Source organism: Heptranchias perlo, chromosome 3 (genome assembly GCF_035084215.1).
Source record: "Heptranchias perlo isolate sHepPer1 chromosome 3, sHepPer1.hap1, whole genome shotgun sequence".
In the NCBI taxonomy this organism is placed as follows: Eukaryota; Metazoa; Chordata; class Chondrichthyes; order Hexanchiformes; family Hexanchidae; genus Heptranchias; species Heptranchias perlo.
In genome coordinates this window covers 33260298-33332386 of record NC_090327.1, presented here as the reverse complement: position 1 = coordinate 33332386, position 72089 = coordinate 33260298, and positions in this window count along the sequence as shown.

Below are 72089 nucleotides of genomic sequence, written 5' to 3'. Positions count from 1 at the left end.
GGAACACTTCAGCAGTCAAGGACATTCAGCCACCGATCTTCGGGTAAGCGTACTCCAAGGCGGCCTTCGAGACACACGACAACGCAAAATCGTCGAGCAGAAATTGATAGCCAAGTTCCGCACCCATGAGAACGGCCTCAACCGGGATCTTGGGTTCATGTCACGCTACATGTAACCCCACCAGCGAATAAAAGTTATCTGTTTTTAATACAACGGGTCATTTTCTGTCTTTCTCTTCCTTTCGGATGTTTCTCTCTCTCTCTCTCTCTCTCTCTGTTTTGTGTTCTGGCCGTTTGTATATTCAGTGGTCCTGTAGGTAACACCTCTCTGTCTGAACACCTTGATTGCCTTGACAACGGGCAGTTGGAAAGATTATCTGTAATCACCAGGTATTGTTCGCTGAATATAAATGCGAAACGTTCAAGGATTCCCTGACATTCACCTGACGAAGGAGGAAGCCTCCGAAAGCTTGTGATTTTCAAATAAAATTGTTGGACTATAACTTGGTGTTGTAAGATTGTTTACATTTGTCAACTCAAAACTGACAGTTGTTCACCCTAATTGCCGGACAAAAATGGAAGCTGTGGTTCTGTGGTGCCTCCCTTGCATGTACGAATGTTGATTTACATACTTGCCTCGTGATAGCCATTGTCAAGCTGCACAACATAATTCACCTTCGGCCAAAGGCATGGCTAGTGCCATTGCTATTACTGCGAACTACATTCTGCCACCAGCTCGAACACCCTTTGCTTAAATAGGATTGTTTTTTGAAACACCTTCCCTTATTTTTAAAAAACTTTTTATTTAAAGGTTTTCATAATGTTCAAAATAGAACTGAGTTAACCATCAAGTCTTGCAAACCAAACCAATCAACATGAAAAAAAGAACATGACAGCTCCCAAATGATCAGACCAGTAAACATGGGTCCTTTAGAGGCAGAGAGAGGAGAAAGTATAATGGGAAATAAGGAAATGGCAGAGACGTTAAACAAATATTTTGTATCTCTCTTCACAGTAGAAGGCAGAAAAACCATAGTGGGGATCCAAGTGTCTAATGAAAGTGAGGAACTTAAAGTAATTAAGATTAGTAAAGAAAAAGTACTGGAGAAATTAATGGGACTAAAAGCCGACAAATCCCCTGGACCTGATGGCCTACATCCTAGGGTTTTAAAAGAGATGGTTGCAGAGATAGTGGATGCATTGGTTTTGATCTTCCAGAATTCCCTAGATTCCAGAACATAAAGGAGAACCAATGGATGCAGTATATTTGGATTTCCAAAAGGCATTCAATAAGGTGCCACATAAAAGATTACTGCACAAGATAAGAACTCATGGTGTTGGGGGTAATATATTGGCATGGATAGAGGATTGGCTAACTAACAGAAAACAAAGAGTCGGGATAAAAGGGTCATTTTCAAAATGGCAATCTGTAACTAGTGGGGTGCCGCAGGGATCAGTGCTGGAGCCTCAACTATTTACAATATATATCAATGACTTGGATGAAGGAACAGAGTGTCTTGTGGCCAAATTTGCTGATGATACAAAGATAGTTGGAAAAGCAAGTTGCGATGAGGACATAAAGTGTCTGCAAAGGGATATTGATAGGTTAAACGAATGGGCAAAAATTTGACAGATGGAATATAATGTGGGAAAATGTGAAGTCATCCACTTTGGGAGGAAAAATAAAAAAGCAAAATATTATTTGAATGGAGAAATACTACAGAATGCTGCAGTACAGAGGGATCTGGGTGTCCTCGTACACGAAACGCAAAAAGTTAACATACAGGTGCAGCAGGTAATCCGGAAGGCAAACAGAATATTGGCCTTTATTTCTAGGGGGATGGAGTATAAAAGCATGGAAGTCATGCTACAACTGTACAGGGTGCTGGTGAGACCACACCTGGAGTACTGTGTACAGTTCTGGTGCCCTTGTTTAAGGAAGGACATACTTGCATTGGAGGCAGTTCAGAGAAGGTTCACTAGGTTGATTCCGGGTAAGGAAGTGTTGTCTTATGAGGAAAGATTGAACAGGTTGGGTCTATACTCATTGGAAATTAGAAGAATGAGAGGAGATCTTAATGAAACGTACAAGCTTCTGAGGGGACTCGATAGGGTAGATGCTGAGAGGATGTTACCCCTCATGGGGGAATCTAAAACTAGGGGGCATAGTCTCAGAGTAAGGGGTCGCCCGTTTAAGACGGAAATGAGGATGAATTTCTTCTCCCAGAGGGTCGTAAATCTTTGGAATTCTTTACCCCAAAAAGCTGTGGAGGCTCAGTCATTGAATACATTCAAGGCTGAGTTAGACAAATTTTTGATCAGCAAGGGTGTCAAAGGATATGGGGAAAGGGCAGGAAAGTGGAGTTGAGGTAATAATCAGATCAGCCATGATCTCATTAAATGGCGGAGCAGGCTCGAGGGGCTGAATGGCCTACTCCTATCTCTTATGGTCTTATGGGACCTTGCTATGTGCAAATTGGCTGCTACGTATCCCTACAACAGTTTTACAACAGTGACTACACTTCAAAAGTACTTCAGTGGCTGTGAAGTGCTTTGGGACATCCTGAGGTTGTGAAAGGTGCTATATCAATGTAGGTTTTTTCAAACTCAAAAACCAATTTTAACAATGGATACACAAGTCACAATTTTATTTGATATACTCAAGGAAAAAGTTGTATAGATGTTTCACTCTGAAAATGTAACTTTCTGCTGATAGGATTCTCCCTGAAACCTATTGTTGTACAAACTAAAATAATAGCAATCAGATGGAAGCAGTTTATGTTTTAAACTCTGAAAAATCAGTTATTTTTTTTCTTAGAATGAGATAACCCTTGATCTCCAGCTAAAATCTACTAAGTCTACCACTATATGACAGTTGGTGTCTGGGGAAAAGATTCTTCCACATATTACAGCAAGTCAGTTCAGGCATTGAGCATTGCAGCCAAAGAACACCTCAGTGACCCAGAAAATCCATAGCACTGTCTCACTTCCTGACTCCCCACAAGGCACAACTCAGGAGTGTGATGGAAAACTCTCCATCTGCCTGGATGGGTGCAGCTCCAACAACAATAAAGAAGCTCGATACTATCCAGGACAAGGCAGTCCACTTTATCAGCATCCCATTCGCGGGCTTAAACATTCACTCCCTTCACCATCGGCGAACCGTGGCTACAGTGTGTACTCTCTATGGGATGCACTGCAGCAACTTGCCAAGGCTCCTTTGGCAGCAGCTCCCTAACTCGCGCTGGTGAGAACATTGGGGTCAGGGCTCACTTTCCTTTGCAGCTGATACAGGGAAAAAAGAAGCAGTAGGGAGTATTGTGCTTTCAATCACTGAAACATCTATGACACACAGCACTCCGTCCTCTGACTGCCTTTTTCACTAACTGTACATAAATATGGAACACGAGAAGTCTGGTTGCTAAAATCCTTTATGCAGAACTTTTCCTCTGGAAATTAAATGGGTTGGATAGAGTCCACGATAGATTGGATTGTACATGTTCAGTGGAAGGTATGGGCTAGATGGGCTGAACAGCCTCTTCCCATTTTGTATTAATGTTTTCATATTTATTTATATGAGTAATTTGAGACATGATATGTAGCATTCTTGGGAGGAACTGATGATTTTGGACCTATGATTCCCAAAGCTTTCGACCAATAGGGGTTTTCCTCACCTCATGTCTGGGACAGTTGTCGGCTAATTGATAAAGATTGATTACCATGATTAGCCAACAACTCTATTATTGTTGTATCATGAAACTACCAGGATGGTAGAAGAAGATCTAGGTGGACCGTGGGCTTCTTTCATCCAGCAAATCCTACGTTCCTACTTGCACTTCACCATCTCAGTTTGCTTTGGCACTGTGAAGAATGTGTTGTATCATTTAGTTAGTTAGCTTTGTGGGACTTTAGCTATTTATTACCATTGGAAACTGCTAAATGAAGGGGATTTCATTGCTAAATAAAACTTTGACATTTTTGGAAGATATTCAGCCAAAGCAAATCTTTAGTGACTAACAAGAGTATCTAAAATTTAAGTCACATTAAAATTTAATTACTAAAGTTGTGGGCTCATTTAAACTTCCTCCCATAGGACACTAGTAAAACAATCTCCCGATTTCTACCAGACACATTGGCCCCCATTTTAAAGTGAGGACAGGAATGGAGCGCGTGATCCCCAAAGCAGTCGGTGGACCTGAGGAGTCTGGGAATGTGGAGGGCCAGCCGATCTTAATGACTGGGCCTCATTTGAATAAATTTTCTCAGAGTCCCGTCCGACCCTGGCCAGATCCACTACCTGGCCGGCAGGCAGAAGCAGGGGTCCAATGGCAAGAGGCCACAGCCGGGGACCCATGGAAACAGTCCATGGCAGTCAGTTGAGGGAAGGGAGGCTCTGGCCGCAATCATGGGAGCTTTCTGTCCATGATCGGGATGAGGGGGCTTTCTGACCTGAGGAGCACTGCTCTTCCTGGCTCACAAGGAAACCTAAAATAACATTTTAAAACTTACCTGCCTGGGCCTCTTCTGGCCATACGAGGAAGCTATCACTGCTCCACTCCTCAGGCCTCCAACTAATATTGCAGTCGGGCACGGATGACATCATCGGGACCCAACCTGCAAATTTAGGGAAGGACCCTGCTTCCTTCCAGCGGGTGTCCTGCTCGCCTATTCAAAAGAACAGGTTAAAATTGGGACATAGTGAGAAGGCAGCGGGATCAGAGGGGGTAAGTGACTGGCCTCATTTTAACTGCTCCTCACGCACCGGTTTCTCCAAGGCTGATCTAATTCTTGTTTTTGCCTATTCTCTCTCTGACCACAATTAGAAAAGTGTATGAAGCATGGAACGAAAAAAGGCCATTCAGCCCATCAAGCTGACTCCTTCTGCGGACAATGTACAATATACCCAATGGTGATGGCACCTCACCCATTAATCTCCTGAGGTAAGATCTGTATAAATGAGACCCTCTAGGATATATTGCATAGAACGACATAGAAATTAAGAAACAATAGAGGTGCCATTACACTACTGGGTGTATTCTTTAGGCCACCAACTAGTGGGAAGGAGTTGGAGGAGCAAATTTGCAGGAAAATTACAGGGAGGTGCAAAAGCCATAGAGTTGTGATAATGGGGGACCTCAACTATCCTAATATAGACTGGCAAAGAGGGGGAGGAATTTTTGAAGTGTGTTCAGGAGAACTTTCTTGACCAGTATGTTTCCGGCCCAACAAGGAAGGAGGCCTTACTGGATTTGGTTCTAGGGAATGAGGCGGGTCAAGTGGAGCAAGAGTCAGTGGGGAAACATTTAGGAAACAATGATCAAAGTATCATAATGTTTAGAATAGCTATGGAAAAGGACATGGAACACTCTAAAGTAAAAATACTCAATTGGAGGAGGGCCAATTTCAGTGGGATGAGAACAGATCTGGCCCGGGTAAATTGGAATCAAAGATTGGCAGGCAAAACTATAATTGAACAATGGGCAGCCTTTAAAGAGGAGATGGTTCGGGTACAGTCTAGGTACATTCCCACGAGGCAGAAAGGTAGGGCAACTAAAGCCAGAGCTCCCTGGATGACAAAAGAGATGGAGAGTAAGATGAAGCAGAAAAAAGGGGCGTATGACAGATGTCAGGTTGATAACACAAGTGAGAACCAGGCAGAATATAGAAAGTTCAAAGGGGGAGTGAAAAAAGAAATGAGGGGCAGAGAGAGAGTATGAGAATAGACTGGCGGCCAAAATAAAAGGGAATCCAAAAGTCTTCTATAGTCATGTAAACAGTAAATAGGTAGTAAGAGGAGGGGTGGGGCCAATCAGGGACCATGAAGGTGATCTACTCATGGAGGCAGAGGGAAGGCCGAGGTACTAAATGAGCACTTTGCATCTGTCTTTACCAAGGAAGAAGATGCTGCCAGAGTCTCAGTAAAGAAAGATATAGTTGAGATTCTGGATGTGCTAAAAATTGATAAAGAGGAGGTACTAACAAGGCTAGCTGTACTTAAAGTAGATAAGTCACCCGGTCCAGATGGGATGCATCCTAGGATGCTGAGGGAAGTAAGGGTGGAAAATGCGGAGGTACTGGCCATAACCTTCCAAACATCCTTAGATATGGGGGTGGTGCCAGAGGACTGGCGAATTGCAAATGTTACACCCTTGTTCAACCTCGGTAGTGAGGAAACTTTTAGAAACAATAATCCGAGACAAAATTAAGTCACTTGGACAAGTGTGGATTAGTAAAGGAAAGCCAGCACAGATTTAATGAGGTAACAGAAAGGGTCGTTGAGGGCAATGTGGTTGATGCAGTGTAAATAGACTTTCAAAAGGTGTTTGATAAAGTGTCGCATAATTGGCTTGTCATCAAGATTGAAGCCCATGGACTAAAGGAGGCAGTAGCAGCATGGATATAAAATTGGCTAAGTAACAGGCAGCAGAGAGTAGTGCTAAACGGTTGTTTTTTGGACTGGAGGGAGGTGTGCAGTGGTGTTCCCCAGGAGTCAGTTCTAGGACCACAGCTACAGGACACAATTTCAAAATTTGCAGACGACACAAAACTTGGAAGTGTAGTAAACAGTGAGGAGGATAGTGATAGACTTCAAGAGGATATAGACAGGCTGCTGAAATGGGCGGACTTGTGGAAGATGAAATTTAATCCAGAAAAATGTGAAGCGATACATTTTTGTTAGGAAGAACGAGGAGAGGCAATATAAACAAGAGGGCACAATTATAAAAGGAATACAGGAACAGAGAGATCTGGGGGTATATGTGCACAAATCGTTGAAAGTGGCTGGGCAGGTTTAGAAAGTGGTTAAAAAAGCATACGGGATCCTGGGCTTCATAAATAGAGGCATAGAGTACAAAAGCAAGGAAGTCACGATGAACCTTTATAACACACTGGTTCGACCACAACTGGTGTATTGTGTCCAGTTCTGGGCACCGCAGTTTAGGAAAGATTTGAAGGCCTTAGAGAGGGTGCAGAAAAGATTTACTTTAGAATGATTCCAGGGATGAGGGAGTTTAGTTACGTGGATAGACTGGAGAAGCTGGGGTTGTTCTCCTTTGTACAGAGAAGGTTGAGAGGAGATTTGATACAGGTATTTAAAATCCTGAAGGGTCTAGACAGAATATAGAGAGAAACTGTTCCTATTGGCGGAAGGGTCAAGAACCAGAGGACATAGATTTAAGGTGATTGACAAAAGAATCAACGTTGACAAGAGGAAATACTTTTTTACGCAGCGAGTGGTTAGGATCTGGAATACACTGATAACAGAAAGCTATCCTGTTGCCATGGTGCTTCTCCTTAATATTGTAGGCCAACTTTCCTTTTATAATAATCACATTTGCAAGAGAGAACCTGCTTCCCGAAATGCGCATCGAGCACAACAATGTGTCTCACTGGCTCATTTTCTTATGTGTCCTCCTTTGGTTTTCTGCCTTCCTCTCGTGAAGTCATGCTAGAGTACAGTTTCATCAGTGACAGTTACCTCCAGCACCTGAACTGGCCACTCTTCATTTGTGAACCTAAAAATTCACCAACATCCACACACTCACATTTTCTAGCATGGGTCAATAGCCATTTTACTTCAAGCAGGGAGGTAGGTGTCCCACCCCTCCCCCAGCCCCTTCGTAACACTACACCAGAACATTGTGAAGATATACCATCCCAGAATAAAACGCAACACTGCAGTGATGTCATTTTCATTATGATTAAGCACCTGCTTCAGACTATGAAGAATACAGAATAATGAGATAATGTGTAGGACTTTATTACAAGAGGGTTTGAGTGCAGGAGTAAAGATGTCTTACTGCAATTATATAGTAGCCATGATGTGGAGATGCCGGTGGTGGACTGGGGTGGACAAATGTTAGAAATCTTACAACACCAGGTTATAATCCAACAGTTTTATTTGAAAATCACAAGCTTTCGGAGGCTTTCTCCTTCATCAGGTGAGTGTGGGAATCCATGTTCTCTGACTATATATGCGGTACCTTCCATGGAATCCCACATTCACCTGACGAAGGAGAAAGCCTCCGAAAGTTTGTGATTTTCAAATAAAACTGTTGGACAATAACCTGGTGTTGTAAGATTCCTTACATTTGCAATTATATAGGGCCTTGGTGAGACCGCACCTGGAGCATTGTGTACCATTTTGGTCTCCTTACCGAAGAAAGGATATATTTTCCATGGAGGGAGTGCAGCAAAGGTTCACCAGACTGATTCCCGGGATGGCGGAATTGTGATATGAGGAGAGATTGAGTAGACTAGGCCTGTATTCTCTAGAGTTTAGAAGAATGAGAGGTGATCTCATTGAAACATACAAAATTCTTACAGGGCTCGACGGGGTAGATGCAGGGAGGATGTTTCCCCTGGCTGGGGAGTCTAGAACCAGGGGTCACAGTCTCAGAATAAGGGATAGGCCATTTAGGACTGAGATGAGGAGAAATTTCTTCATTCAGAGGATGTTGAATCTTTGGAATTCTAGGTGGAGGCTTAGTCATTGAGTACATTCAAAACAGAGGTCGATAGATTTCTAGATATTAAAGGCATCAAGGGATATGGGATAATGCAGGAAAACGGCGTTGAGGTAGAAGATCATCCATGATCTTGTTGAATGGCGGAGCAGGCTCGAGGGGCTGGATGGCCTACTCCTGCTCCTATTTCTTATGTTCTTATGTTAGGACTTGAAGTATGCCTGGCTTCAGAATGCAATCACTGGAAACACAATAACTGCATTTTACGTGTTCATCCCAGGATTGAGATGTAAAAATTGTTGTTTTATCTACATTAAACAGAAAGAAAAAGTAAAAAAAAATTAAATTTTTAAATTAAAATGTTTTTTTAAATGTCCAAGAACTATTAAAATCAGGAGCAATGAGACTTCACATTTCTAAAAGTTAATGTTCAGTGCCAGAGAGGTTGTTTGGCAATCATTAATACTTACCACGCTGTTAAAAGTTAGTTTGAACCTAAAAAACCCAGGTACCTTTTATGTGGCGAGATTAGTTAGTTTCCAGCTAGGCAGGAGAGCAAAGTTCATGCTGGTCCATTGATTGCAGCCGGCGAGGTCCCTTTAATGGAAAGCTTTTACATCACCGGTGAACCAGGAAGAGCAAGTTCCGGATTTTTGTGTTTGACTATGTGTGGTTACCGGAACTTGCTCTGCGATTTGCCTATTAATAACGGTGAACGCTGTTTGGCTCATCGTTATTTCAGGAGCTATTTCCGGCCCATAGTGTGAAGTGGCTGGAGATGTTTCAACATGATAAAATACGACATAAATGCACATCTTTATGGTTTTGTGGCTTCAGTTCTCTTTTAGTGCACCACCCATTGTGGTACTCAGCAATACTGACCAGTGGGGATGATTTGGCTGGTCACTATGTATAGGAGCATCGGGAAAAAGAATGAGAGACAGTTCCCGCTGGTTGATATACATTAATTCACTGCACTTATTCACAGGTTGAACCCTGATCTGCATTGATGTGGATAATCTTAGCCAGTGTGTCAGTAATGATGGTACAAATGGACAAGGTGCCCTAGGCTAGGATGGGTTAAAGATATCAACCAGGGATCCTTCTTGATTGTTATCCACAGACCCCTGCTTGAGATTGTGTGTGTGTGTGGACATTGGACAGGAACGGCTGCGTTGTCCTCACATTTGAGTAGCCAACTGACGCTCACTGCCTATGCTCACATATAAAGAACGATAACTTGATGGCAGAACAAGAGGAAGGCGGTTCTAGTGGAATCATACCCCATCAAGAGCCAGGGTCGAAAACTAGAACAATAAAAAAATCCTTCTCAACCTACAGACAGCCAACATACTGACAGCAAGCTGAGGGCCTCAGCTGAAGGATGGGCTTTCTATATTTTCGGATTTTATCAGACTGAAACAGATGCACTTGGTAACTGTTGCCAGGGTTATGATTTTTGTTGGTCTTAACATCGGTAGTTATGTCTGACAGAGTATCTTGTATCCGAGCAACAGCAGACAGAGCAGAGATGTACAAATTTGTACACATGTTAAAAGGGGGAGGGAATGTTGAGGAGGCTTGGTTCCTGACAAAACATCCCCCTGAACTATTAGCTGGCAAGGAAACTTAATGCAGCTGGAAATGGTAAATTTAAAGTAACTAAGGCCTCAAAATTATGCTGTGCATATCTAGCATCCAAACATTAAATGCACTCACACTCCTTTTTCTGTATTTTAATAAAGATGTTCAACCAAGGCCTACTCAGGGTTTGAGCACATAATCTCATGACAAAGGTGTGGAGTCAGGGGCCAGGTAGCAGAATGGATTGAAAGATGGCTACAGTCCAGAAAACAGAGGGTAGGAGTTAAGGGAAGTTTCTCAGACTCGGAAGTGGTGTCCCGCGGGGATCCGTGCTGGGACTACTGTTCTTCACCATATATATATAAATTATTTGAACTCAGAAATTGCAGGTATGGAGTTCGATTTTAATTCCCGGGTGGGATTACACCAATTTGAGCAACATGCTCATCCGGGAGCAGCAGCAGGCCCAGCAGATTTTAACGGCATGCCCCTTGCTAAATCTGCGTAATCTAGGCTGACACCACTGCCTTGCTGAAGGTGTGCTGCATTGTTGGATGTGCTGTCTTTTGGAAGAGATGCAAATTCAAGGCCCCATCTGCCTGTTGAGGTGGAAGTAAAAGATCCCATGGCACTCTTTGAGTTCTCATGTGCTTGAGTTCTCCCATGAGTGTCATCACCAACATTCATCCCTCAACCAATATCACCCAAACAGTTAAACTGGCATTCATCTGATTGGTTTTAGCAGGACCTTGCTGTGCGCAAATTGGCTTCCATATTTGCCTACATAACAATGGTGATTACACTACAAAGTAATTCATTGGCTGTAAAGCACTTTGTGTCATCCTGAGGACATGAAAGGTGCTATATTCTGGATGAGTCACAAATAAGTAAAACTATACCACGATTTTCTATCAGTTATAAAGTGGACTGCGGTTCATTAAACTAAGTTACATGATCCAATATCATTGTTAATATTGTCTCACCAGCGTTCCCATGGTCTTCCTTTCAGTCTCATTCCTTCTATGTATGAGTTCACAACGGTTTTCACCAATCTGTTATAACACGTTACTTCTTTGAACATATATCGCCGTTCCTTCATCGTCGCTGGGTCAAAATCCTGGAACTCCCTACCTAACAGTACTGTGGGAGAACCTTCACCACACAGACTGCAGCAGTTCAAGAAGGCGGCCCACCACCACCTGCTCAAGGGCAATTAGGGATGGGCAATAAATGCTGGCCTTGCCAGCCACGCCCACATCCCACGAATGAATAAAAAAGAGTCGTCTTTCAGTGATTTGCGGTCATTTTGTTCAGTCCACGTTCCTTTTGTATTGTGTTGCTGTTGGGGCATAGAAATGCCTAGAATACATCTCAGGTAAATCATTTCACCCTGAGGCCCCATGTTTCATCCTCATTCAATAAAAGAATAATTTATCTCATTGCTATTTGTGGGGCATTACTGTGGGCAAATTGGCTGTTGCGTTTCCTATATTACAACAGTGACTACACTTCAAAAGTACTTAATTGGCTGTAAAGCACTTTGGGATGTCCTGAGGTCATGAAAGGCGCTTTATAAATGCAAGTCTTTCTTTTTCTTATATATATACAAATTTATCCACTTCAAGTTCTGCTGTATTTATGGTAATCAGTGTTTTCCAGTCCTCTGGATATGTCTAAAACTGTTATGTTGTCTGTGTTTCTGCTTAAGCCAAGTTTTTTGTTTGTTTTATAATTTCTGTTTGTTGGTCCCTGGAGGACATCCCTAATTTAGCACAATGCTGACACTGCCAGCCAAACACAGGTTGTTTACACAGCAGCTTCCTAACTCGGCGTCTGTATGTTTGGCAACTAATGAGGTCTCGAAGATTGCATCCAACGTTAAATCGGTGCTTTTATGCTACGCTGTCGGTTTCAGGAGATCGGCACCAAACCAAACTTCTGGTGCCACGGTCTCCCATTTACAGTTCCACCCGGCGACATTCTCTTATCATATGCGAGGCAGATGCAGGGCGGTAAACTCATTGGCCGCTTGTAAGTCCTATGATAGAGGCGGTTACAGCTGTGTCCAGTACAAAATGGGAGCCGTGTGTTTGCTGCCAGCTTCAGATTTTTTAGATGTAAAGGAATATTGGAGGTAGAATGCAATCGTCCTTCACTTTTTTATCCATTTTATCATGTATATAATTTGATAATACTCTTCATAATCACTGTCCAAATGCAGTCAAAACTTTATTTAAACCCAACAGAATTGTCACAGAAAGATTTGCATTTATAAAGCAACTTATCACATCACTCGGAAATGTCTCTCAAAGTGCTTCAGATATAATGAACGACTTTGAAGTGGCTGATGTTATGTAGCTGTATGTGCCAGCCATTTTGTGTACAGCAAGAACTCACAAAGAGCAAATGACCTGTTATTTTTGGTAACATTGTTTTAGAGAGAAATGTTGTCTAGGACACCAGAAGAACTCTTCAAATAGTGCCGTGTCATCATTAACACCCACCTGAGACCTGAGCAAAAGGACAGGGCCTCATTTTAACTTTGCATTCAAAGGTCTGCAGTTCCAACAATATTGCATTCCCTCAGCACTGCACTGGAGTGTTAGCCTAGATTATTTGCTAGAGTGGGACTTGAACCTACAACCGTCTGATTTAAAGGTGATAATGAAAGCAACTGAAACAAGCTGACAATTCAAATCAGCAATGGAATGATTGGTTCTCACATTTTCCATCTATTGCGGCAGGAATTTTCTTGCTTCAGTGTTAGCTTTTATTTAAAACTTTCATGAACCATATATGATCACTGGCGTACAATTCCCCAAGCAACAAGTGTTCTCCAGTGTCTTGACCAAGTGGCCAATCTTCAATGTTTAGCATTGATATTGAGTGTCTGAAGGCTTTTTGGCCTCAGTGTCAGCAGACCATTTGATCTTAAGGAGTTACAGAGCCCAATCCTTTCCTCACACGTGCACAGTGAATAATAGCCAAGGAACCTAGACTCATTGTCCCCTCCCTAACCCACAGGTGTAGAGAGCAATCATAGTACCAGAGCTACTGGATAGCAATCAGGAGCAGGAGCATTGTCCTGGGTTAAACAGGCCAATTGTAGAACCCAACTCACGATAGAGTTGGGATTGAACCTGGGATCTCCCTGTGTAGAAACATATGAGGGTAAGGCATTGCTTCTCATCTGTTTGATAACGCTCGTGTGAAGCACCTTGGGATATTTTACTATGTTAAAGGTGCTATATAAATGCAAGTTGTTGTTGTTGTCTGGTCCCAAAATTTGAATAATGTCATACACTCTTCACTACTCAATCCCTCGTACCACTCAATAACTCTCTGCCCAACATCTACCCAGCTCCAACTTACATTTTTAGTGACTATCCCACTTCATTGCCCACCCAGGCAGTTTAATCCCTATATTCATCACCCTCTGTGTGAAGTAGTTAAAATGAAACCGTCTGCTCACATTTTCTATTTGCTGACCTGAAGAGTAAAGGGTGTAGCAGTGTAGATGATTATGGTACTGGGTTAGTAACCTAGAGGTTTTGAAGCTGAAATCCTAATAAGGCAAATTGTGAAATGAATTTAATAAACCTGACAACTTGTGAGCAGCCATTAAGAGATGATCAAAGCTACTATTTTAATCACTATAAAACTCAACTGGTTCCTCCAGCCCTACAGCCTTCCAAGAATTCTGCGTTCTTCCAATTCTGGCCTCTTGTGCATCCTCAACTTCCTTCGCCCGACCACTGATGGCTATGCCTTCAGCTGTCTAGACTCTAAACTCTGGAATTCCTTTCCTGAACTTCTCCACTTCTCTGCCTCCCTCTCCTCCTTCAAGGCTCTCCTTACAACCTACCTCTTTAACCAAGCTTCTGGTCACAGTCGTAATGTCTCCTTCTTTGGCTTGATGTCAATTTTTTTCTGGAAAAACTCCTGTGAAGTGCCTTAGGACGTTTTACAATGTTAATGGCGCTATATAAATGCAAGTTGTTGTTGTTGGTTCACTAATGTTCTGTAGCGAAGGGAACTTTCCACCCTTAGTATGGATTGGTAGGCCATCCTGAATATGTGTTCGAATCTTAATTCCGTAACGGTAATAAATGTGTCTTTGCCAGTCTTACCCACTGCCAGAGAACCAAAAGAAAATTGCAATTATATATGGCTTAAGCTCTGCACAGGACAGTGCATTTGCCCACTGACATTTAGTGGTTCCTTACTACTCCTTGTTACCGTGGTAACTTTGCTATGCCACCATTAAATGTATATTTCCTTTATTCACACAGATGCCTGAACCATTGCCTGTTTAAAATTTCTACAATTAGAGGAATATATTTAACTACTTTCATGGAGAAAAGCGACTGCTTGGGGAATATTGGTTTGCCATTTTTAAAATCAATTGGTTCTGGTTGACACGTCTCTAAAGGTCTCTTGCAGAACTGGGAGACAATTGATTTTAAAAATGCCAAACCAATAGCCCACTGCACTGATATTTCTAACAGCCCTTTTGCAATGGCTTCAGAACTAGCTAATGAACAGAACTCCTCACAGAACTTGCCAGAAGGACAGAAACTAAAATATCTGCAGCGAGCAGTTTAAAATCTCACTGCTGGTGTGGTGTAGTGAAAGTTTACACACACACATAAAATATTGTCCTGTAAAAATAAATCAGATTACCTCTGCAGGTCAGGCCACATAGCACACCTTCAGGAGCTGTCCATCTGAAAGGTGACTTATTTACAGGTTCATTGCAGCTCTGCTGTGGAAACATTTAAAAAATGATTTGTACATTTAAAACAGCTTGATACAATATCCTTGATATCTGTACGAGAGTCAGAGACAAAGAAAGAAATAACTTACATTCATATAGTGCCTTTCATGGCCTCAGGACGTCCCAAAGCACTTTACAGCTAATTAAATACTTTTGAAGCGTAGTCACTGTTGTAATGTAGAAAACGCAGCAACCAATTTGTGCACAGCAAGGTTCCACAAACAGCAATGAGACAATGACCATCTGTTTTAGTGATGTTAGTTGAGGGATAAACATTAGCCAGGACACTGGGGACAACTCCCCAGCTATACTTCAAAATAGTGCCGTGGGATCTTTTACATCCACCCGAAAGGGCAGACGGAGCCTTGGTTTAACGTCTCATCTGAAAGACGTCATCTCCATCATTGCAGCACTCTCTCAGTACTGCATTGAAGTGTCAGCCTAGATTATGACCCCAAGTCTCTGGAGTAGGACTTGAACTCACAACCTACTAACTCAGAGGCAAGAGTGCTACCATTGAGCCACGGCTGACAGATTGTGTTAGAGAGTGTGCATAAGTGGGCATGAGAATGTGTGATTGTTACAAGTGTGTGAGTGTACGTGAATCTGTGTGAGGAAATTGGGCCAGATTTTCCTATCCTTGGTGGTATTATGGGAGGGTAGGACTTCTGCCCGCTGCAATGACCCTAACCAACTTTTCCCGTATCAGGGCTCATTATGGTGAAGAACCCTTGCAGTGCTAGAAGAAGTGGAGAAAATCTTTAAGCAGGCAGAAGTCCCCGAAGATGCTGGAAACTTTTTTTTACTGAAAGCCTGGGACTAGATCAAGGCCCTAAACAGGTAAGTTTCTTGGGCCATTATGGAGGTGGAGGAGGCCCTCTAGGCCCTCTTCCTCCGTCCAGTGACCTGGAGAGATCACCATTCCTATCCCAGGGAGCTACCACCACCATTCTGGTGGTCCTGGGTGTTGGTGGAACCAGCGGCAGCAAGAAGGATAATCAGTCGGAAAACCAGGTCATGCGTCACTGAGATTACATGCAGTGGGGGGGCCAGCAGCGGCGGGGGGGGGGGGGGAAGAGGGAAATAAAGATATGCCCGTTTTTCCCATCTTTAGAGCCACTACCCTGCCCAATTTCAACTGGGATAACAGAGGACAATTCAGTGCACTGTGTAGTGTGTGTGCAAGCGCATGAGTGTAGACGAGAGCACACGAGTGCATACATCTGCAAATGTGCATGTGAGTGAGAGCATGAGTACAAGAGTGGAAGGAATTTGTGGCCGGTGTGTATCCTTTTTATTAATGTGGACCTACCCCATGCATCTCTGAGGCCTAAACAGACAAACAACCTACAAAGGGGAGATAGCCTGCACCTAAATATTCCCGCTGTATGGGAAGGCTGGAGGGACAGGGCTGTCGAATATTACCATCATCTCTATGCAATTACAATGTGTTTTTATGTAACTGATCTGCATTGCTGTGTAAATATAGTAACCTGATTTATTTAATGCGCATCAAACAACTCTGATCCCCTCTGTGACATGTGCTTAACATGAAACAAATAACAAGCTGGGAAACTAGCAGGGAGAATATAGATGGAAGACTCATCATGTTTAAAAGACTTTTATTTGCTATTATTTCTTTTGGGACTGACATTATCTGTTGACTCACAAGTTTCTAAAGAGACATACGGAACAGTGTATAAATTAAAACTTGGAGGGGAAAGATGTGTTTTGTATATAATGGGGACCCTTAATGTAGCGTGACACTTGACAAATGAGTAAGGCTAATTATATCACATTATATAAACAACATTCTTGACTGCACGTCACACTAAATCTAAGGATGAAGCAGTATAATGTCAAAGGTAGTTGTCGTGGGCCCCAAGCTTATACCAAAACACGGTGCCCTTTAAAAGGGTTCCATTTCTCAAATCTTTCACAAAATATTTTTTGCCAAATGACAATACTTGCATTTATCATAACAAAATGCCTTCGTACAATCATACAGCACAGATGGAGGTCATTCAGCCCATCATGCCTGGGCTGGCTCTTTGAAAGAGCTATCCGATTCGTCCCACTCCCCCCACCCCCCCCCCCCTCGCAACGGTTTTTCTCCATAGCTCTGCAAATCTTTCCTTTCCAAGTATATATCCAAATCATTTTTGAAAGTTACTACTGAATCTGCTTCCACCATTCTTTCAGGTAGTGCATTCCAGATCATAATAACTCGCTGTGTAAAAAAAACTCTGCTCATCTTCCTCTGGTTCTTTTGCTAATTACCTTAAATCTGAGTCCTCCTGGTTACTGACCCTCCTGCCAGTGGAAACAGTTTCTCAAGGTGGTAAAGAAGGCATATGGGATACTTGCCTTTATTAGCCGAGGCATAGAATATAAGAGCAAGGAGGTTATGATGGAGCTGTATAAAACACTGGTTAGGCCACAGCTGGAGTACTGTGTGCAGTTCTGGTCGCCGCACTACAGGAAGGATGTGATCGCTTTGGAGAGGGTGCAGAGGAGATTCACCAGGATGTTACCAGGGCTGGAGCGCTTCAGCTATGAAGAGAGACTGGGAAGATTGGGTTTATTTTCCTTGGAGCAGAGGAGGCTGAGGGGGGACATGATTGAGGTGTACAAAATTATGAGGGGCATAGATAGGATGGATACTAAGGAGCTTTTTCCCTTCGTTGAGGGTTCTATAAAAAGGGGGCATAGATTCAAGGTAAAAGGCGGGAGGTTTAGAGGGGATTTGAGAAAGAACTTTTTCACCCAGAGGGTGGTTGGAGTCTGGAACTCACTGCCTGAAAGGGTTGTGGAGGCAGGAACCCTCACAACATTCAAGAAGCATTTGGATGAGCACTTGAAATGCCATAGCATACAAGGCTACGGACCAAATGCTGGAATATGGGATTAGATTAGACTGGGCTTGATGGCCGGCGCGGACACGATGGGCCGAAGGGCCTCTATCCGTGCTGTATAACTCTATGACTCTATGAGTTTCTCCATATTTATTCTAACAAAACCCTTCATAATTTTGGACACCTCTATTAAACCTCCCCTTAATCTTCTCTGCTCTAAGGAGAACTTTCCCAGCTTCTCTAGTCTCTCCACATAGCTGAAGTTCCTCATCCCTGGTATCATTCTAGTAAATCTCCTCTGCACCCTCTCCAAGGTCTTGATATCCTTCCTAAAGTGTGCTCCCCAGAATTGGACACAATACTCCAGCTGAGGTCTAACCAGTGATTTATAAAGGTTTAGCATAACTTCCTTGCTTTAGTACTCTAAGCCTCTATTTAAAAAGCCCAGGATCCCATATGCTTTTTTAATAGCCTTATCAATTTGTCCTGCCACCTTCAAAGATTTGGTCTTAAAGTGCTTCGCACAATAATTACTTTTGAAAGAATAAAGAGCTTGCATTTATATAGGGATTTTCATATCCTCAGGATATCCCAAAACACTTTGCAGCCAGTCAAGTACTTTTGAAGAGTAGTCAATGTTGTAGGAAAAAGTGGCAGCCAATTTGTGCACAGCAAGGTCCCACAAACAGCAAAGAGATAAATTATCAGATAATCTGTTTTTGGTGATGTTGGTTGAAGGATAAATGTTGGCCAGGATATTGGAAGAATACCCCTGCTCTACTTTGAGCAGTGCCATGAGAGGGCCTCGGCTTAATGTCTCATCTGACAATGCAGCACTCCCTCAGTACTGCACTGAAGTGTCAGCCTAGATTACATGGTCAAGTCTATGGAATGGGGCTTGAACCCACAACCTTCTGACTTACGGGTGAGAAACTGCAGTGACTATTGTTAGGGAGGAAATATTGCAGCGATTTTACTGCTTGAGCTCGTATTGTGGAGCCAATCATTTGCCTTCCTCTGGTTCTCTCACTTGGGACTAAATACACTCACCCCTCCCCACTATTTATAGATTTTGTGTCAAAAAATAACGAACTGCATCATTTTACAATTCAGTCTTTGGTCTCAATTGTGATATGTATTCTCTCTCTCTGCCTGTCTCTGTCCCTGTCTCTCTCCTTGCTTTCTAGTTGGCTTTCCTTTCCAGCTCTCTCTTGCACCAACATTTTCTTTTCTCTCTTTTTCCCTCCCACCTTTCTTTTTGCCTGTTCCATTTTCTATCTCTCACCTATACTCTGTCTCTCTGTTTGCCCCCTACTTTCTCTTTGTCTCACTTTGCTTCTCCCTCTTTATCTTTTTTCATATTTGTATGAATTAATGGGGATAAAATACCTTCGATAAGCACTTGGGGAGATAATGCACTCGAACCTTTGCCACATCCTCGCACAACAAGAAGAAAAGCAAAATACTGCAGATGCTGGAAATCTGAAATAAAAACAGAAAATGCTGGAAACACTCAACGGGTTAGGCAGCATCCATGGAGAGAGAAACAGAGTTAACGTTTCAGGTCGATGATCATTGCCACATCCTGACTGGCTCCATGCGTAAGAACACCATAGGGTGTGGTACTGCTCCATATAGTGCAGAATAGCCCCAAGTTCAATCTCTGATCGGTGCTCAGTTAGCTGACCTCAGCTAGGGTAGTGTTGGGCATACTACAATTATAATAGAACCCTGGGCTGGGAGGGAAGAAAAGAAATCTAAGGAAATTCAGGATTTCTTTTCCTGATTGCCATTCAATGATCCCTGGAGACAGTGAGTGTTCGAATGCTGGATGAGAACACAATAAAGCTCAGCTTTTAAAGCACTCACATGGTTGAATAGCCTGCTGACACTCATTGTCTGGGTTCACATGTGAGTGAGGGATGTGTCAGTGAAATTATACCCACGGTTGAGTCTTTACCTTCAGGAGGAGAAGAGAGAAAACAGTGCAACTTACAGCCAAAACTTCGACCCATTATCATCATTGGGCCTGTCTAGGAAATGTTCAGTAAAATCAGTCTCTTTGTGTCCTGAATAAACATGACAGATAGCCAAGATGAAGTTTACAAGACATATCCTTAAATTTCATCCTTTCAGGATATCTAATGCCCTGGCCAACTGCCAGGATTCTGTTCTCACAGACCAGTTTGCATATCAGGTAGCCTGGATTGGATTCCATGTCTATTCTTAGATGCTGGACTATATTTTCTTTTTTTTATATTTCAAAGTTTGCACTACACAAGCCCTTAAGGAATGAATGTCACCATCAGTTAATCATTCTAGACATTTAATAGTTACAGTTTACAATTCATATCTTTGTTTTTTCTTATTTATGTCACTTGATTTCAAAGCACAGACTAGGGGTAATTTCAGTGCAGTGTCCCCCACCCCAACATCTATTATTCAATGGAAAAACAGATATCTCCCTTAAATGGCTATCCTTCAACTGCGAGCCTAGACAGTGAATGTCAGTATGCCATTCAAGCATGGGGGTGATAGTAAATGAAACATGCTTGTGCCTACATTCATTCAAGGGATTCAAGTCTAGAAAGGCAGAGGTGTAGTGATGGATTGAGGGGTCAAAGTACCCGAGAGAGGAGAGATGAAAGGTGGCATGACTGGGTGACAGGAAGGGGAGGAGATAGGAAAGAAAGATCAGAGAGGGGCCAAGAGAAAAAAGAAAGTGAGGTAGAACTAATGGGCATTGAGTTCGAAGCCCATGGACTTCTTTATCATTATGATTCAGATCATCCATCCATCTGCCTCTGCAGCTTCCTCCCCATCCCCTTGCCCAACATGTCAAACCTCCCCTAAGGCTTCCACCTACCCCAGCCCTGAACCCACACCTTTGTCGAATTTCTCTCCTATTTCCCCTCATGCATGAGTTCACCTTGTCCATGAGATCCACCTCCTGCTTCCTTGACCCCTTTCTTGCTAAACTGCTGACCACCCAACTTCTCTTCCTAGCCCCCAAGCTAGCTAACATTGTAAATGGTTCCCTCTATCCCTTTCCCTTTCAAAACTGCCATCATCATCTCCCCTCTCAAAGAACCCATCCTCGAACCCTTTGTCCATGCAAACTACCATCCCAACTCCAAGCTCCTTTTCCTTTCCAAAGTTCTTGAACGTGTTGCCGCCTCCCAAATATGTGTCCATCTTTCCCGTAACTCCATGTTTCAATTTTTACAGTCAGGTTTCTGCCCCTGCCACAGCATTGAAATGGCCCTAACCAAAGTCACAAATGACATCCTCCGTGATTGTGACCGTTGTGCACTATCCCTCCTCATCCTTCTCAATCTCTCTGCGGCCTTTGACACGGTCGACCACACCATCATCATTGAATACATTTCCTCCATTGTGCAACTCAGTGGGTCTGCCCTCGGTTCCACTCTTATCTATCCAATCTTAGCCAGAGTATCTCCAACAATGGATCCACTTTCCACCCCACAATGTTACCAAGGCTCTATCCTTGGCCCCCTCCTCTTCCTCAGCATTGTGTTCAAATCCCTCATGTCCCTACCCCTCCCTATTTCTGTAACCTCCTCCAGTCCTACAAACTCCTCTCCACCCCCCCCCCCCCATAACCCTGCATTCCTCCAACTGTGGCCTCCTGTGCATCTCCCTTCGCCCCGCTGTTGGCAGCAGTATCTTCAGCTGCCTAGACCCTACACTGAAATTCTTTCCCTAAACCCCTCTGCCTCTCCCTTCCCTTTACTCCCTTAACAGCCTCATTAAAACCCACCTCTTTGACCATGTTTTTAGTCACCCCTCCTAATATCTCTTTCTTTGGCTTGGTGTCAATTTTTGACTGATTCTGCTACTTTTGATGTTTTTCTACATTAAAGGTGCTCTATAAATGCAAATTGTTGTTATTGCATGTCTTCAGCAAATGATGACTTGGTCTGGGCCATGGTATTGCTGGGTTGCAGTGAGTGAGGAACAAAAACGTCCTGATTGGGTGACGGGCGGTGGGGTGGCTGGTAAAATCAGAGAGTTGAAGTGTCCTAGAGGGTTGAAGGTTCGAAATGTCCTAGCCATTCTTGCGAATGTTATAGTGTCGTATTATATTATCAATTACACCATTCACACCATCCTATTGCCAATCATATCATCCCATTGTTAGTCCCACCTTCCCATCGCCAATCACAGCATCTACAGCATCCATTCACCAATTACACCATCACAACAATCATAGTCTCTACGCCATCCATTTACCAGTTACACCATCCCATCGCCAATCACGGCATCTACAATATCCATTCACCAGTTACACCATCACAACAACAGTCATAGCACACCTAATACCACCGTCCCTTCACTAAAACACTATCCAATCTCCAAATACACTATCCAATCACCAAAACACTACCCAATTTCTAAATACACTATCCATTGCCAATCACAGAATCTGGTCACACCACTACATCACCAATCACATCAGTGCCTCAACGATTACCCATTTAATATTTGAATAGCTTGCTGTGGTTCCAGTGATACTACAGCTGATTGAAACTAGTGTCTAGAAGTATTCTCAGTCATAATTCCCAAACCCGAACTGATGCTAGTTTGGCTAGATCCCTTTTTCTCACCTGAATGTTCTAACTCATATTTTTGGTACAGTTCCATGGGTGCCAGCCACCCTCTGATATCTCACCAATGGTGCCATCGCTCAAGTATGAGCATAGTCAGAGAGTCAACAGTCTATTCAATTCAGTCGCTTTCTTACCCGGAAGTTCCTAAATAGTAAGCAGGAGAGGGAACTGAATTGCCACTCACTGCAGCAGGGTCACTGAGGTTAATTGTATTTGCCATAGATGAGATCAGCTAACTTAACAAAGAGCAGGAATAAAACTTGGGCGTTCTTGTAGTCTTTATGGCCCAGTGCCGTACGACAGTGGACAGAGTTCTTACTCAGTAAGCCACTAAGGAAAGTCCTACCTAATTGAATTGTATTTATTCTGCAAGCACTTCTAACTCAAGTTCTATCACATTGATTACAGGAAGGTAAGTTGTCCTTGAGCTGGTTTGGAGCTAAAGGCTCTTAATTAACAATAATTAACATAGTTGGTGTAGACAAACAATAATCTGGGTTGTTCAAGTATGTAGCATGACTAATTACAACTCAATGACCTAATAAATGTCCCAAGTGAATTCCATTGCAATCTTGCTAATTAAATAACGAGCTTAATTGGACAGGATCCAGGCCAGATGCACGTTGCACATCAGATAAAGGTTATGTGTGTTTACTGAGAAGAATTGGTGCCAAATCAAATGGTCAGTCTGAATCGATTCAAGATAGGATAATTCAAATAAACACTTTTTATTGTGAAGGCTAGGCGGTAGGTTCAGGCCCAAGACTGAAAGGAGAAAAGGAGGAAAAAAGCAATAAGTAGTGATTATGTGACATCAACCTAGCTTTTAAACACAACAACTTGCATTTATATAGCACCTTTAACATAGTAAAACACCTCAAGGCACTTCACAGGAACGTAGTCAGACAAACAATTTGACACCAAGCCAAAGAAGGAGATATTAGGACAGGTGACCAATAGGTTGGTCAAAGAGGTAGGTTTTAAAGAACACCTTAAAGGAGGAGAGAGAGGTTGAGAGAGAGAAAAGTTTAGAGAGGGAATTCCAGAGTTTAGGTGTGAGACAGCTGAATGCAACACCATCCAAAATCATAGAATCATAGAATGATACAGCACAGGAGGAGGCCATTCGGCCCATCGTGTCTTTGGTAGAGCTATTCAATTAATCCCACTACACTGCTCTTTCCCCATAGCCTGGTAAATGTTTTCCCTTCAACTATTTATTCATTCCCTTTTGAAAGTTACTATTGAATCTGCTTCCACACCCTTTCAGGCAGTGCATTCCAGATTACAACAACTCGCTGCAGAAAAATCATCTTTATGTCGCCTCAGGTTCTTTTGCCAATCATCTTAAATCTGTGTCCTCTGATTACCGACCCTTCTACTACTGGTTTCTCCTTATTTACTCTTTCAACACCGTTTATGATTTTGAACATCTCTATCAAACCCCTTCTTAACCTTTTCTGTTCTAAGGAGAACAACCCCAGCTTCTCCCCCAGTCTCTCCACATAACTGAAGTCCCTCACCCCTGGTACCATTCTCGTAAATCTCTTCTGCACCCTCTCTAAGGTGTTGACATCCTTCCTAACGTGTGGTGCCCAGAATTGAACAGAATACTCCAGCTGAGGCCTAACCAGTGATTTACAAAGGTTTAGCATAACTTCCTTGCTTTTGTACTCTATGCTCTATTTATAAAGCCAAGGATCCCATATGCTATTTTAACAGACTCTCAACTTGTCCTGCCACCTTCAAAGATTTGTGTACGTACATCTCCAGGTCGCTCTGTTCCTGCACCTCCTTTAAAATTGTACCATTTGTTTATATTGCCTCTCTTGATTCTTCCTACAAAAATGTATCACTTCACACTTTTCTGCATTAAATTTCATCTGCCATGTGTCTGCCCATTTCATCAGTCTGTCTATGTCCTCCTGAAGTCTATTACTAGCCTCCTCATTGTTTACTACATTTCCGAGTTTTGTGTCATCTGCAATCTTTGAAATTATGCCCGATATACCCAAGTCCAGGTAATTTATATCAAAAAGAACAGTGGTCCTAATAACGACCCCTGGGCAACACCACTGTATACTTCCCTCCAGCCTGAAAAGCAACTGTTCACCAATATTCTTGCTTTCTGACCCTTAGCCAATTTTGTATGCATGCTACCTTTGTCCCTTTAATTCCTTGGGCTTTAATTTTGCTAACAAGTCTATTATGTGGTACGTTATTAAACGCCTTTTGAAAGTCCATATGTGCAACATTAACCTCACTATCCTCATCAACCTTCTCCGTTACTTCATCAAAGAGCCCCTGGAGAAAGTAAGAATAGGCATTACCACTACAGTTGACTTCAATGGACTGGGGCGTGACAGTGTTACGAGTTCAGGTGTTTTAATATATTGCCAGTCAATCTCCTGTGGCATTGTATAAAGGGAGTCAAGGTCAAGTGTAGTCTTAGGGTGAAGAGGGGGGGTAAGAGGATGGAGTGAATTAGACCAGGGCACGTAGATGTAATTGAGCCTATATTTTAAAGTCATACATTCTAGCCTTGTTTTTATATTTCCATTATTTTCCAAATTCCTATGTCCACATTCATAAAGGAAATTGCCTATATACATCTGTTATGCTGCAATTACACCCCCCGCCACTGGTGGTGCTAGAGACTTCACTGAGAGGAGGATGTAATAAAAATGTGACGAGTTTACATAGGTGGTTTCCATCATAACTGTGGACCTATGAATTTATAACAGAAAATGTTAATATGAAGTGACGTAATATTTTTAATACATACATAGATTACTAGTAGTACCCATTTATATATCATTTATAAATAAAAGTGGACCCAAAACAGATTCCTGTGGAACTCCATTAGTCACTAAATCTTAATCATGCGGTAGAGCTATTTAGGACAAATTGTGCTGATGAAGGCTGGAGTTGTTCTCAGTAACATACATGCACTGCCTGAACTACATGGGGCCTGAGCATTTATTCATCACAAGTAACCCTCAAGATCTCACAGGAAGGGATGTTCTAGCTCCTCTCATTGTCTGGTAGGTGAAAGCTCTGCTCAGTAAAACACTAAGCCTTGCAAACCGAACTGTCACATATTTTATTCTCAGTCTGTTTTGAGTTAGATTATGTTAGACTAGAATTAGGGAAAGGAAAAATAAGCCCGGGTTCCTATCCCTGACTGTTGTTATCCAGTGCTGGAAAATTTGGGTGTGGATTCTAGGCGAGGGTGGGTTCTGACGCCATAGTGACCCCCCTATCCCCCCTCCCCCCTCCCCCCACAACACACACAGTCTTACACCCATGTCAAATCTCCTACCGACGTTTACTGTCAAGGTTCACACATGACAATTAGTCATTTGGATGAGGTCTGTCATCAGCTGTGAATCCTACCCAAATGATGTTCAGAACAAAATAGAAGTTGTACACAAAATCCCCCCCCAAGAAGGGAAGAAAAGGACAACAGAGGGGAGATGAGGAGCATGTTTTTATGCAGTGAATTGTTAAGATCGGGAATACACTATCTGAAAGGATGATAGAAGCAGTTTCAATAGTAACATTCAAAAGGGAATTGCAAACATACCTGAAAAGGCAAAATTTGCTAAGCTATGGGGAAAGAGTGGGGGAGTAGGATAAATTGGATAGCTCTTTCAAAAAGCCGGCATAGGCATGGTGGGCCAAACGACCTCCTTCTGTGCTGTACGATTCTATGAATGCGACTGAACAGGTTATTGATACACAGACGTCTACCTCTTTAAAACATTGGCTTACACTGCAATTCACTAAAGTATACTTTTTAAGGAAATAATTGCCTCAATGTGGTGCGTGGCATGGTTTCAGCAGCTTTTCATCCAAACTGGAGAAGCATGGAGCCGTACTGTCAAGTCTGAATACCTACTCAGCTCACATTTGGCAGAGCATTCTCTGGAACGATCACCCTGTCTCACTGTGACTTTCTCTGGTTAGTAGCTATAGGGGATTGGAAGTTAGCATAAACATTTTTATTTGTTTGAGTTTCCTATGCCAAAAGGAATTATTACCACAGTCACATCATCTGAATTTCAGATATCGGTATCCAATTTTCAATAAGAATTCAAACAGTTACTCGCTATGAATTTAAATAGCTTAAATGTATGAAGTGATATAACAGCAAAATGTCAGAAATGCACAGCACGAGGGAGAGTTGCTCCAGTCACTGTGCGGTAGTGACATTAGAAATGTATCCAAAAACGTGTTCGCGATGTTCCTACATGTGGTGCCTCAGGTTAGAGATCTCATGATTTCTATGAACGTTCCGCTCCTGTTCCTACTAACCTCCAAATGTACCACCTTGCACACTCTTCCTCCTCTCCTTGTCCTTATTGTGTTGAAACAAAGGAAATAATTTTAACATAACTCGTCGGGTGGGTTCAGGTTGGCAGACCATCCAATTTTACTCTTCATTGACTTCAACTGGCTGCTGACCCGAACCAGCTTGTTTCCTGCCCATTGGGTATGGTTAAATATACCCCCCCAAGGCACCTACTCTAACTCAGTCTTTGCCAGAACTGCAAAAGTGTAGAACTCGTTATCTTTCTCAGCAGTCCCTTCCTCCTATAATCTACACACTTTTAAAACCCAAGCTTGATGGCACTGAACTAATGCACACTGATTCATCTCATTTTCTCCCCTATTCTTTTTAACCCTGGTGGTGTCATACATTACAGAACTTGGCCTTAACCTAGATTTCTCAATTAAAACTAGCTTGCATTAGAAAACTAGATAAATAGCAAGGTGGGCTGATCTTATCATTATGACCAAAACTTGAGCAATCTGAAAGTATTAATGGTGTAAAGTTATAAATCCAAATTCAAAACATTGTCTTGCTTCCTCTTTGGAGTTCAAGGAGGACCATGAACAAATCTCCATCTAAATATGTTGTGTAGTGTAATTGGCCTGAGCTGTGTGACCAGGGTACTGTTATGTCCGAATAAACACTCGTATTGGTGTGCTAATGACCAGCTGATTTTATTTCCAGATCCTCTAGAATATTCCGTCAAAGAATAAAAAAGTAATATGAGAAACCTTGGAGTGTAATTGTTACAACATGCTTACTCCGATCAGTGGGTGCATGTAGTGTTCAGTTAACAATATGCAAGTACCACACAACATATCAGGTACTGCAGTCAATTTACTCTGATCACTTGAAAATAAGTATTTCTTGTCAGTTTCGCTAATGACTTGTCTGGTAAATCCACAGCACAGAGTGAAACTGGACCATACAGGCTAGGAAGATCTGAGGTTCAATCCCTAGTATATATTGAGCTAACTAATTTCAACTTGGTAAAGGCTTACAATTGGCATCAATGATCCTGGGCAAGGGAATAGAATATCCATCAGTGCTTCCCATCCTGATTGCTGTCCAGTGCCTCCTGTAATGTTGGGATAGGGAGGGTAGGATCAGGCTCTGTATTGATGCCCCTACAGTTGAAAGGTCAATTGCGAATGACCACTTTGGGGAGGGACTGGAGAATGGTTGGTGCCCTTGAAACTCTACCCCAATGTGAGTCATTGGCTTCAGGAGAAGTGGAAAGAAATATTGACAAAGGCCTATGTGTCCATTCAAATAAAGCAAAAGAGCTGCAGTTCACAAGCACCATAAACATAATTGAATTATGAGTCTTTTTCATGAATTAAATAAGCCAAAAAACACATTGATAATATTTATGTGCATACACGTAATCAAGGAATATAAGGGGTGATACTGGAATTGGGCGTTCCCAGCCGGGTGTGGCATTCGGGCAGAACACAGGTCAGGAAATCACAGGCCAGCAGCCGTGATTTTCCATCCGTTATTAATGAGCTGTGGGCCTACGATGTCCCGACCTGTGCTCCCTGCGAGGACGGCTCCTACTCGGAGCGCCAGATTATGGAATCACCCTGATAATTCTTTTGAGGAAAAAATTAAAAAAAGATAACAACTGTTGAATCTTTCTTTGCAGTCTAAACCAGATACTTCTACTTCCTCAATAGCGCCTGCCTCCATTCATATCTCACCCCTACCGCTGCTGAAGCCCTCAACCAAGGCTTTTGTCACCTTCAGGCTCTATTTCCCTAATGGTCTCTTCACCAGCTGCCCAAGCTGAACCTTACATAATGTCCAACTCATCCAAAATTCTGCTACCTGCATTCTATTCCATAATGGGTCCCACTTGCCTATAATCTCTATCTTTGCTACTTCCACTGGATCCACCTTCCTCAACTCATTGACTTCAAAATCCTCATCTGAGTCTACAAATCCATCCGTGGCCGTGCTCCACACTTTCCCTTGTTCCTCCTCCAGCTCTACACCCCATGATCTTCTCAATTACTGTGTGTCCCGTCTCTCTCCCTCCTTTCCACAATTAGTACCAGACCCTTTAACCATAGAATCATAGAATCATAGAAGTTTACAACATGGAAACAGGCCCTTCAGCCCAACATGTCCATGTCGCCCAGTTTATACCACTAAGCTAGTCCCAATTGCCTGCACTTGGCCCATATCCCTCTATACCCATCTTACCCATGTAACTGTCCAAATGCTTTTTAAAAGACAAAATTGTACCTGCCTCTACTACTGCCTCTGGCAGCTCGTTCCAGACACTCACCACCCTTTGAGTGAAAAAATTGCCCCTCTGGACCCTTTTGTATCTCTCCCCTCTCACCTTAAATCTATGCCCCCTCGTTATAGACTCCCCTACCTTTGGGAAAAGATTTTGACTATCTACCTTATCTATGCCCCTCATTATTTTATAGACTTGTATAAGATCACCCCTTAACCTCCTACTCTCCAGGGGAAAAAGTCCCAGTCTATCTAACCTCTCCCTATAAGTCAAACCATCAAGTCCCGGCAGCATCCTAGTAAATCTTTTCTGCACTCTTTCTAGTTTAATAATAACCTTTCTATAATAGGGTGACCAGAACTGTACACAGTATTCCAAGTGTGGCCTAACTAATGTCTTGAACAACTTCAACAAGACATCCCAACTCCTGTATTCAATGTTCTGACCAATGAAACTAAGCATGCTGAATGCCTTCTTCACCACCCTATCCACCTGTGACTCCACTTTCAAGGAGCTATGAACCTGTACTCCCAGATCTCTTTGTTCTATAACTCTCCCCAACGCCCTACCATTAACGGAGTAGGTCCTGGCCCGATTCGATCTCCCAAAATGCATCACCTCACATTTATCTAAATTAAACTCCATCTGCCATTCATCGGCCCACTGGCCCAATTTATCAAGATCCCGTTGCAATCCTAGATAACCTTCTTCACTGTCCACGATGCCACCAATCTTGATGTCATCTGCAAACTTACTAACCATGCCTCCTAAATTCTCATCCAAATCATTAATATAAATAACAAATAACAGCGGACCCAGCACCGATCCCTGAGGCACACCGCTGGTCACAGGCCTCCAATTTGAAAAACAACCCTCTACACCCACCCTCTGTCTTCTGTCGTCAAGCCAATGTTGTATCCAATTGGCTACCTCACCTTGGATCCCGTGAGATTTAACCTTATGTAACAACCTACCATGCGGTACCTTGTCAAAGGCTTTGCTAAAGTCCATGTAGACCACGTCTACTGCACAGCCTTCATCTATCTTCTTGGTTACCCCTTCAAAAAACTCAATCAAATTCGTGAGACATGATTTTCCTCTCACAAAACCATGCTGACTGTTCCTAATTAGTCCCTGCCTCTCCAAATGCCCGTAGATCCTGTCTCTCAGAATACCCTCTAACAACTTACCCACTACAGATGTCAGGCTCACCGGTCTGTAGTTCCCAGGCTTTTCCCTGCCGCCCTTCTTAAACAAAGGTACAACATTTGCTACCCTCCAATCTTCAGGCACCTCACTTGTAGCGGTGGATGATTTAAATATCTCTGCTAGGGGACCCGCAATTTCCTCCCTAACCTCCCATAACGTCCTGGGATACATTTCATCAGGTCCCTGACGAAGGAGATAATCTCCGAAAGCTTGTGATTTTAAAATAAAATTGTTGGACTATAACCTGGTGTTGTAAGATTCCTTACATTTGTCCACCCCAGTCCATCACTGGCATCTCCACATCATCACATTTAAAAGGATCTTCAAAACATACCTCATCAGCCTCACCTTCTGCTACTTCCCCTAACTTTTCTCCCAATCATTGCTTAAAGTTGGATTTCTTTTGAAGAGTTAATTGCCTCTTTTTTGTCTGTTATTGTGGTCTTTTTGAAATGTTATCATAGAATTATAGAAATCTCAGCTATTTGACCCATCGCATTTGTGCCTGGCTATTGGGGCTATCTGAAATAAAGACAGAAAATGCTGGAGAAGCTCAGCAAATCAGGCAGCATCAATGGAGAAAGAAGCAGAGTTAACAGTTCAGGTCGAAGACCTTTCGTCAGAACTGGAGCTATCACCTCAATTGCATTTCCAAATCTTCCTCCTCTGCCTCCTTATTTTTTAAATCTTTTTTTCCCTAGTTTGTCTAACTCCCTTTTAAACACTTTCATTGACTTTGTTCCAACCACTACTTGCGGTGATGTATTCCATAATCTAACAAACAGTTTTGTGAAAAAAATTCTTCTAAGCTTCCTCTTTATCTTTTCATTCTAATCTTAGGTTTACAGCCCCATGTTACTGATTCACTAAACAGTGGAAATAATTGTTAACTGCTTACCCTCTTAAACCCCTTCATAATATTTATTAAATCTTCCCTTAGCCTTAAGCCGTAGTTATCATTACTACTTACGTAAGATACATTTATATTTTAATTATATCCAATATCACTGTCCAGGATAGGAGAGGGGGCATTTTAAATATAACTGTAGCAATAGAATAAAAGTACTAGCCTGATGGGCCATCTATTATTCACTCTACACACACATGCACTCTTGAATATAATCAACAGCATTTAGTATGAGTATTTATAGTTAGTCTTAAGAAACAAATACAACTGAGATCCTTAATCTAGTGCCACGAAATACAAAACTGTCCTGACTGAGCCGTTCATTTTATGCCACTGGATTTTTGCAATTTAGACCAGTCATTTAACATGTCAAAACCCATAAATTAACAACCATTTGCCTGTAATGTTTGTGTGTGTTGCTTATTAAATAATACCATTAACTGTCTCGCCTGTATTTTTTTTTCTGCACTAGACGTGTTTGATTATGCAGAGTGGTTGGCAAGTGTTTAAATATTTGTTAACATAAGCAATATGTTCTTCCACTGACTGAAGGCATGGTTTGGTTTGGCTTTTCTGAGTCATAGAGTATCTGGGTCAGACCAAATAAGTTAATGGTCTCTCTGTTGCCAAGACTGAGCACCCAGCAACCACTTAACCCCGTGATGCCTCCTAAAGGTTTCATACTACAACACATAAACATAATCTCTCATAAAACATCTGCAAATCTGAATGTTTATGGCTTCATATTACTACCTTTATAATTTCTATCATCCCTCCCTCTGCAATCTTCTCCAGCCCTACATTCCAGCTTGGCTCCCTGTGCTCTTTGGACTCTGGTCAGCTCTGTGTCTCAACCTCCTTCTGATGCTTATTGAATGTCCGGAGTATTTGAGGTGGCTGCTGCTGTGTCTCAATATGAGTCTCTTGGTGCTGATGTGGCAGGTAAATCCTGAGGTGGACCAGTTGAAGGCTGCACCTTTTGTGCTGCTGCTGCATGGGCAGCCTGACTCGGCATGCATCTGAGCGAGCTGGTGGAAAGGCATGCATGTGTTTCTATCCTGAAAGAAAGCAGCATCATATGAGCATATTCCTGCCATGTTACTGGAACTGGGAACTGCTTCTGCATGGCCATTGATCAGCAGGAAAGCAGACCTAAAAGTACCAATCAACAATAAAAACTTGCATTTATATAGCGCCTTTAATGCAGTAAAATGTTCCAAGGTGCTTCACAGGAGCGTATTCAAACCAAAAAATTAACACTGAACCAAAAAAGGAGACATTAGGATAGATGATCAAAAGATTGGTCAAAGTGGTTGGTTCTAAGAAGTGTCTTAAAGGGGATGGGAGAGAGATAGCGAGGCAGGGTGGTTGATGGAGGGATTTCCAGAGCTTAGGGCCTAGAGGCTGAAGGCACGGCCGCCAGTGGTGGGGTGAAGAGAGTGGGGGATACACAAGAGGCCAGAATCAGATCAATGGAGCAGAGATGACTGGAGGACAGATGAGACAGCCCTCTCAAATCTGGTGTCCCAGCCCTCTATGTTATCCATGGATGAAGGAGCATCCATATCAGAAGCTAAAAATGCCATTAGCACCTCTATGGAGAGGACCTCCAGTGTAGATTGGCCTCGAGCTGCCAGATGCTCCAGGGTGGACAAGCCCATCCATCATGGTGTGGCAGATGCACACAGTGGTCTCTTTCAATTGTTGCACAATCTGGGTATCTAATCCCAATGCCTGAAATACATGTGATACCCTGCAAACATTCTTCTTTTGAAAGGAAGACCAATGAGATGTGAATCCGAAGGCACTTTGAGCCAAGGGTTAATGTCTTCTGACCTTCCAATCAATAATGCCTGCTTCCTCATCTTCCAGCCCAGCTCCTCCTGGCCACTAATGCTCTGTGCATTATCTGTGCACTTCCCTCTGGCTCACTGTCTAAATCCCGTTGGATAGATGTCTCTGAGCTGGTGCTTTGCGGGAAGCAAGGGATGAATGATAGAACATGTAATGGAGTGCTGGCAAATCTTCATTCTCCTCTGCTTCTTCTTACTGCATGACTTCTGGAGAAGAAGAGCAGAGTTCACATGTGTCTTTCAGTAGGAGTGTTTCATATGTAGCTTGCCAACAGGTTATGTGAAGACCAATAGCATGAGAAGGAAGAGGAAAAAAAACATAATGTACCCCCAGCTGGTACCTTCTGTCCAACTTTCCTGTCTCTGATTCCCTCTCCTGTTTGCCCCTTAGGAGCTCCAAATCTTCCTCCTTATAAAAGGTGAGAGACCAGAGGTTGGGTGAACCAGCTCTTGTAGCTAATTTCTTTCTGCTGTTATGGGTTATCTTCTCCTTTAAGAATACCAAGAGTCAGAATGCCCTCCCTTTGTTATGAGATACAGTGAAACCTAGATGTTAGCAAATGGACAATAATGGGGCTGATCAAAGGCACTTGAAACAAGCAATCACATTCCATAGGAAGCTTTTAGTGAGCTGCATGAACGTAAGGCTGTGAATAAAGGAACACTTGCAGGTGAAGTTTGTGGGTGTAAAGAACCCCACAGAACCTCATGAATGAATAAGATCTTGAAACACTTCATCACAATAAAGAGGTGGTTGTAAATGGCAATGTATTCTTCAAATATGTGGCTGATTCCTCTTTAAATGACTTGTTAAGGTCATTCAACTTGTTGCAGCACCCAGAGTAGCCATGCAAGGAGTTGTGGAGGTGACATTTCCTGCCATGTCCTCCTCGCTTAGTTATGCCTGGACAATTCTCTTGGTTAACCTTCTGTCCTATTTCCCAAACAGGGCCTCTCTGCTCATCTAAATCTGGGCCAGCAGCAGTTCTATTGATGCCTCTAAAAATTTGGGGGCTCTTCGTCCTCTGTCCAAACTCTCCGACGTTTCACAACTGGTAATCCTGCTTGTCAGAGAGAAATAAAATTCTCTTTCTGATATCTGGCTCCATAAATCCTGCAGCAGCCTGCCATTTCTCAACACCCACCCCTCCAGTGACGATCTCCCAATTGGAGAAGGGAATGCTGTTGGGGGGGCCCACGTTCCTTGTGTAAATTTTGCTAACCCTGGAAATTCTATAGACTGACAAGATTCCTGAAAGTCCAGGGTTATAGATTGTACCAATGTGACCCTATGGCTCCATTACACAATGACAATACTTTCATAAAGGGGAAAGGATTCCACGCTCTCAGTGTGTAGCTTATTTGCAACTATCAGCACTGGATTATACAAGTCAATGCTTACTTCTCAGACAGCTGTCATGATGCTTTTGATTTAAGGTGGTCAACTGTCTCGCTCCCATTATTTGCCCCACAAAGGCAAGTGCCAGGTTGGCTCCTGGCATTAAAGCTTTATCATGACACCTGTGTGGTATCCTAGGACACCAGCAGAGCACAGGTGTAATGATTTGCCGGCAACCACCATAACGATCATCATGCAGACTAAATATTGAATATTGAGGTTCCCTGGATAGATTTGGGGGCTTTTTCCAATACAGTTCAGCAAGAATTTAAAAACTATTGATGTATGCTGCACAACTTTGCCCTGCAAAAAAGCATCATCATGAATGCCTCAGAAGAGGAGAACCCTAGGCACTACAAGGAGACAATAAAGAGAAGCTGGAGGAGCCTGAAGTGGGTGTAGAGCAATATCCAATGCTGGCAGTGAAAGCCATTTGGGAAGCTCCCATATCGGTCACCTCTTAATTTGCAGATGTGGCCACTGTCCTGCCTACCTCTTTTCCCCATTCTATCCCCAAATAGGACTTCAGCTATAATGTATTACATTTCCCCTGAAGTTCACTAGTCTACCAATTATAAAACCTGTAAGGAAACCTTACCAACAGCACTCTATGTACACTCATTAGTGCTACCAGATATTTTTTAATGTACAACCATATCATGTGTGAGTGCCTAGTGTCTGTGACCATATTGCTTCCACTTGGTGATAGTATGTGATATATATGGTCTTAAACATAGTCTGGTGCTTTATTTAAGTGCTGCCTCTGAGTCAGTAGGTTGAGAGTTCAAGTCCCTACTCCAGAGACTTGAGAACATAATCTAGGCTGACACTTCAGTGCAGTACTGAGGGAGTGCTGCATTGTCTTTTGGGTGAGACATTAAACTGTGGCTCTGTCTGCCTTCCCGGGTGGATGTAAAAGACTCCATGACACTATTTTGAAGCAGAGCTGGGGAGATCTCCCCAGTGTCCTGGCCAATATTTATCTCTCAACTAACATCACTAAAACAGATTATTTGGTCATTATCACCTTGCTGTTTGTGGGGCCTTGCTGTGCTGTAAATTGACTGCCGTGTTTCCTACATTACAACAGCGACTACACTTCAAAAAGTACTTTATTGGCTGTAAAGTGCTTTGAGATGTCCTGAGGTCGTGAAAGGAACTATATAAATGCAAGTCTTTCTTTCTTTTTACCTACAGCTAGTTCTGAGTTTTTTGCTCGTCACACTGCTAATACTCCATTATTGTTGTGTTTTTCTTTGAATCATATTCAAAATCACAACAACTTGCATTTATATAGCATCTTGATCATAGGAAGGGGGACTGATAATTTGGTCAAAGAGATGTATCTCGAGGAGGTAACATATTTACAGATTGAGTATCCATCCTTCCACCAGGTTTACAGGTGCCTCCCCCAATTTGTACACTCTATCGTTTATGTTTTGAATTAGATTTAAATTTTTGTCTGAAATGATCCATTCCGTAGAAATAATTACCAAAATATTTCCAAAAAAATTCAAATATTTTGGAACATGCTGTGGGCTTTCTCAAGAAATGTGACTGAAGCAATATTACTTAACTCCCTCATCATTTTTTGGTCATCATGAGCCAATTGCCAGATAGCATGCAGGTGACCCTGAATATGATATAGGTAAACATGCTTCACAGCTAGGGAAAGGTTTGGATCTTTGGCTTTAGAAGGAATCCTCACTTGTTCAATAATGGGTAAAGCAACTGGTTCATTTGGCAGAGCTGAGGTGGAATATATATACCCTTGTCTGGCAAACTTTATGAACCATAGAACAAAGAAAAGACCAGATGGGAATGTACTGGATATCGTGAGACAGAAATGGGTTGTACTTACAAGACATTAATGAGGGGTGCACGCAGTGAAGACAATTTAAAGTGTTGTTTGTGATGGGTCTTCCACATCTCCTAAAGGGGGAGCTTTCTGGTACACTGGCCAAGTGACAATTCTTCATTGTAGGTCAAATCAGTGAGTGTCAGGCTAGTTGACCATGTAAGGCATCACAGCTGAGCTCAATCTTGACCTCACCTGATGATCACACTCGCATACGCTCCTGCAGGAGTCACTGTATGGTAACCAGGAGCAGGACAATTCACTGACTTTTCCCCCATCTGGGAGTGATTTAAACCAATTATAGCAACTTAACCACTAGCCCTGCTGAAATCAAATTACTCTTCACAGACCAGGAGTGGAGCATAATTGCATAGATTTCTGTTCAGGCATACGCTGAACAGGAAATTGGAAATACAGGAGGAGAACCTGCCCTAACTTTGGTATGCTGACCTCCTGACCATAATGTGGCTGAGCTACGGGTGCTGCAAACGCCTGTAGTGGGAGCTTACCCACTGGTATGCAAGAAATGTGGAGGTGCTGCAGGATTTAAAGACCTGTACTTTTTTGAAGAGTGTCTGTAAAGAGCTCAGTGGTCAAGAGAAAGGACTGCCTCTTGGATGGGGTTATTGAAATTCTCCTGGAGGAAGTGAGGTACAGGAGGATGACCCTCTTGAGGGTGGATCCCCAAGTGAGCTGGTCAAGGAGAATGACAGGAGCTGGCTGCAACAGTAAATGCTATTAGCACCATACTGCACTCCTGAAAATAATTCAGGGAAGAAGATTTGTGGCCTCACCAGTTCAGCAAAGGTAGGAGAGCCCACCATTATCTTCTATTAATACACTGTGCTTTGTATGTGTGGCACTTATAATTACTTCCCTCTCACGCCATCTTAAAGCATTTCAGAGGCTATCATAATCCCATTTGCACCACCATCCTTCCCCAGCAAGTGTTCCTTCATGCACATTCTTACCAGCATTCTAACCACCAAACAAAACCCTGCCCTGCTCTTCCTTCTCAACCTAATCTCTCAATCGCTTACTGTCAACAAACCGTATACTGAAGCAATTTGCCATGAAAATCCAAGAAGGGCTCTATTGTAACCTTCCTTCCTCTATACTTTCTTTAGCTGTGCCGGAGAAGGTAAATCAGGCCCCACTACTACAGGGGGCATGGCAGCACTTCATAGCACATGGTATCACTCACTCTATCGCTCCCAAGCATCAGCTCAGATAAACCCACCCTAAGAGGGTTAGACAACGAAGTAGGAGGCAGTGCACCAGATGAGACACACAAGTGAGCATGAGCTGGTGGTAGTGGGCAAGGAAGAGTAGGAGATTGCTGTCCAGAGGCTGAGCTTCCATTACACCTCTGCGGTTGAGACTGGGGATTTGGATCTCATAGGACCTGTTTTTAAAAGAAGGATGTTTTCTGAGTATCATGCATTGGTGCAGTTATTAGGGACCATGCTATGCAGCATTCTAGAGATGGGAACTTGTGTGGAGCAAACGGTGAGTTGCATGTGTCCTGCCATGCACAATGGTTTTGTAACACTGCAGTGCACCATGGAGTATGTGGCAACCGCAGGCACTCGGCAGAGGAACCCTGCATGGCAGAGACTCTAAGGCCAGTTAGTCCATCTTCTATAAATGCTCAAACTGCTGCAATAGTGGGCTTTGGTTCCTCTTCCAACTGTGACAGGCTTGGGATTTGCTAGAGATGCATGATCTCGATGCTGCCGTTAGGTGTACTTTTACACGGATCAGTGGCTATGATGAGGCCAGCAACGGGGGTGTGGCAGGAATGATTATAGATGCCGGTGCAGTCTCTCAGGACAGCAGCGCATCAGGAGCCTCCCATTAGTCCTGCATATGTGCCAGAAAATGTGCAAGGTCAGGCAGACCAGAGCTTGCAACTGGTACATGTTAGAGCTCAAATTCCAGGGGTGGTGGTCATGTTAATCCTAAGGTGCCAATGACACATAACCACCCAGTCACTGAGATGGCACTTGGCGAAGCACCAGAATAGGTCTAAAAGTAAATATGTCACACACCATCACCCAGGGCAGCACTGTGGGATGAAACAGTAAGCACTCGCCACAGGATATGACATATAGGATTATTAATAATCTGGTTGTACTGTGTGTAGGACGTGTTCTTGAAAAAGTTTCAGAACATGCTCAGTCAGACCTTTTCCTACTCCTAACTTGCAAATGTCAATTGTAAGTGACTGAACAAAGGCCTTCACAAATATGCCTTCATTCGGACACTTAAATCTTTCACACAACTTCCAGATCTGCCATTCCTGGCAGTTTATTAAGCCGATGGTGGAGGGGGTGGATGTTTAGGCTAGCGAATGAGACACCGATCAAGCAGACTGCTTTGTCTTGAATGTTGTTGAGCTTCTTGAGTATTATTACAGCTGCACCCATCCAGACAAGTGGATGAGTGCAGCTGCAAAGATACTTCTATCCGCCTATCTTACTGCTGTTTCTGGGGGCCATTGGTGGCAGGCCCTGGGAAGAGGCAATAACGACTTTGAGGTGCCCCCCATGGAAGCACGGGAGACTTTCAGCAGGGCTCCCTCTGCCCAGGAGGGAACCCACCCGTATGAAGAGGACAGTCCTGATGGTACTGCAGCACTAGAAGTAGTGGCGAAGGGTGTTAAATGTGCAGAAGCACCTCAAAGATCAGAATCAATGTCCTGCTGAAGGCCCCAGTCGAGATTGGGGCCTTCAACACGTAAGTGTTGGGGTGAAATGGAAGGAGACCACTACTAGGCCCTGTCTCTCCACTACCAGCATACCATGGAGGCAATGTCTACAGAATAGTATGCAGGATACGCTGCAGCAACTGGCCAAGGCTTCTTCAGCAGCACCTCCCAACCCTGCAGCCTCCACCACCTAAAAAGGAGCTCCTGAACATTTACCTGAGGAAGGAGGAAGCCTCCGAAAGCTTGTGAATTTAAAATAAAATTGCTGGACTATAACTTGGTGTTGTAAAATTGTTTACAATTAAAAAGAAAAGAGCAGCAGCAGCATGGGAACACCATCACCTCCAAGTTCCCTTCCAAGTCACACACCATCCTGACTTGGACATATATCGCCGTTCCTTCATCATCACTAAGCCAAAATCCTGCAACTCCCTACCTAACAGCATTGTGGGAGCACCTTCACTACATGGACTGCAGCGGTTCAAGAAGAAAGCTCATCGCTACCTTCTCAAGGGCAACTAGGGCTGGCCAATAAATGTTGGCCTTATCAGTGACGCCAACATCCCATGAATGAATTTTAAAAGCATTTGGCCCATGATCCACCTACCAACAGATATGGCCTGACGGAGAAGTTGTCACTGCTCCCCCACTCAGACCTCTGACTAAAATTGCATATGACATAATGACATGATGACTTAATCAGGACCCGATCTGCGTGTTTAAAGAAGGATCCTGCAGGTGTCCCGCTGGAGCAGGTTAACATCAGGACCCGACGGAAAGACAGCAGGATCACAGGGGGTATATTGCTGCCCTTATTCTAGATTTCTCCCGGCCGGCTTCTGTTAGATGGCGGGAGGGGGGGAGAGGAGTTAAAATTGGGGCCATTATCTTGAAGTCGGTCACAATCCTTGTCATAGATGACTGTGCTTTTCCATTTTTGGCATGCACTTACACTCAAGTCTAAATCATTTATATATATTAGGAAGAGAAATGGTCCTAACACCGACCCCTGCGGCTCAGCACAATTCACATCCCTCCAGTCCAAATAACTACTCTGTTTATTGTTCTGTGGCCAACTTCCTATCCATGTTGTCACATTCCCTTTAATACAATGCACCTTAATTTTATTAACAAGCCCCCTGTGTGGTAGAAATTGATGTGCGTCATGGGATTGAAATTCCAAAGAGTGCTGCTTTTAGCACACTGGCTAGCATGCTTGTGTGAAATGCCTTTGTGTGCTATTTTAATCGTTTGTAGCCAGTTTAAAATAAATGGTGTACCAGGTTTGTTAAAATACCGCACATGGGAATTTTACGAGCGCATTAATCAATATTCTAAAAATAGCACTCATCAGAATTTCAACCCCCAGTTTGCTAAATGTTACAGCACAAGTCACGTGTAGTTTGTGGCTTCTTTAGTTTATAATCATCGTATTTAATCCTGAACTAAGTACAAATGAAGTGCACTACTTCAAGTTAAACCAATGCAAGGGAGCATAGACTAATATTGGTGAAAAGTCTGATCTCAAGTAGAATTGTCTTCACGCAATTGGAATGTTTGTTCAGTTAGGCATCAACCTTAAATTCATTCAAGATCCGTTAGTAATGCTGGGGGGGGGGCGGCGATGTGATATGTTTTCCTGAATAGATGAACTAAAATGGGCTGAATGGCCTCCTTCTTGTGATCTGTCACAGAAACTTACCACACAATCGAAAAGGGAATGCTAGCTCTGTAACTCTCTTATGACCTCATGACCTTTCTCACTCATTCCCCTTGGTGTGTTTTTACATATTATGGAACTCCTTATGAAACTAGCCAATGTAGTTTAATTAAAATGATCATAATTAAAATCAATAACATTTTAATGATTTTACATCCGGACTCTAACAAGTTACACAGAAATTACAAAACAGAAACAAGCCATGCGGTTCAAACTGTCCGCGTTGGTGTTTAAAACGAAAGAAAGACTTGCATTTATATAGTGCCTTTCATGACCTCTGGACATCTCAAAGTGCTTTACAGCCAATGAATTACTTTTGAAGTGTAGCCACTGTTGTAATGTGGGAAACACAGCAGCCAATTTGCACTCAGCAAGCTCCCACAAACAGCAATGAAACAAATGACCAGTTAATCTGTTTTAGGTGTTGGTTGAGGGATCAATGTTGGCCACGACCCCGGGAGAACTCCCATGCCCTTCTTTGAATAGTGCTGCGGGATCTTTTGCGTCCACCTGAGAGGGCAGTCGGGGCCTCAGTTTAATGTCTCATACAAAAGGAGCATAGCCTCATGAGCTGTAGTCCTAAACCCATGTGCCCACTTTGTTCCTATACCATTTTGTTCCCCTTTCCACCTCCTATCTAACCTATTCTTAGTAAACAGTAACTCCGGCAGTGCATTCCTCAGCTTTGTACGCCTCTGTGTAAAAAGGTTTTGGCTGCTTTCTGTCCTAATTCTGTTATATCTATGTCCCCTCGTTCTAGACTCCTCAATCACTGGAAACCGTCTGTTTGTAAGTACCTTGTCCCATACCTTTATAATTTTAAATACTTCTAACAAATATTCCCTTAATCTCCTCTGTTCTAAGAAATATGGACCCAATATCTCAAATCTTTACTTGTATTTCCTCATACCAGGCAGCAGACTCATGAATCTGTGCTGTATCCTACCTATTGTCTCAATATTTTCCTATAGTGTGGAGTCAAAACTGTAATTATGGTTTTACTAAGGTTTTATATAAAATCACCAGTTGTGGTGCTTTTGCTTGCAGTGGCTAAAGAAAGAACTTACCATTTAAATAATGCATTTCACATCCTTGCAATGTCGCAAAGTGCTTTAACAACAACAACAACTTGCATTTATATAGTGCCTTTAACGTAGTAAAATATCCCAAGGCACGTTACAGTACCGTAATCAGACAAAAAATTGACACCTTTGGTCAAAGAGGTAGGTTTTAATCAGAGTCTTAAAGGAGGAGTGAAAGGTGACGAGGCAAAGAGTTTTGGGGAGGGAATTCCAGAGCTTAGGGCCTAGATGGCTGAAGGCACAACCGCCAATGGTGGGGCAAAGGAAGTGGGGGATGCACAAGATGCCAGAGTTGTGGGAACATCTGAAGTGTTGTTATGTAGGCAAGCAAAGCAGTCAATTTGTGCCAACTAAGGTCCCATAAAAGCAAGTGCAATAAATTTGTTTTGGTGGTGTTCGTTGACAAAGAAATGTTAGCCAGGCCATCAGGAGAACTCCATGCTTTTTTGAAACAATGTCATGGGATCTTTTGCACTCACTGAAGCAGGCAAATGAGGTTTAAGTTTAACATTTTATCTGAGAGACAATACCTCTGATAGTGCAGCACTCCTTCTGCATTGAAGTGTCAACCTAGATTATGTACTCAAATCCTGGAGTGGGGTAATAACCAAGAAACTTCTGACTCAGAGGTAAGAGTGCCACCAACTCATTCAAGCTAACTCTTGGCAGTAAGTGGGTCCAGAGCTAAAAAGTAAGTTGTAGGACGTCAGATAAAGGATTGTAAAGGGCCCGATATTAATGCAGAGACGGGTTCCGAGCGGGGGGTGGGGGAATTGCTTGCGCAAAACCAGGAAGCAAATCTAGCAGGTCGGAATGTCTGATTTCAACATGGCTGCCTAATTATAATTTTACTTCCGGGTTTTGAGTCTCCAAGCTGCAACAGAGGGCATGATGTGCACCTGCATGACATGATCTAAACTCCACTATTTTAAAGGGCCAATGCAAAAATGAAATTTGGAGGAGCTAGGTGGTTTTAAAAGGAGATGGTGAGAGTTACTCAAGATAGATTCAGGAAGAGCAAGGGCAGCACTGAGATTTAATGATGCTTCCCTTAAATTACTGATGGTTGCAGTCAGGAGCAAGTGGCTTGCTCGATGACACATCAAGGTCATGTGGCTCTGGTTGTAGCACCCTTACAGCTCATTGATGGGGCTCCTCACCGGTGTCATGTTTGAAGGGGTTACCCTTTGTCTCCTACGAGCCAGCCCTTAAGTCTGTTTCCTGGTACAGAGGTCTGGGATGTTAGACTGCCGCAGTATAAAAGCATCATGGGAACTCCCAGGGAATCTGGCGCACACCTGCATGATCTCTTCTTGTGGTTGCACACCAGATGTACATCGATAGAATGAATGTGCATTGATAGCATGTGGTGGTCCTCGGATTGCCACGTGTGTTTAATCGATGGCACCCTGCACCTGTGGGAAGCCAGCCAGAAACACGAATCCGACTGCCCTGTCATTCTGGTTATTGTCATCGTGGGGGAAGTTGACATAAGTCTACACCCTGGAAAACAACCTATCCTTGACCTGCCTTATACATTTATATGCAGCCGACTGAGAATCCCTCGCGATGTCTCCGGTGGTGCCCCGGAAGGAGCGAGAGGCAAAGAAATTGAGGGCAGTGGTGACTTTGACCGTGATTGGCAATGCGTGACCAGCAGGTCCAGCAGGGAGCAATTCTTCTTCTAGCAGGCTGCAGACGTCAGCGACCACCTGCCAGGTCAATCTGATCTTACAGAAGCACTGCTCTTCAGATTCGTCAAGGAAGCTGACCCTCTGACTGGACACCCTATTACATGGGTAGTGCCTTCTGCAACCTCGGCCCCTCTGATGCTCTCCTCTTTGCTGTTCTCCACTCTGTTCTCCTCTCCTTTGTGCACCTTTCTCTTGTACACCTCCCTCTTGTGGAGCTGCAGCTCCCAACACAACACAACCTTGCTGCCGTGTATGGTGATTGTCTCCCTTGTCTGAAGTCCAATGGAAAGCAGCTAGTAAAATATCTCTTTATGAAAAACACAGGGAATCAAAAATTTAAAGTGTCAACACGGAAACATTCACAATAACAGTGGATCAGATCCATGAAAAAATATTCAAGAAAAATATGATCTGGAAACGTTGTATTTCTTATAATAGTTTTCCACACAAAAATAGTTACTTTTATAGTTAACACAATGTTAAATTAAATGCATCATAACAAAATATCAAGAACGATATTGAAACTCACCCAGCACCCAAAGATATCCTGAAGTCCCCTAATGTCTGATTTAACTGCCTCACCCTGTAGATCATTTTAAACATTTATCACCCTTTGTTTTAAATTTATGTTCCACTGAGTTAAAATTATGTTGTCTTTTCTTGCTGGCTTGACTAACCTGAAAGTAATATGCTCCATTCTGCATTGGTAATTTGCTCAACCACTCCCTCACCTCCACCTTTGTTACCCTCATTCACTAGCAAAACCTTCAATGTCTCCCATACCTGTCGTTACACCTGGCACAGCCCCCATCTTCGTTCCCTCATGTCCAATATAGGCAAGCACAACAGTTTTGGCCATCCATAGCCAGATCTGACTTGATGACATCAAACTCTACTTAGTCTTACTCTTCGCCATGAAACATGCCCACTACTCTAGTATCTTCCTGGAGGATAAAAAGATAACCCCAGGCTCTACTACCAACATCCTCTTTAAAGCCCTCTTCCCTACTTCTCTAACAAATGCAAGGAATCTTGTGGATTTATTTATCACCGAGAGATGATCCTTTCAGCTGCCACTGCTGCTTCTCCCCCTTCCTCGTGTACATTAAGCCAAACCTTCCCCCAGTCTACCTCCAACTCAAGCCCTGAATCCTCATCTTTCTCTAGTTTCTCCTTCACCCTCCTCCAGATATCTCCATGCTCATCTTGTCCATGAGATCTACCTCCTGCTCCTTCATTCTCACTATATTCCTGACAACCCAACTTCCCTTCCTGGATCCCACACCATCTGATGTTGTAAATGGTTTCTCCTCTTCAGGTACTGCCCCCCTCCCTTTCAAAATGGCCGTCATCAACCCCGCCTCAAAAAAATACACTTGATCCCTTGCTAACTGCCACCCCATCTTCAATCTCCCTTCCCTCCCAAAATCCTTGAATGAGTTGTCACCTTCCAAACCTGTGCCCATCTCTCCTGAAACTCCCTGTTTAAATCCCTCCAATCAGGTTTCCATCCTTCCCACAGCATCAAGATGGCCCAAACTAAAGTCACAAACAACATGCTATGTGACTGTGACCATGATGTATTATTAATCCTTGACCTCCTTGACATGTCTGCAGAATTTGACACAGTCGATCACACCATGATCCTCCATTGCTTCGCCTCCAATTTCCAGCTCAGAGGGACCGCCTTTACTTGGTTCCATGCTTACCTATCCGATCCGAGCAAGAGCATTTTTAGCCATGGCTTCTACTCCCGATCCTGCACCTTCACATCCAGGGTCCTGCTGGGCCCCTCTGTTTCCTCAACCAAATGCTGCCCCTTGCTGAGAATATTCACAGACATTCGAACAGAATCCATGGGGGTAATTTTAACTGCCAAGAACAGGTGGATTGGGGACGGGTGGGAGATTAAAATAATAGCTTTTTGGAACGGGACCGCATTCCGGCTTCAATACGGCCACTTCCGGGTTTGACCCAGGCAGGTTTGTCTGCGTGCGTACAACAGACACCAGGAAGTCCCGCCCCCATTTAAAGCCGGTGGGCCAATACTTAAAAGGGCAATGTACGTCATTGAAATAGTTGAGGTACTTAATTCTTTGTGTTGGAAAACTTAAATGAATTTAACCTTATCTGTTCGGGATTTCCATCACTTCGGATTCATAGAAACATAGAAACATAGAAAATAGGAGCGAGAGGAGGCCATTTGGCCCTTCGGGCCTGCTCCGCCATTCAAAATGATTCCTGCTTTTTCCCCATATCCCTTGATCCCTTTAGCATTAAGAAATATATCTATCTCCTTCTTGAATACATTGAATGACTTGGCCTCCACTGCCTTCTATGGTAGAGAATTCCACAGGTTCACCACTCTCTGAGTGAAGAAATTTCTCCTCATCCCGGTTCTAAATGGCATACCCCGTATCCTGAGACTGTGACCCATGGTTCTGGATTCCCCAGCCATCAGGAACATCCTCCCTGCATCTAGTCTGTCTAGTCCTGTTAGAATTTTATATGTTTCGATGAGATCACCTCTCATTCTTCTAAACTCTAGTGAATATAGGCCTAGTCGACCCAATCTCTCCTCATATGTCAGTCGTGCCATCCCAGGAATCAGTCTGGTAAACCTTCGTTGCACTCCCTCCATGGCAAGGACATCCTTCCTCAGATAAGGAAACCAAAACTGCACACAATACTCCAGATGTGGTCTCACCAAGGTCCTGTATAACTGCAGTAAGCGATCCCTGCTCCTGTACTCAAATCCTCTTGCAATGAAGGCCAACACACCATTCGCCTTCCTAACTGCTTGTTGCACCTGAATGCTCGCTTTCAGCGACCGGTGTACAAGGACACCCAGGTCTCATTGCACCTCCACTTTTCCCAATCTATCACCATTCAGATAATAATCTGCCTTTCTGTTTTTACAACCAAAGTGGATAACCTCACATTTATCCACGTTATACTGCATCTGCCATGTTCTTGCCCACTCACCCAACTTGTCTAAATCACATTGGAGCCTCTTTGCATCCTCCTCACAGCTCACATTCCACCCCAGCTTTGTGTCATCTGCAAACTTGGAAATGTTGCATTTAGTTCCCTCATCCAAATCATTGATATATATTGTGAATAGCTGGGGCCCAAGCACTGATCCCTGCGGTACCCCACTAGTCACTGCCTGCCACCCGGAAAAAGACCCGTTTATTCCTATTCTCTGTTTCCTGTCTGTCAACCAATTCTCAATCCATCCCATGTGCTTTAATTTTGCACACTAATCTCTTGTGTGGGACCTTATCAAAGCCTTTTGAAAATCCAAATCCACCACATCCACTGGTTCTCCCCTATCTATTCTACAAGTTACATCCTCAAAGAATTCCAGTAGATTTGTTAAGCATGATTTCCCTTTCATAAACCCATGCTGACTTTGTCCAATCCCGTTAATGCCCTCCAAGTGTTCTGTTATCACATCTTTTATAACAGACTCTAGTATTTTCCCCACTACTGATGTTAGGCTGACTGGTCTGTAATGCACTGTGTTTTCTCTCCCTCCTTTTTTAAATAGTGGGGTTACATTTGCCACCCTCCAATCTGTAGGAACTGTTCCAGAGTCTATAGAATTTTGGAAGATGATCACCAATGCCTCCACTATTTCCAGGGCCACTTCCTTTATTACTCTGGGATGTAGATTATCAGGCCCTGGGGATTTATCAGCCTTTAGCCCCATTATTTTCCCTAGCACTATTTTTGTTACTAATACTGGTTTCCTTGAGTTCCTCCCTTTCACTAGACCCTGGGTTCCCTAACATTTCTGGGAGGTTTTTTGTGTCCTCCTTTGTGAAGACAGAACCAAAGTATTTGTTTAATTGTTCTGCCATTTCTTTGTTCCCATTATAATTACCCCCATTTCTGACTGTAAGGGACCTACATTTGTCTTCACTAATTTTTAGCTCTTGACATATTTATTGAAGCTTTTACAGTCAGTTTTTATGTTCCCTGCTAGTTTACTCTCATACTCTATTTTTCCCCTCTTAATCAATCTCTTTGTCCTCCTTTGCTGAATTCTAAACTGCTCCCAATCCTCAGGCTTGCTGCTTTTTCTGGCAATTCTATATGTCTCCTCTTTGGATCTAATACTATCCCTAATTTCTTTTGTAAGCCACGGTTGAGCCACCTTTCCTGTTTTATTTTTGTGCCAGACAGGAATGAATAATTGTTGTAATTCCTCCACCCGTTCTTTAAATATTAACCATTGGCTATCCACCGTCATCCCTTTTAGTAAAGTTCCCCGATCTATCCTAGCCAACTCGCACCTCATACTTTCATGATTTCCTTTATTTAGATTCAGGACCCTTGTTTCAGATTCAACTACTTCACTCTCCATCTTAATGAGGAATTCTATCATGTTATGGTTGCTCTTCCCTAAGGGACCCCGCACAACAAGATTGTTAATTAATCCTTTCTCATTGCACAATACCCAGTCTAGGATCGCCTGTTCTCGAGTTGGTTCCTCAATGTATTGTTCTAGAAAACCATCACATGCACACTCCAGGAATTCCTCCCCCACAGTATTATTGTTAATTTGGTTTGACCAATCTATATGTATATTAAAGTCATCCATGATTATAGTTGAACCCTTTTTGCATGCGTCTCTAATTTCCTGTTTATTGCCCTCCCCTGCATCTCCACTACTGTTTGGGGGCCTAAACACAACCCTCACCAATATTTTCTGCCCCTTGGTGTTTCTTAGCTCCACCCATACAGGTTTCACGTCCTGATTTTCCGAGCCAATATCCTTCCTCACTATTGCATTGATTTCCTCCTTTACTAGTAACGCTACCCCACCTCCTTTCCCGTTTTGCCTGTCCTTCCTAAATATTGAATACCCCTGGATGTTCAGTTCCCATCCTTGGTCACCCTGCAGTCATGTCTCCATAATCGCAACTATATCATACCCGTTAATATCTATCTGCGCTGTTAATTCATCTACCTTATTGCGAATGCTCCGCGCATTAAGACACAATGCCTTTAGACTTGTCTTTTTAAGATTGCTAGTCATCTTAGTTTTATTTTGCACTGTGGCCCTATTTGTTTCTCGCCCTTGTTTTCTCTGCCTTCCACTATTGCTTCTTCCCTTTCTGTCTTTTGTTTCTATCCTTGTTTCCCCCTCCTCTGTCTCCCTGCTCAGGTTCCCATCCCCCTGCCATTCTAGTTTAAACCCTCCCCAACAACACTAGCAAACACCCCCGCGAGGACATCGGTCCTGGTCCCGCTTGTACAAGTCCCACCTTCCCCAGAACCTGTCCCAATGTCCCAGGAATCTAAATCCCTCCCTCCAACACCATCCCTGCAGCCACACATTCATCTGATCTATTCTCCTTTTCCTATACTCACTAGTACGTGGCACTGGTAGTAATCCTGAGATCACTACCTTTGAAGTCCTGCTTTTAAATTTATCTCCTAACTCCTTAAATTCACCTTGCCGGACCTCATCCCTTTTTTTACCTATGTCGTTGGTACCGATATGGGCCACGACTACTGGCTGTTCACCCTCCCGCTCCAGAATGCCCTGCAGCCGCTCCGTGACATCCTTTACCCTAACACCAGGGAGGCAACATACCATCCTGGAGTCACGTTTGAGGCCGCAGAAACGCCTATCTGTTCCCCTTTCAATTGAATCCCCTATCAATATAGCCCTGTCATTCAGATGAAAGCTGTCGGGAAGTGCTGGATCCATGAACTGAGTGCCTTTATTGCACTGCTTGTGGGCCCAGAGGAGCAGGAATGCTTCATCCAGGCCCAACAAGCTCACCTGGCCGACAGGACCCCCACGATCAGCCGACCCCCCCCCCCCCGCCACCTCCGATGCTGGAGAACCCCTCAATGCTGGACCACCCCCTGCCCGATCCTGGCTGACCCCCAATGTCCTCTGCGTCTCCCCACATCCCCCTCTCCCTCTGATTTTTTCCAGGGCCCATGATCTCTCCCTCCCTCCCATCCCCTTCTCGGATTAGCCACTCCTTTTTCTTCTGATAGGCAGCCAGAAGCTCAAATATTCACCTTCAATTGAGTTGCGATCGCAGATGGCGACGCACTCAATTGGCTTCTGGGTTCCCCACACGAAAATGGATGGGTGGGGTGTCTGGCTCCGAGATAAAATCATGCCCATGCATGTGTATGTTGATGACACCCAACTCTAGCTCTCCACTACCACTCCACTGCCTCTGTGCTGTCAAACTGCTTGTCCAACATCGAATCTTGGCTAAGCCATGATTTCCTCCATCTAAACAACAGGAAGAGAAGCCATTGTCTTTGGTGCCTGCCCCAAACTTTATAGCCTTGCCACCGTCCATCCCCTTTCCTGGCCACAGTCTCAAGCTGAACCACACTGTTTTCGACATCGCCTTTTACAACCATCAGCTTTAGTTAAATCCCCATTTCCTTTCCATACCAAAGACCACCTAGTTCCACCCCCGTACCATTGACCACATCCGCCCCTATCTCAGCCCATCTGCCGCTGAAATCCTGATGCATGCTTTTGACACCTAGAGACTTGTTTACTCCTGGCCATGCTCCCAACTTCCACCCTTCATTAACTTCAACTCAACCAAAGCTCTGTTGCCTTTATCCTATCCAGCACAAAATCCTACTTACCTATATTCCCTTTCCTCACTGACTTATATTGGCTCCTGGTCCCCAAATTCTCATTCTCACTTTGCCCCTCTCTGTAACCTCTTCCAGCCTACAGCCCTCCTCCAACTAAACATTGGGAAGAGAAGCCATTATATTTGCCCCCATCACAAACTCTGTATCCTCGCCACCAACGCCATCCCACTCCCTAATCTCTTCTTCTTTGGCTCGATGTCTATTTTTTCTCAGGCTTCTACTGTGTTCACTTTACCTACACCATTTAATATTTTCATATTCCTCAGTACGGACCCTTCCTAACCATCCCCTTGCTGGTCTGTTGAGCTTAAGCCTCTCTAACTTTTCCTCACAGTTCTCCCTTTTACATCCTTCCAATCAGAATTGTACACAACACTCCAAGTGAGGTCTGCCCAGCACATTATAAACTGACAGCATAGCCATTGCAGACTTAGGGGCTGAATTTACATGAGAGTTCTCCTGATCGCCCATAACTTCAGCAGAAGATTGGCAGAAACCCTAGAGAAATAGCATTTATGGCATTTATGTTTATTCACCAAGATTTTTACAGATCTTCCACCAAAGTTAAGGCTCTCGTATGGAAGAAAACCTGTAGAAGTTGAGCTCCTAATACTCCAATGTTCTGATTATGTTCCTCTATGTTTTCTCAACATTGCAGGTGACAAGTTTACTGCCAGTCCCAGATCCCCTTCTAAGCGTCCCTCTGCTAATTCGATTCCCTACATTCTATGCTACTTGTATACTTTATTGAATAAAGCTGATTGGGGTTTGGCATGAGCGTGTTAATGAGCACTCTACAAATAGGGCAGTGAGGAACTTTTTGTCGTCAAGCAATCCAGTTATTTCCACAGTTTATTCAAGAAAGGAGGGAGAGAGAAAACAGGGAACTATTTCTTTTGTTCTTATGTTGCCCTGTTGACTGCAGTCACTTGTCCATTGCTAGAGATGCTCTTGATGTTGTCAATTGCAGTAAATACAGTGGATTCCAACTGTAGTGATTGATTCAGGCAGCATCCACGCAATCACTGTAACAGGTACAAAGTAGCTATCCTGCGTCGTACCAGGAATCACACTTCACGTAATTTTACCAAGAAAACATCTAATGCAAAATTTATTAAATAATCGGTTGAAAGATTTCTAAAATACTCTGTCATTTCTTTTGTGTTTTGTTTTGGCAGCTTCCAAGCACACACTGCAAGGAGACTTCAAACAGTAAGATGAGCTCCAGTTGGTGCCATTTGGGAGTTTCAGCTGCAGTTAATTACGAGACAATTGGATAATAAGATGCAGAACACAGAGTCCATACCGAACAGCATATCCAACTTAAAATGAAAACAACAAATGTTGGAAAGGCACAGCAGGTCCAACAGCATATAACAAAGAGAAAAAGTTAATGTCCTGGGTGTAGATATGTTCTGGTGACGGGTCTACATTTGAATTATATCTGTCCTTTTTTCTTTTGGTTTTCAGATTCTGAAGGACCTGCTGTGTAATTCTAGCGGCTTATTTCAGATTTTCAGTATTTGTAGTTTTTTGCTCTTTTCTTTAAACGGGATTATCTTTCCTGTACTGATTGATACCATCAGTGGAACTGGGTTTTGGAAGTTGCGAGTTGTGTACTGTAAGATAAATTCTGAGGTCCTGCACTCCCAGCCCTCTACAGAGCGCAGGTCTTCAACACTGTAGCAGCAATTCTCCAATCTTCACTCCCATCAAACAACTCTCCTTGATAACACAGCTCGAGGACTTTTACAATCCAATCAACCCGACAAGGAGACATTTAAAAAAAATATTTTCAATTTTTGTGTTCATCAAGATGAAGTGCAATGGAGTTTTACCTAATTCAGGTCCCACTGTCAGCATCAAGCATTCTTAGGGAGTAATACTGACATAAGAACATAAGAAATAGGAGCAGTTTCCCACCCGATCCCCATATTCCCTGAGAGTCCAAAAAGCTATCTCTCTCAGCCTTGAATATACTCAATGACTAAGCACCACAGTCCTCTGGGGTAGAGAATTCCAAAGATTCACAACCCTCTGAGTGAAGAAATTCCTCCACATCTCAGTCTTAATTGGCCGACCCCTTATCCTGAGACTAAGCCACCTAGTTCTAGACTCACCAGCCAGGGGAAACAATCTCCCAGCATCTACACTGTCAAGCCCCCTCAGAATCTTGTACTTTTTATTGAGATCAGCTCTCATTCTTCTAAACTCCAGAGATTAAAGGCTCGTTCTATTCAATCTCTCCTCATAGGACAACCTTCTCATCCCAGGAATCAATCTAATGAACCTTCATTGCACCGCCTCTAAGGCAAGTATATCCTTCCTGAGATAAAGAGACCAAAACTGTACACAGTACTCCCAGGTAAGGTCTCACCAAAGCCCTGTACAATTGTACTAAGACTTCCTTACTCTTGTACTCCAACCCCCTTGCAATAAAAATCAAGAGGCCATTTGCCTTCCTAATTGCTTGCTGTGACTACATGCTCATTTTTTTGCGTTTCTTGTGCCAGGACACCCAAATCTCTCTGAACACCAACATTTAATAGTTTCTCACCATTTAAAAAATATTCTGTTTCTCTATTCTTCCTACTAAAGTGAATAACCTCACATTTCCCTACATTATACTCCATCTGCCACCTTCTGCCCACTCACTTAACCTGTCTATATCCCTTTGCAGACTTTTTGTGCCCCCTCACATCTTACTTTCCCACCTAGCTTTGTATCGTCAGCAAACTTGGATACATACACTCGGTCCCTTCATCTAAGTCATTAATATAGATTGTAAATAGCAGAGGCCCAAGCACCGATCCTTGCGGCACCCCACTAGTTACAGCCTGCCAACCTGAAAATTACCCATTTATCACTTCTGTCTATTTTCTGTCCGTTAACCAATCCTCTATCCATGCTAATATATTACCCCCAACCCCATGAGCCTTTACCCTGTGTAACAACTTTTTATGTGGCACCTCATCGAATGCCTTTTGAAAATCCAAATATACTACATCCACTGGTTCCCCTTTATCTACCCTGCTAGTTACATCCTCAAGAAACTCATAAATTTGTCAAACACGATTTCCCTTTCATAAAACCATGTTGACTCTGCCTAATCATATTCTGATTTTCTAAGTGTCCTGTTACCACTTCCTTAATAATGGATTCCAGCATTTTCCCAATGAATGATGTCAGGCTAACTGGCCTGTAGTTTCCTGTTTTCTATCTCCCTCCTTTCTTGAATAGCGGATTTACGTTTGCTACCTTCCAATCCACTGGGACCGTTCTAGAATCGAGGGAATTTTGGAAGATCATAACCAACGCATCCACTATCTCTGCAGCCACCTCTTTTAGAACCCTAGGATGAAGACCATTAGGCCCAGGGGATTTATTGGCTTTTAGTCTATTGATATTAATTACTTTAAGTTCCTCACTCTCATTAGCTCCTTGGTTCCCCACTATTTCTGGCATGCTTTTTGGTCTTCTACTGTGAAGACAGATACAAAATATTTGTTAAACTCTCTGCCATTTCCTTATTTCCCATTATAATTTCTTCTATCTCGGTCTCTAAGGGAACAATGTTTACTTTTGCTACTCTCTTCCTTTTTATATACTTGTAGAAGCTCTTACAATCCGTTTTGATACTTGGGCAATAATGTGAAACGGCCGCTATCGAATTAGCCATGTGTCATATATCTCTCCTAAACTTCCATTTCCATCGAACGGATAACAGGCGGCTGATTCAATATCAGCAAAATTCAAAATTACCCCCTTAGTGTCAGGATAGCATGACCCCACACTATCCTATCCTGAGTGAGATTGACAATCAGTGCTGAATTAAGGACTGGAATTAAGGTATGGATTGGATTAAGATTCCATAGCCAGCAGACAGAGGAGAACATAAGAACATAAAAACATAAGAAATAGGAACAGGAGTAGGTAATATGGTCCCTCGAGCCTGCTCCGGCATTCAATAAGATCAAGGCTGATCTTCGACCTCAACTCCGCTTTCCTTCTCTATCTCATATCCCTTGATTCCCTTAGTGTCCAAATATCCATCAATCTCAATCTTGAATATACTCAACGGCTGAGCGTCCACAGCCCTCTGGGGTAGAGAATTCCAAAGATTCACAACCATCTGAGTGAAGAAATTTTTCCTCATCTCAGATCGAAATGGCCGACCTCTTATCTTGAGACTATGACCCCTAGTTCTAGACTCTCCAGCCAGGGGAAACAGCCTCTCAGCATCTACCCTGTCAAGCCCTCTAAGAATTCTATACAATTGAATGAGATCACCTCTCATTCTTCTAAACTCCAGACAATATAGGCCCATTCTATTCAATCTCTTCTCGTAGGACAACCTTCTCATCCCAGGAATCAATCTTCTGAATCTTCCTTGCATCCCCTCTAAGGCAAGTATCTCCTTCCTTAGGTAAGGAGACCAAAACTGTACACAGTACTCCAGGTGTGGTCTCATCAGAGCCCTATGTAATTGCAGCAAGACCTCCTTACTCTTATACTCCAACCCCCTTGTAATAAAGACTAACATAACATTTACCTTCCTAATTGCTTGCTGTACCTGCATGTTAACTTTCTGTGATTCATGTACAAGGACACCCAAATCCCTCTTAGTCTCTCACCTTTTAAAAAATATTCTGCTTTTCTATTCTTCCTACCAAGTGGATAATTTCACATTTCCCCACATTATACTCCATCTGCCACCTTCTCGCCCACATACTTAACCTGTCTGTATCCCTTTGCAACCTCTTTGTGTCCTCCTCACTTTCCAGCTTACTTTCCCACCTAGGAAGCTTTTATCCTTTCAATCTGGGCCAAACTTGAACTGCAGTCACAGAAGTTAAAGGCCAGTGTTGAACCCATTGTGCCAGCCAGTTCCCTCATCACTCTACTTCAACAAAAATGATCAGAGGACATGAAGTAGATTTTCATCTTCAGTGCATGGGCGATAATCTGGCTAATCCTCTATAGAACCCACCTAATTTTTGTTCCATTTAACGGAAAGAAATTCAGACAGATTCTATAAAGGGTGCACGATTCCCCCCTACCAGATTGCTGCCCAGGCTGTGATGAATAAAATGTACTCGCATGAAAGGTGATCAGAAAAAGAAGAGGATGTTAAAGCTTTAACTTCCTGGACATGTCTAGTCGGATCCTTTAGGATATTGAATGATTAGGTGGAGTCCATGACAGAGAACGTTATATGGATTGAATGGACTTGTTAGCCAAATAGCCTTTCTCGTACTTTCTTCAGAGGTGGAACCTGAAACTGCAACCATTTAACTTGAAGGCAATAGTGCTACCAATTGAACCAAGCTGACAATGTGAATTTTTTTCCGCACATAAAGGGGAGATAAGAACTATAGAACCATAGAAAAGATACAGCACAGAAGGGGGCCATTCAGCCCATCGTGCCCGCGCCAGTTCAAAGAACAACCAGGTGCCCATTCTAATCCCACCTTCCAGCACCCGGTCCATAGCCCTGCAGCTTACAGCACTTTAGGTGCAGGTCCAGGTACTTTTTAAAAGAGTTGAGGGCCCCTGCCTCTACCACCAATTCCGGCAGTGAATTCCATACACCCACCACTCTCTGGGTAAAAAAGTTTTTCCTCATGTCCCCTCTAATCCTTCCACCGATCAGCTTAAATTTATGTCCTCTAGTTCTTGAACTCTCCGCTAGGGGAAACAGGTACTTCCTGTCTACTCTATCTGGGCACCTCATAATTCTGTACACCTCAATCAAGTCACCCCTCAGCCTCCTTTGCTCCAAGGAAAACAACCCCAGCCTATCCAATCTCTCCTCGTAGTTGCAATTTTCAAGCCCTGGCAACATTCTGGTAAATCTTCTCTGCACTCTCTCCAAAGCAATTATGTCCTTCCTGTAATGTGGTGACCAGAACTGCGCACAATACTCCAGCTGTGGCCTCACCAGCGTTTTATACAGTTCCATCATTACATCCCTGCTTTTGTATTCTATACCTCAGCTAATAACGGAGAGCATTCCGTATGCCTTCTTCACAACCTTATCTACCTGTACTGCCACCTTCAGGGACCTGTGCACATGCACTCCAAGGTCTCTCACTTCCTCTACCCCTCTCAATATATTCCCGTTTACTGCGTATTCCCTTTTACTGTTTGCCCTCCCTAAGTGCATAACCTCACACTTCTCCGGGTTGAACTCCATTTGCCACTTTTCCGCCCACTCCACCAAGCCATTGATATCTTCTTGGAGTCTACAGCTATCCTCTTCACTATCAACTACACGGTCAATTTTTGTGTTGTCTGCAAGTTTGCCAATCATGCCCCCTACATTCAAGTCCAAATCATTAATATATACCACAAACAGCAAAGGACCCAGCACTGAGCCCTGTGGCACACACTGGGAACGGATTTCCAATTGCAAAGATAGCCATTGACTTTTACCCTTTGTTTCCTGTTACTGAGCCAATTTTGGATCCAATTCGCCACATTTCCCTGTATCCCATGGGCTTTTACCTTTCTGACCAGTCTGCCATGTGGGACCTTCTCAAATGCCTTACTAAAATCCATGTAGACAACAGCCACTACACTACCCTCATCAATCCTCCTAGTCACTTCCTCAAAGAATTTAATCAGATTTGTAAGGCATGACCTTTCCTGAACAAATCCATGCTGACTATCCCTGATTAAACCATGCCTTTCCAAGTGACAGTTTATCCTATCTCTCAGTATTGATTCTAATAGTTTGCCCACCACCGAGGTAAGACTGACCGGCCTATCATTTTTTTGCCTTTCCCTCGTACCCTTTTTAAACAATGGTACTACTTTTGCAGTCTTCCAGTCCTCCAGTACCTTCCCTGTATCTAGTGAGGATTGGAAAATGATCCTCAGAGCATCGATTATTTCCTCCCTGGCTTCCTTCTATAGCCTAGAAAACAATCCATCAGGCACTGGTGACTTATCAACTTTCAAGGATTCCAGTCCCTCTAGTACTTCCTCTCTCGTTATGTTTACCTTATCCAATATTTCACACCTCTTCTCTTTAACTACTACATCCAGATCATCCTTTCCCTTTGTGAATACGGAGACAAAATATTCATTTAAAACCCTACCCACATCCTTTGCTTCTACACACAAGTTACTCTTATCATCCATGATAGGTCCCACCTTTTCCTTAGCTATCCTCTTGTTCTTAATGTACTGAGAAAACATCTTTGGGTTTTCTTTAATCTTACTAGCTAATATTTTTTCATGCCCTCTCTTTGCTTTCCTTGAGATTGCAAGAAAAAAATGTTTCAGGTGAGCCCCTCCAACAGAACTGCCACTTGCCTTGCTGCTTTAGTGATAATGGTCCATCTCCCATTTCTTCCTCCCATTGAACTGAAAAAAAGACCTGCACATTTTTTTTAAGTTTTAAAGATCACTTGAAAAGTTTGATGTCTGAAAGAACTTAACATAAGTGAATAAATCCCACAAACAGCAGTGGGATGAATGATCAAATAATCTGTTTTTGTGGTAGCGTCGGAATCTTGGTCAGAATACAAAAACCCTCCTCTTCTTAGAATGTTGCCACTGTTTCTTTATCATCCTGTCACCTCAGTTTAATGTCTTCTCCTGACCATGTAACACCAGCTCAGTGCCGCAGTCTAGTGTCAGCCTAGATTACATGCTCAATTCATGAGGTGAGATCTGAACCTGCAACCTTCTGACGTGAACGTAACAGAGGCTGCCAACTGAACCAAGCTGGCACTTGATTGGCATACCAACTGCTAAAGAATTGAATTTAAAGGTGGCTGGCTGCTTAAAGGTCACAGATAACAAATGACATTTATTAGAGACAGAGAGCGGAATGAAATCTTGCCCAAATCATATAAGTAGACAATGCAATCGGAAAATTTATGGGGTGATTTTCCAATTTCATGCTTCTGGCGGAGACCCTTTATCAGAACTTCCACTTGCCTTGCTGCTTTAGTGATAATGGTTGCAAGCCAGGAATGCACTTTAGAAATTTGGGTTGGCGCTGCACACGATTTTCCAACCACTTTAAATTAATGGTCGTAAAATCATGCTTGGCACAAGCCTGAATTTCCGATCAGTGCTCTTGATGGGTGAGATTCTTCGCCAGAAGAGCAAAGACGGAGAACTACCTCTTTAATTCCAACTTCTAGGTGGGTCTGTAAAATGTATTTCATCCACAGAAATCACAAGCCTATGAATTATCCAGAGAGAAGACACTTCCTTCCCCAACCTTCTCTCCCTCCTAAAAAATCTCCAGTGAGAAGCAATAAAGCACAAGGATCTCCTTTTCATAGGTTCTTGCAGTTCTTAAAACTTTACAGTTCCACATGAAATTGCTTATGCAAGGGAAAAGTTTGAGACCAACTATGGTGGGAAACAGTCAAAAACTGAAGAGGAAATGGAAACCCAAAGGACATCAACATCATGGGCCTTACACAAATTAATTTGATTCTCCTGCCCTCTGCTTGTTTAGGTCCCAGATTGGTTGCAATACTACTTAAACCTTATATCACTGGCAGCTTTAGGATAACTCCTGCCTCCATTTGTCTGTTTTCAGCTCATGAAGTATGACACTGAAACAGACATAAGAACATAAGAAATTGGAGCAGGAGTAGGCCAATCGGCCCCTCGAGCCTGCTCCGCCATTTAATAAGATCATGGCTGATCTGATCCCAACCACAAATCTAAAGAACACAAGAAGTCGGAGCAGGACCCGGCCACATAGCCCCTGGGCCCTCTCCGCCACCCACAGGGCATTGACCGATCCGAACTCAGCTTCATGTCCAATTTCCTGCCCGCTCCCCATAACCCCTAATTCCCTTTACTTCGAGGAAACTGTCTATTTCTGTTTTAAATTTATCTAATGATGTAGCTTCCACAGCTTCCTGGGGCAGCATATTCCACAGACCTACCACCCTCTGAGTGAAGAAGTTTCTCCTCATCTCAGTTTTGAAAGAGCAGCCCCTTATTCTAAGATTATGCCCCCTAGTTCTAGTTTCACCCATCTTTGGGAACATCCTTACTGCATCCACCCGATCAAGACCCCTCACAATCTTATATGTTTCAATAAGATCGCCTCTCATTCTTCTGAACTCCAATGAGTAGAGTCCCAATCTACTCAACCTCTCCTCATATGTGCGCCCCCTCATCCCCGGGATTAACCGAGTGAACCTTCTTTGTACTGCCTCGAGAGCAAGTATGTCTTTTCTTAAGTATGGAGACCAAAACTGTATGCAGTATTCCAGGTGCGGTCTCACCAATACCTTATATAACTGCAGCAATACCTCCCTGTTTTTATATTCTATCCCCCTAGCAATAAAAGCCAACATTCCGTTGGCTTTCTTGATCACCTGCTGCACCTGCATACCAACTTTTTGATTTTCTTGCACTAGGACCCCCAGATCCCTTTGTACTGCAGTACTTTCCAGTCTCTCGCCATTAAGAAAATAACTTGCTCTCTGATTTTTCCTGCCAAAGTGCATAACCTCACATTTTCCAATATTATATTGCATCTGCCAAATCTCCGCCCACTCACCCAGCCTGTCTATATCCCCTTGCAGGTTTTTTATGTCCTCCTCACTCTCTACTTTCCCTCCCATCTTTGTATCATCTGCAAATTTTGATATGTTGCACTCGGTCCCCTCCTCCAAATCGTTAATATAGATTGTAAAGAGTTGGGGACCCAGCACCGACCCCTGTGGAACACCACTGGTTACTGGTTGCCAGTCCGAAAATGAACCATTTATCCCAACTCTCTGCTTCCTGTTTGATAACCAATCCTCCACCCATGCCAGAATATTACCCCCAATCCCGTGATTTTTTATCTTAAGTAATAATCTTTCATGTGGCACCTTGTCGAATGCCTTCTGGAAGTCTAAATACACTACGTCCACTGGTTCCCCTTTATCCACCCTATACGTTATATCCTCGAAGAACTCAAGCAAATTTGTCAGACATGACTTCCCCTTCATGAAGCCATGCTGACTTTGTCCTATTAAATTATGCTTATCTAAATGTTCCGTTACTGTCTCCTTAATAATAGACTCCAAAATTTTACCCACCACAGATGTTAAGCTAACTGGCCTATAATTTCCAGCCTTCTGCCTACTACCCTTTTTAAATAACGGTGTTACATTAGCAGTTTTCCAATCTGCCGGGACCTCTCCTGAGTCCAGGGAATTTTGGAAAACTATCACCAAAGCATCCACAATCCCTACTGCCACTTCCCTCAAGACCCTAGGATGGAAGCCATCAGGTCCAGGGGATTTATCCGCCTTGAGTCCCATTATTTTACTGAGTACCATCTCCTGAGTGATTTTAATCGTATTTAGCTCCTCCCCCCCGAGAGTCCCCTGTTTGTCCAGTGTTGGGATATTCTTAGTGTCCTCTACTGTAAAGACTGAAACAAAATATTTGTTCAGCATTTTTGCCATCTCCATGTTTCCCACCATTAATTTCCCGGTCTCATCCTCTAAGGGACCTATGTTTGCCTTAGCCACCCTTTTTCTTTTTATATAACTATAGAAACTCTTGCTATCTGTTTTTATATTTTTTGCTAATTTCTTTTCATAATCTAACTTCCCTTTCTTAATCAATCCTTTAGTTACTTTTTGCTGTCTTTTGAAGAATTCCCAATCTTCTATCCTCCCACTAAGTTTGGCTACCTTATATGTCCTTGTTTTTAGTCGGATACTATCCTTGATTTCTTTACTTAGCCACGGGTGGCTGTCATTTCTTTTACACCCTTTTTTCCTCAGTGGAATATATTTATTTTGAAAGTTGTAAAATAACTCCCTAAATGAACACCACTGCTCATGTACCGTCTTACCCTTTAATCTATTTTCCCAGTCCACTTTAATCAATTCCGCTCTCATACCATCATAGTCTCCTTTATTCAAGCTCAGTACGCTTGTTTGAGAATCAACCTTCTCACCCTCTAATTGGATATGGAATTCAACCATGTTGTGGTCGCTCGTTCCAAGGGGATCCTTAACTAGGACATTATTAATTAATCCTGACTCATTACACAGGACCAGGTCCAAGGTTGCCTGCCCCCTTGTAGGATCAGTTACATACTGCTCAAGAAATCCATCCCTGATGCACTCAATGAACTCGTCCTCAAGGCTGCTCTGCCCAATTTGATTTGTCCAGTTAATATGATAATTAAAATCCCCCATAATTATGGCTGTTCCCTTATTACATGCCCCGACTATCTCCTGATTAATACTTCTTCCAGCAGAGTTGCAACTATTAGGAGGCCTATATACTACGCCCACTAATGTTTTTTTTCCCTTATTATTCCTTATCTCCACCCAAACTGTTTCATTATCTTGATGCTTTGTCCCAATATCATTTCTCTGTATTACAGTGATTCCTTCCTTTATTAACATAGCCACCCCACCTCCCCTTCCTTCCTGCCTGTCCTTCCTGATTGTTAAATACCCTGGCATATTTAATTCCCAGTCGTTGTCACCCTGCAGCCATGTTTCTGTAATGGCCACAAGATCATACCCATACGTAGTTATTTGTGCCGTTAACTCGTCCATTTTATTACGAATGCTACGTGCATTCAGATAAAGAACTTTCAACTCTGTTTTGTGACGCTTAGTTCCTGCTTTTTCCTTTTTTAACACTTTACCTATTACTCCATACCTTCTGTCCCTTCCTGTTACGCTTTCCTCTCTCTCCCTGCTCAGGTTCCCAACCCCCTGCCACTTTAGTTTAAACCCTCCCCAACAGCACTAGCAAACACTCCTCCTAGGACAGCGGTCCCGGCCCTGCCCAGGTGCAGACCGTCCGGTTTGTACTGGTCCCACCTCCCCCAGAACCGTTTCCAGTGTCCCAGGAATTTGAATCCCTCCCCCTTGCACCATTCCTCTAGCCACGTATTCATTTGAAATATCCTCCTATTTCTACTCTGACTAGCACGTGGCACTGGCAGCAATCCTGAGATTACTACCTTTGAGGTCCTATTTTTTAATTTACCTCCTAACTCCCTATATTCTGCTTTTAGGACCTCATCCCCTTTTTTACCTATATCGTTGGTGCCTATGTGCACCACGACAGCTGGCTGTTCGCCCTCCCCCTCCAAAATGTTCTGTAGCCGCTCCGAGACATCCTTGATCCTTGCACCAGGGAGGCAACACACCATCCTGGAGTCTCGGTTGCGGCCACAGAAACGCCTGTCTATTCCCCTTACAATTGAGTCCCCTATCACTATAGCTCTGCCACTCTTTTTCCTCCCAGCCTGTGCAGCAGAGCTACCCGTGGTGCCAGGAAGTTGGCTGCTGCTGCCTTCCCCTGATAAGTCATCCCCCCCAACAGCATCCAAAGTGGCATATCTGTTTGAGAGGGGGATGGCCACAGGGGACCCCTGCACTACCTGCCTGCATCTCTTACTCTTCCTGGTGGTCACCCATTCACTTCCTGCCTGTATACCCTTTACCTGCGGTGTGACCAACTCGCTAAACGTGCTATCCACGAGTTTCTCTGCATCGCGGATGCTCCACAGTGAGTCCACCCGCAGCTCCAGCTCCGAGATACGATCGGTCAGTAGCTGCAGGTGGACACACTTCCCGCACACATGGTCGGCAGGGACACTGGTAGTGTCCATGACTTCCCACATCTTGCAGGAGGAGCATATCACGGGTGCGAGGTCTGCTGCCATGACTTGCCTTAGCTGAGTTACCCCTTTTAAATTACGTTGAAATTAGAAAATGTTAACTATACTAGGGACCTAGGTTCACTAAGAAAAACACTATCTGCTATAAAACCTGCAGATCTTCCCTTTCTTATTACTTTACTTACAGTAAAATGGTAGAAATACTCACCTGAACCTACTCACCAATCAGCTGCCTCCCCTGTGCCGCGTCACTTTCTGACTGGTGACGTCACCCCGAACTGCCGCTGGTCTCAGAGTCTCGCTCTCAGAGTAAGCTCTGGTCTCACTCTCTCCGCGCTGTTTATATCTCCGCTCTGGTCTCGCTCTCTCCCGCCGCTCACCGCTCTCAGGTCCACTACCGCTCTGCAAGAAAAGCAAGGCAAAGCAGCACCTCCTTCCCCCACTTCACCTAACTCCCACACGTACCGAACTCTCAGCACACTGTGTAATATCCGCACACCGTGCAGTCCGCACTGACAGGCCCCTGTATTTCTACAGTTGAGACTCAGATGAGTCAGGCCTGCCCCACCTTCAGGGACCAATTGAATCTAGCTGACCAATTAACTTGCTACAGCAGCTCTCTGCTGAAGCCTGACAGAAACTTAGAAATTTAAACTTTTAAATTGACCTTAAACAGTTGAAGCAATATGCACTAGATTTAAAGAGATTAACCCTTCAACTCCCACACCTGACAGAAACTTAGAAATTTAAACTTTTAAATTGACCTTAAACAGTTGAAGCAATATGCACTAGATTTAAAGAGATTAACCCTTCAACTCCCACACCTGACAGAAACTTAGAAATTTAAACTTTTAAATTGACCTTAAACAGTTGAAGCAATATGCACTAGATTTAAAGAGATTAACCCTTCAACTCCCACACCTGACAGAAACTTAGAAATTTAAACTTTTAAATTGACCTTAAACAGTTGAAGCAATATGCACTAGATTTAAAGAGATTAACCCTTCAACTCCCACACCTGACAGAAACTTAGAAATTTAAACTTTTAAATTGACCTTAAACAGTTGAAGCAATATGCACTAGATTTAAAGAGATTAACCCTTCAACTCCCACACCTGACAGAAACTTAGAAATTTAAACTTTTAAATTGACCTTAAACAGTTGAAGCAATATGCACTAGATTTAAAGAGATCAACCCTTCAACTCCCACACGTACCGAACTCTCAGCACACTGTGTAATATCCGCACACTAATATTACAGTAATAAAACTAATTCAAACATCAGGAATGGCTGTATTACTGTACAAAAATAAACACCTAAGACTGAAAATAAAGACGCTTAAGGCCAATTGTGCGCCCCAGTTATGAAAATTGACATACGAGTGGCTGTACCTTTGAAACAAAAATCGTGTCCAAATCCGAAAGGGCTACAACCGCAACTGAGCAGTTATCTGATCCACCACACTTTAAGAGTTAAAACGCAATGGTTAGAACAGACTATTTCAAAGAGAAAACAATTTATTTTGTTAATATGATTTTGTGACATTTAATAGTTCAGAAGATTCTGGCTGAGGAAGATCATTACTGATTGATTCACATGCGAATAAAATACATTTTGAAACCTTAATTATGATAGATTTCAACATTTGACCTTTAAAACCCTAATTGCACTATTTGTTGTGGTGTTCCTAGTCATGCAGACATTGAGCTTTGGTCAAATGGATGATATTCCAGTCATATCATTTGATAAAATAATGGACTTTGATAAACCGCTCACGGTTTGATGTCCCATTTAAATTATAGACCCCTTTCCTACAGAAGTCATTCCGTAAACATGATCCATTAAAAGAAAGAGAAAGAACTTGCATTATATATAGTTCACAACCTTAAGACATCACGATGCGCTTCACAGCGACTGTAGCTACTGTTGTAATGTGGGGAAACATGGCAGCCAATTTGCGCTCAGCAAGGTTCCACAACAACAGATGAGATAAATGACCTGATAATTTATTTTCGTGATGTTGGTTGAGGGATAAATGTTGGTCAGGACACCAGGGAGACCTCTCCTGCCCTCCTTTCAGTAATGCTGTGGGATGTTTTACGTCACCTGAGAGCGCAGACGGAGCCTCGGTTTAACGCATCATCCGAAAGATGGCACCTACAACAGTACAGTTCTCCCTCAGTACTGCACTGGATTGTCAGCCTAGATTTTGTGGACCGAGTACAAACCTTTTCTATCTGGTTATAGACCTGGCAACACAATAACAACTCTGCATGTGCCTTTGCTCAATAGTTGAATTGATGATTCTCCAAGTCTAACCATAGACCCAAAGGTAAATAATATTTTGTCTCCAGAGGTAGAGAACAAAATTACTTTTGAAGTAGGTGGGGTTCTACTATTGACCTGAATGTCATACAAGGATTATCAACAACTTCACAATCCATCAACGATTTGTGACCTTGGTACAGCATTACAACCTACTGTACATGGTATCTTAAGATACTAGGCAGAATAGATAGAGAGAAACTGTTCCCATTGGCGGAAGGGTCAAGGACCAGAGGACATAGATTTAAGGTAATTGGCAAAAGAACCAAAGGTGACATGAGGAAAAACTTTTTTACACAGCGAGTGGTTAGGATCTGGAATGCACTGCCCGAGGGGGTGGTGGAGGCAGATTCAATCATGGCCTTCGAAAGGGAACTGGATAAGTAGTTGAAAGGAAAAGATTTGCAGGGCTACGGGGAAAGGGCGGGGGAGTAGGACTAGCTGGATTGCTCTTGCATTGAGCCGGTGCGGACTCGATGGGCCGAATGGCCTCCTTCCGTGCTGTAACCTTTCTATGATTCTAAGATTCTATGATTCTAAGAAGAAGTGACAGTGGTTAAAGCTTCAAGAGAGGTGCAATTAACTAGATTACTACAGTAAGCAAATCAATGGCTATAGCTCTAGAGACATGAGCTTCTTGAGTCAATCTTGTTTCACTTGAATAAGAAGCTTATGAGGCATGAAAGATTGAGGCCAAGGAAAGATCATGGCAGCCAGCAACCGCCCAGACAATGAAGCAAAAGAAGCTGAATCATAATTGCATATACTCTTGGAATTTCGAATAACAGACAACGGAAATAAGGAAGACTCTTAAAAGTGTCACCAAAAGAGCAAATAAATTGTTCTTGAAATGCGGGCAAAGCCACATTTTTTGCCATGAGAAGTTGGTGAGGTGACGTCTAAGCCACTTTAGAGGGGGTAAGAGTTATTAAATGTAGTTTTGGACTGGAGTCACAGAGGGTTGCCTTTTCCTGAAGGATATTAGTGAACCAATTTGTTTTTTATAACAACCAGGTAGCTTTCATGGATAATTTTTTCCCCCTAGTGCCAGGTTACTAATTAGCAGATTTATTAAATTCAATTTCAGAACTTTGCATCATAGGATTTGAACTCATGACCTCATGTTTGCTAATCTAGCATCATAGCCACTATGCCACTGTACCTATTACGTGATATGCTCTTACGTTGAAATGTCTCAAAGAGTTTAGCTTTGCTGCGTTGTTATGCCAACAAAGGCAACATCCATTTTGATCCAAAGATGGTTTGAGATGTTTCTGAGAGAAGTGATAAGGTACTATGTTTATAAAATTCTTCATTGCTTCACTTTAAGTGTTCATTGTAAAGTCCTTTCTCCATCTGGTTAAATGAAAAAAGTGTAAAGGTCCCCCGCATCTCTTTCGATATTTGATACATATTGTAATTTCTGCAGCTGCAAAGAGATCTTCTAATATTGGTCTCCAGTCTCAACAGGGCATTGTTTGGCTGGAGCCAGCTATGTACTTCATCAGTGTGTGGTTGTATAAAGCTCATCCCAGATGGTAATGTTTTCCGGTCCTGCATGCCCATTTGGGAAGTATCCAAGCTTGAAAATGAGTACATAACAGGGTCGTGTTCTTATGCGGCTTCAGTCTCTTGGTCCACTTCCCACTCCTTCTACTTCAGAGAAAACTCGCTCACTTTTTTCCACAGCTCGGTGCAATCTATTGGACCAGTCCCAGGTTCAGTCAATAGACCTGATTAAGTGGAATAGAGAAATATTATTAAAAATTGCAAAGACCAAAGCCATGTGATGGCAAAACGTCTCTCCAGGGCTCAAAGGACCTCAAATGATAAATTATTTTCTGCCTGTGTGCTGCTAATTTACTGGTTCACAGACATAATAATAATATTCAGTTATGCCTGGAGGCCCCGTGATTATTTATTAAGTTTATTGTCCTCTCAAACAGCCTGCCAACTGCAAAGTCAATGGCCCGCTGAATCATCCATTTGGATCTAAGTTAGTTCAAGGCTGAAGATTACATAGAATTACATAGATTCACAGAGAACGTATACAGAAGCATAGAAAATAGGAGCAGGAGTAGGCCATTCGGCCCTTCGAGCCTGCTTCGCCATTCAATATGATCATGGCTGATCTTCTATCTCAATACCATATTCCCGCTCTCTCCCCACACCCCTAGATTCCTTTTGTGTCTAGAAATCTATCTAGCTCCTTCTTAACTATATTCAGTGACTTGGCCTCCACAGCCTTCTGTGGTAGAGAATTCCATAGGTTCACCACCCTCTGAGTGAAGAAATTTCTCCTCATCTCAGTTCTAAATGTCCTACCCCGTATCTTGAGACAGTGACCCCTCGTTCTGGACCCCTCCATCCTTCCTGCATCCAGTCTGTCTAGCCCTGTCAGAATTTTGTATGTTTCAATGAGGTCCCCTCTCATTCTTCTAAACTCGAGTGAATACAGGCCGAGTCGACCCAATCTCTCCTCATACGACAGTCCTGCCATCCCAGGAATCAGTCTGGTGAACCTTCGCTGCACTCCCTCTATGGCAAGTATATCCTTTCTTAGGTAAGGAGACCAAAACTGCACACAATACTCCAGGTATGGTCTCACCAAGGGCCTGTATAACTGCAGTAGGATATCCTTGCTCCTGTACTCAATCCTCTTGCAATGAAGGCCAACATGCCATTTGCCTTCCTAACTGCTTGCTGCACCTGCATGTTTGCTTTCAGTGACTGGTGTACAAGGACACCCAGGTCCCTTTGTACATTAACATTTCCCAATCTATCACCATTTAAATAATACTCTGCCTTTCTGTTTTTCCTTCCGAAGTGGATAACTTCACATTTATCCACATTATACTTCATCTGCCGTGTATTTGCCCACTCACTCAACTTGTCTAAATCGCCTTGAAGCCTCTTTGCATCCTCCTCACAACTCACGATCCCACCTAGTTTTGTGTTGTCAGCAAACTTGGTAATATTACATTTGGTTCCCTCATCCAAATCATTGACAATATATTGTGAATAGCTGGGGCCCAAGCACTGATCCCTGCGGTATCCCACTAGTCACTGACTGCCACCCCGAAAAAGACCCATTTATTCCTACTCTCTGTTTCCTGTCTGTTAACCAATTTTCAATCCATGCCAGTATATTACCACCAATCCCATGTGCTTTAATTTTGCACACTAACCTCTTATGTGGGACTTTATCAAAGGCCTTCTGAAAATCCGAATAAACCACATCGACTGGTTCTCCTTTATCTATTCTACCAGTTACATCCTCAAAAAACTCCAGTAGGTTTGTCAAACATGATTTCCCTTTCATAAATCCATGTTGACTTTGTCTAATCCAGTTGATATTTTCTAAGTGTCCTGTTATCACATCCTTTATAATAGACTCTAGCATTTTCCCTACTACTGATGTTAGTCTAACCGGTCTGTAGTTCCCTGTTTTCTCTCTCCCTCCTTTTTTAAATAGTGGGGTTAATTTGCCACCCTCCAATCTTCAGGAACTGTTCCATAATCTATAGAGTTTTGGAAGATGTCAACTAATGCATCCACTATTTCCATGGCTACCTCTTTTAGTGCTCTGGGATTCAGAATTATCAGGCCCTGGGGATTTATTGGCTTTCAATCCCATTAATTTCTCCAGCACTATTGTTTTACTAATACTAATTTCCTTTAATTCCTTCTTCTCACTAGTCCCTTGGTCCCCTAGCACTTCTGGGAAGTTATTTGTGTCCTCTTCTGTGAAGACAGAACCAAAGTATTTGTTTAATTGCTCTGCCATTTCCTTGTTCCCCATTATAAATTCTCCCGTTTCTGACTGTAAGGGACCTACATTTGTCTTCACTTATCTTTTTCTTTTTACATACTTGTAGAAGCTTTTACAGTCCACTTTTATGTTCCTTGCAAGTTACTCTCATACTCTATTTTTCCCCTTTTAATCAATCTCTTGGTCCTTTTTTGCTGAATTCTAAACTGCTCCCAATCCTCAAGCTTGCTACTTTTTCTGGCAACTTTATATGACTCCTCTTTGGATCTAATACTATCCTTAATTTCTTTTGTTAGCTATGGTTAGGCCGCTTTTCCTTTTGTGTTTTTGCACCAGAAAGGAATGTATAATTGTTGCAATTCATGCATTCGTTCCTTAAATGTTAGCCATTGCCTATCCACCGTCATGCCTTTTGATGAAGCTTCCCAATCTTCACAGCACAGCATAGAAAGAGGCTATTTGGCCCAACAGGTCATTAATAATGCCAAGTCATTGGCACATGCTAATGACATGCTCCTCTGTCATCTGGTTTCCAAGCCCTTGTGTAAGATTCTCAAAATTCACAGATCCCCCAATAAACTCAGAGAAAAACCCTAAAGAAATTCACGTTTTCCCTGAGTATGGAAAAACTGTGGACCCTGACTAAAATCCTAAGATGGAAGGATAGGTGAGAGGTCACCAGACGAAATCAACAACACACACACCGTGGAGCTTCATACATGTCTCTGTTTTAATGCAAAACGGACAGCAGGGGGTTGACAATCACCCCCATTGAAAGAGGTAACTGTTCCAGACATCGTGGGGCCATGCCTTTGTTTTTAAAGCAAAACCACCAACACCTAGGACATTGGATACAAAAGGAAGCCTTATGTGACAAGCTCTAAATCAGAATTAAAACAATGACCCATTGGGAGAAACAATTTGCAATATGATTGGGACCATTAAAAAAAGCCATCAAAGGGCTTTGTAAGTACTGTTTTTAAACAGAGCATTGTAAGAGAGACATCCAGAAGGCGAAAGCTCTGACTCTCTCTCTCTGGCTTGCTGGCTCTGGTGGGCTGCTTGTCTTGGTTCTGCTTGTGTCTGGAAAGAAGAGCAATTTCCAGCAGACAACAAGGAAAGCAGTTCGACAGGGAAGGACAGCAGCTCTAGAAGCAGGCCGACACACAAGAAGAAACCAGAGCAACAGTCCCAGTGACCATCAGACACCTCGCGGCAACAAGGGCCTTACGAAACAACCAACCGAATATTACCACCAACCAACCGGGTAATATTGAGCCACCGCGACCAAAGAAAACCAACTCGGGAGAAAACCGAAGATCCGCAAAGTTTCCACTCTACAATCTATTTCTGACTTACCTCTGGGTGAATTACTGTCAAGGTTTCGTTTGGTGAGCATTATCCCTGGTCCTTTAGAGTCCAACTTAGCTAGTACAGTGGGATTGGGAGGGGTGAGGTATCTTTCTACTGTAATTTCCCTCGCGTGTACTGAAGTGTTCCCCATTTTATTAGAGTCTTAAGATTGTTGTGTTGTATTTCCTCTCTTGAATAAAGGTCAAAGTTTCTTGCACCAAAACCAGTTGTCTGCTGCACTTTGTCACAACCCCCAAATAAGTCCAAGGTCTAGAACCCAGGGAGTGGGAGCGATTCGGACCGCTCAGAAGTCAGAGGTGAAGCTGACACACACTACCACCCCCTACACTTGTTAGTATCTTGACTTGTGGAATTTAGTTCGGACCTAAAACAATGTATCCTCAAACTTATTAATTTCCAGATCAGTCAACCAGCCCTGGTCGTGTGGACAATTTGCCTCAGATTTTCATTTTTGAATTTGTATTTTGGTAAGACTAATTTGACTGCAGCTATTTCAGAAATGTATGAAATTTTAAAAAAAGAAATCTCCTTATTTTGTCACATTGTTATGGTTAGAGAGCAACCCTCAAATAGTGACTCCAAACCAGGCTTATAATGGAAACAGGAGAGGAATACAACAGGGACTGAACTTTAGGAAGACAGATTTTGAGGGAATGAGGAATAAATAAAAGGGGCTGGATTTCATTAAATTGTTTGAAAGGAGGAAAATGGAGGAAAAATGGAAAACTCTTAAGGATACATTACAGTAATGCAAAGTAATGATATACAACAACAACAGACCCAATCTGGAGTACTGTGTTCAGTTCTGGGCATTGCATCCCAGGAAGGATATATTGGCCTTGAAGGTTATACAGCGCAAATTCACCAGAATGATAACAGACCTTAAAGAGAATAAATTATGAGGACAGGTTGCATAAACTTGGATTGTATTCACTTGAGTTTAGAAGGTTGAAGGTATTTATAATGATAAAAGGATTCGATAGAGTAGATACATACTATTTCCTCCGGTGGGGAATCCAGAACAAGGGGGTACAATGTGAAAATTAAAACTAGGCTATTCAAGAGTGAAATCAGGAAGCACTTTTTCGCACAAAAGGTCATGGAAATGTGAAACTCTCTTCCCCAAATTAACTATTTCATCCAGAGGGGATTTCAGATAATTAATACTGAGAAATCATTATTAAGTTAACTTTAGCTCAAAAGGGATTAAATCTTTAGAACAGCCACTTGTTAAGAATGCAAATTAGATCCAATTGAATAAGGTTCAGTAAGACATTCCAGTAAACATTCATACATATTCAGTTGGAATAGCTTCTTTCATGTGAGACTACTGGGGGGATGGAACAGCAGCCAGGAGCCCATCCCTCGGAGGGCAGTAATCCGGTTTGATTGAAAATGCAACTGGCTAATCCCTGGATGTGGAGAGCTGGAGATAGGTCAGAGGTCAGGACTTTGGCTTCCTGTCCAGCTAAGAAAGGACGGTAGATCTACAAAAATCTGGAATGGAACTTGTTTCCAGTTTAGTCTCTCATTTCTGCGACTGAAAAGGCAACGGTTCCGCTACTATGTCCATTAACAAAGATTAATTTGCACACCTTTATCATGATCTCCATTTGGTCAGCATCCAACACTAGTGTCAAAAAGTCACTGTTGACATTGTTAAAGCATGGGTTATTCAGAATTACCTTCTGAGGTTAACAACCCTACCAGATGTAGTTTCACTTTTAAGTGACATTGGCCAGGAAACTCCTCAGAAATTTCTCTATTCACTCGATCAAGGCGCTTTGTAATTTTATAAACCCCAATTAAATCACCATTGCGACAGTGCAAATAGTCCCGGGACATTAAATCTCATATCTATAGTTTCTCATCCCTGGCAACATCCTGGTGAATCGGCATTGTCTTCTATGCCCCTTTTTATATAATCCATAATGTTACTGGCCTTTTATTGTGGCTTTATCTACCTGCACTAACACTTACAGGGAATTATTTCTTTCTTTTTGAA